Below are 72,089 nucleotides of genomic sequence, written 5' to 3'. Positions count from 1 at the left end.
GAAACAAAATTAAGCTAGAAGGCTTCCCTCCAACACAGAAAGGTTTGGGCCCTAGAAGCCTACAAATAGTCCTGGACACCACAAATCTATATCCAGGCTAGACTACCCACAGGAAAGGCAGGAAACAAGCTTAGAAAAAGTTTTATTTTATTTATTTATTTTTTTTATTTTATTTTTTTTTTTAGTGGAAAGAGAGAAAGGAGTAGCAGAAACTAAGCTGATTGGCCTTCTCTAATGTTCTCCCTGTACTGGGTAGAATGAGGTAATGACACTAGACTGGGAGGAGGGTCCCAGATCAAATTTACACTAGGGGCGGGCAACTGCAAAGCCACCAACTATAAAAACACTATACCAACAGGGAGAGAGGGTGGGAAACAAACTGCAGAAATGTTTCTCACAGCTGAAAAGCAGCAGTGAGCCTTTAAATGAAAGTTTTAAACAGCTAAAGGAGCCTCTAGAAAAAAGAGTTTAACTGCAACAAGTTATCAGAAACAAACAACCCAACAGATGCTTAATAAAAGTGGACATTTTCAAGCTAATACCTCACACACAGTGAAACTAGCTAGAAAAATACACAGTACACAAAGTGCTATAAATAACAAAGAAATAAAGAACAAAATAAACAAAAAACAGGATACTTAATGTTATATTTTATAGCTCCGAGTTTGCTCAGTGTCCTTCCTTCGATTAGCTCAGTGTAAAATGGCAGAACACTCACAACTGAACTTCTTAGGTAACAGAAAGTATATCCAGATAACTAAGATTTTTGAGGTCACTGATCATTTTAGTTATGAATCACTGAGGTCTGTCAAGATGAGTGATATGTTTAGGCAAATACACCCCTAAAGGTGCACTATATTCAGCGATGGGTCCATTAAGATATTAGTAAAGTGGAATAAAGACCTCTTTGGATCTAGTGAAGATGGTCTTGAAACTTAAATGAGCCAGATCAAAGGTTTTCTGAACTACTGAGGAGACAGTATTGTCAAATGATAAGCAATTATCAACAAAAGATATCTAAATTCCTTGTGACAGTGTAGTACTGGAGGGGTGTATCACCTATGTGGCAGGTGATAATGTTTTGTTTATCAAAATGAACTTTGCTACATTTTTCATTTTTAATTTGAGACCATTATACTTGTATCAATTGTTAACATAGAATAACTCATGCTGGAGCATTTATGAGTCAGTGGAAGACAGAATAACAACTGCCAAATTACAGTTGTCTGCAAACGTAGATATGGTTGCATCCAGTTTTTCAGGTTAGGCCTGATGCTCTGAGAAAATGATGCCAAATAAGAGAAGGTACAACAATGAACCCTGTGGTACACCGCTTGTAACTTTCTTTTTGCTTTCAGAATTGTCACCTGTGACTCTAACTATATGAGTTTGGTCAGACAACTGGTTAGTTATCCACCTAACAACAAAAAGATTTATATTCAGATTTACAAGTCTGTCAATAGTAACTGCATGGGGAATAGTGTAAAAGGCCTTGGCTAGATCAGGATTGCTGCATGTACTGCATAACCACTATCAATTACTTTAGTTACTTTTTCAAAGAAATTAATAAAGTTAAAGATGCAGGACCTTCTTTGGAGAAGCTGAATTGTTGAAGGTTCAGAGTAAAGAAATTTTGATTCTCTAGATTAATGAAGTCTGAGATAATATGCACCATAATTCAATGTATGAGGCTAGTGAGACTATTGGTCTTTAGTTCCCAGGGTCCCTGATTGGGCCACCCTTGAATAATGGCATTACAATGGCTGTTTTCTAGGCTTTGAGACTGTAACCAGTGGATATGCTTAGATTAAAGAGGTTAAATGGGGGTCCAGAAAGGCCATATGTGGCACTGATAATTAGGCATCATGGTGTATTATCATAGCCCTTGGATGAGGTGTTCTTAGCTTTTGAGAGGACTTAGAGAATCTTTTCCTTGGTCATTAAAGGAGGTAGATAAGATTGAGGAATCTGTGGAATAGCTAATAATTGTGGGTGGTGTAAAATTTGCAATACATTTGTCAGATATGATATCATTTATTTCCTTTGGGTCAGAGAGTGTAGCATTATTGTGGACTAGCTCCAAACATTATTAGGTGTTAGTTCTTAACTTCCTGACATAGTGAAAAAGGATTTAGTAGTTATTTTTGTATTAGTGGCCATTTAAAGTTCAAGTTCCTAGTTTTGATATTCCAAATAGGACCAAGTGTGGTCTTAAGAGAGCAAGCATTAAGCAATTTCTTTCTCTTGTTATAGAATTTATTGGTATGGGCATTCCACATTAGGGGTTTGTTTTTAAATTTCTCACTGTATTTGGAGTACATAGTGACTGCCTTATCAACACAGCATTTTGAGTAGAAGTAGAAGTCAGAGGCATAGACAGCACCTTTATCAATGGAATGGAATCCAATTGAGAAGGATTGCATCAGAATTTGTTTAGATCAAGTAACTGAAGTAGGTTTCCTTTTGCTTTCGAGAATTCCCTAAACACAAAGATACTTGCAAGAGAAATACCATCAGTTTTAAAGGAAAAAAATCACTAATTTATGTTGTGATTTAACAAGACAGAATGATACATATGAATATGTGGAAGATGTGATCATATTTGTGAGGAATAAATCAACGATATAGGAGCCTCTAGTGAAATAGTTAACTATTTGTAAAAGAAAGTTAACATTTATAATTTCAAGGAAGTATTGGCATACCAGCCATTGGCAGGGTAGGTCAGACAGTTTACTGATAGATAGTTGAATTCTCCCAATAGAAAAGTGTTGGGTTTAATGGGGATTTTAGCTAATGTATTAAGATAGCTTTCGTACTCAGAAGGGGACATATAGAATGTTCTATAATTAGCTATGGAGTGGTAATTAGTCTTCTTTGAGTTGATTTGGACATCTAGGAGGTAAAATTTTGTGTCCTGAAGAATCTGTCAGGAGGTAATGATATCCTTGACAAATATTAATACTCCTCCATAATGGCCAGTAAGTCTGAAGACATGATAAGCACTATACCCAGGAACAGAGAGACTGCTTTCATTGTTCTGAAACCATGTTTCTGTAAGTATACATATATGAATGTGCTCAGGTTGCAGGGAAGCCTCAAGTTTGGGCATTTTGTTTATTTAGACTCCCGGCATTGAGTAGAGCCATATTAATGTGTCCCAAATTAGAATACACTGGGTTAGTATGTCCATCAGATGGACTTTGCCTAAAAAAGGCACTATGAGGACAACAAAGGCATTAGATGGAATACAACAGCCTTGGTATGAGAGATACAGTTCATACCTGCCAAAGCAGGAAAGCTTGACAGCCATCTCAACCAAAGCAGACACATGCTGGAGCCTCCTAAAATGACACCAGCTATGTAGTAAATTAAAAAAGCCACTTATCTTGTCTTTGAATCTTGGTATCATTCTGGGTGATGGCAGCATACCACTCAATGCTAATGCCTTTCCTGCCAGAGTCACATGCATAGCAAGCTTAATCATATGCTTCTGGATAGCAAGCCTAAGGTCATTCACTCTCACGTGGACCACTGTCCGGTCATAATTGTATTTGTTAGGTCGAAGAGATTGAAGAGCCATTGTTGCATCCCAGATCCTGTCTCTAGAAAGACAGCTAAATGTCCCCCTATTCTTATCCAGCCCAGTCAGGGTGGTGTCTGTTTGCCTGACAATAGAATCACTTATTATTAAATATTACTCAGGTTAGATGCTGTCTCAGTGGGACATAAGGGCCTGGAGTCTGCACACTTGTGACTCTTAGAGGTATATGGACTGACTGTGGATGTGAAGGGTGAATGTGGGCATATTGATGTGTGAACTAATGTCTGAAGTTTCTTAATCTTTAACGTGGGAGGCTTAGCCAGTGCACTTTTAACAACATAAGCATGCATTGGTTTACTTGAAGTGCTCTGTGCTGTGTGTGCGTACATATATATCTGTACTGCACTTTGCTTACTGAATGGGCTCTGAGGTGTGAAGGTACCATAGAAGTTAAGTAAATACTAACACCTCTCACATATTGAATCATTGTGTTTTAGAAGTTTTATGAATTAATGAAGGATATTAGTATTTCTAATAGTGTCTCAAGGGATGCGCTGAAGAGCTAGAGCAACTTTAGGAAAATATCTTTTATTAATTGGAAGTGCAAAGGGCTGTACATACAGGGTAGTACTTGAGAAGTCTCTGAGAGAGTAGGAGCTGCTCCTCACTTACAGCTGCTCCTTACTTACAGCTGGCATAATACTTATCCATGAAGCTGTAAGTAATGAGCAGCCCCTTACTTACAGCGTAGTACTTATCCATGAAGCTGTAAGTAAGGAGCAGCCCCTTACTTACAGCGTAGTACTTATCCATGAAGCTGTAAGTAAGGAGCAGCCCCTTACTTACAACGTAGTACTTATCCATGAAGCTGTAAGTAAGGAGCAGCCCCTTACTTACAGTGTAGTACTTATCCATGAAGCTGTAAGTAAGGAGCTGCTCCTTACTTACAGCGTAGTACTTATCCATGAAGCTGTAAGTAAGGAGCAGCCCCTTACTTACAGCGTAGTACTTATCCATGAAGCTGTAAGTAAGGAGCTGCTCCTTACTTACAGCGTAGTACTTATCCATGAAGCTGTAAGTAAGGAGCTGCTCACTTACAGCGTAGTACTTATCCATGAAGCTGTAAGGAGCAGCCCTTACTTACAGCGTGAGTACTTATCCATGAAGCTGTAAGTGAGCAGCCCCTTACTTACAGCGTAGTACTTATCCATGAAGCTGTAAGTAAGGAGCAGCCCCTTACTTACAGCGTAGTACTTATCCATGAAGCTGTAAGTAAGGAGCAGCCCCTTACTTACAGCGTAGTACTTATCCATGAAGCTGTAAGGAGCAGCCCCTTACTTACAGCGTAGTACTTATCCATGAAGCTGTAAGTAAGGAGCAGCCCCTTACTTACAGCGTAGTACTTATCCATGAAGCTGTAAGTAAGGAGCAGCCCCTTACTTACAGCGTAGTACTTATCCATGAAGCTGTAAGTAAGGAGCAGCCCCTTACTTACAGCTAGCATAATACTTATCCATGAAGCTGTAAGTAAGGAGCAGCCCCTTACTTACAGCGTAGTACTTATCCATGAAGCTGTAAGTAAGGAGCCCCTTACTTACAGCGTAGTACTATCCATGAAGCTGTAAGTAGGAGCAGCCCCTTACTTACAGCGTAGTACTATCCATGAAGCTGTAAGTAGGAGCAGCCCCTTACTTACAGCGTACTATCCATGAAGCTGTAAGTGAGCAGCCCCTTACTTACAGCGTAGTACTTATCCATGAAGCTGTAAGTAAGGAGCAGCCCCTTACTTACAGCGTAGTACTTATCCATGAAGCTGTAAGTAAGGAGCAGCCCCTTACTTACAGCGTAGTACTTATCCATGAAGCTGTAAGTAAGGAGCAGCCCCTTACTTACAGCGTAGTACTTATCCATGAAGCTGTAAGTAAGGAGCAGCCCCTTACTTACAGCATAGTACTTATCCACGAAGCTGTAAGTAAGGAGCTGCTCCTTACTTACAGCGTCATGGATAAGTACTATGCCAGCTACCTTTGTGGGCCATTTTAAGCCTAGCTAGTTTCCCTTTTTGTGCTCAAAATAACATAATCCATTTGGTTATAGACTAGCCTTAGCCATCCCGTAGTCTATAATTACATACTACCACTATTGAGAATAACTGGGATCCTACCACAGTTAATTTGAGGGGACCCACACACGCATGGGATAAAACATTTAAGTGCTGCCTCTGTCCATTACTAGTACATGGGCAGTCCTGGGGTAAATTTTCTGTTTTACATCCATAGACCAAAGTTGCACTTGAATATGGACAGTGTGGCTGGGGAGTCTGTTCCAAAGAAGTGATATCCTATGTTAGATTTACCCCCCTCCCTCCAAAACATTCTTTTGATGCTGCAAATGAGATTTAGAAACCTAAGTCATGTGTTTCTGATGCCATTGTCTTGCTGATGTGCAGTAAATCCATTAGTAATGTGTCGGAGGATGATTTTATGCTCGACACAGGTCACCTCTTACCAGTCTGTAGGATACTGAGCATAGTGACAGAGCTTTGAGTCAGTCCATGTAGGACATGTTGTTTAGGTGTGGTATCCTTTTAGTAAGATATTTCTATGGGCATTCAAGTTGTTGCATATGTTCATAAGTTCATAGGTTCATAGGTGTTTACTAGGCTAACAAACACAAAGGCCTTTTTAAGCCTAGCCATGTATCCCACATCTCTGATAAGTTCTGGTACCCTTGATGGGTGTAAGCAGGGGCTTTGGAGATTAAATATTTACAAGCAGGGGCATGGGAGATATCTGTACAAATACATACTAAAGGGGGCATTATATACAATGATTGGTTTAATGAGGTTTAATATCAAGGTCAGCTTATTCTATAAGAAGGTTGATCTGTCTTTTATTGGTAGCCAATTAAAGTTTATTAATGTACTGCAGTGCTATTGAAGCTTAGATGTATACATTTTAGTATTTTATTTTCAGTTATTTTTGCAGAATATTGGACATTTGTGATGATAGTAAGGAAATGCTTGGAAGTGCATATTCAAGCCTTGGCAGTAGAACAGTAATGGCCATTGCATATCCAGCTTCAGTAGTTAGAAGGTGAGAGATTTTTGCAAGTTAGTTTTAGCTGGTTTAGAACTTTGCAAATGCTTTTAGGTATAGGGGAAGAAAGTAAGATTTTGACCTAGAGATACACTGGAATATTTCTCCTGGTAGTCTATGCCCATTTGGATCTGTTATAGAAAAGGGGGTGGATTTCACCAGGCTTCGGGGTATACCAAACAAAATAACAGTAGATTTTTGAGTATTAATTGAGTGCTATTTTTCTGCAGTCAGTTCCAGAGGAATGACAGCTCATTTTGCATTCCGTTATTGATTTCTTACACCAAAATACTGCAGCTGGTAATATTATCATCAGCATATAATAAGCAGTTCAGATAAGGTAAATCCTAGGAAAGGTCAGTTAGAGAGAGAATAAAGGTCCAAGGACTGATCCTTATGGAGCACCTATTTTAAGGTTGCTGATTTGTGTCTATAGTCCATTATCAAAAAACATTTAAGACCTCTTTTTAGAAGTCTTCAAACCAAGTGTTAACTTCAGTGGAGAAATCACAGAATTGGAATTATTGCAGTAGTGTCTTAAAAGCCCTTCTGAGATCAATAAAGATGATTCCTGTTAGTAGGTAATTTTTCCATTTTGTTGAATTCTTACAGGCTTAAACACATTAGGTGTCATGGGTGCATGTTTTTTGGAAGGGGTGGATAGCTACACAATTGAATTGGTATAATTGTCAGGTAATAGATATACAGCACACTGCTTTGTAAGGTATATTGCTTCCTAGTTTTTATGTGAATGAATGTATTTGCTGGTAGTTTGGATTGTAACCTATCAACCTCTGGCAGGTGGCACACAGGTTGAGGTCACAGGCTATAGTTCCTGTTTTATAGAGTTTTATTCACTTAGCCTTCCCTTGTCCTTCTGTAGGACTTTGAGAAAGTCACTTAACCAGACAGTGCTCATGATTACTCCTGAAAAGGGGCTGTGTGCCTACCTGGTTAACAAGTAGGTGTTATTATTATTAAGGAAATGTTCACTTTTTTAATAATAAAATAGGAGGGACTAAAGTCCAAAATGCATAAGGAGGGTTTTGAGGAGAGGGTGGAGTAGTTTTATTAAGCTATTTCTTGTTTTGGAGGAGTTTATTATGTTTTGACTAATTTTGTTTAATGTGTTGATGTTAATCATATTGCAGACATGTTGTTTAGGAAATATTTTAGTTGAGGTTGCATCCTTGACAGCAATTAGTGAAGCTGCCTAAAACGTGTTGCTTGTGCTAACCTGCAGAATATTACTTTTTCCTTGTCTAGATTTTCAAACAGCATCCTTATTTTTTATTTGTTGATAGAATTCTTGTGAAAGCTATGGTACCATTCTGCCTCTAAGTTTTCTTATTAGTAGTGGGAAAAGTTTATTTTATACTGTGCTAATAAATTAAGTACCGTACTCAGTGCAGGTGTGGGATCAGTAATACTATATACAGGTAACCCAGCAATAAATCTGAGTTTTGCATTCAGAATGTCTCAGAAGAGTCATTTATATTTTTCATTTTCACTTGTACTGGGGAAGTCTAAAGGGAATTTCATGATTTTGAGAGATCAGGTTGAGACTGATAGGCTGTGGTCACTAAGTGAGTTAGGGAGAATATTGAGAGAGTGAATATATTTGGATATCTTTTAGGACATTCAGTAAGTGAACAAACACAATCTTAGATTAGATAGAAGATGTAGAAACAATACAGATTGTTGGCTTGAGTTTGTTTTTAAATTGTCTATGGTAGATGTTTTCGTGTTTATTTTTTTGTTTTCCTTTACTTGATTAATACGATATCTATTGTTAATGTATGATGTGGATATTTGAAATGGAACTAAACATTGGAAGCAATTTTGTATATAATGTAAATAGTGTGTGAATTGTATTATGGTTTTGAAAAGCAATAAAAATGATTATCGAAAAAAAAAAGAATATATTTGGATATGTTTATTAGTACATCCTATTGAAGAATTGGCAGCATTGTTATTTTCTTGTCTGGTTTCTTCCTAAACTAGCTGTGTTTTGTGAAAGGCATGAAGCATTCTAATGAGTTTTGATTTTTGATTAACTAGTCCAGTCTTGGTTAATATTTCTAGTTTTACAAGTTTGCATTGTTTTACCTGTCTTGACATCCTTTTTATTAAGTCTTTCAGTGCTAATACCAAGCTTGGGAATGAAATATAGATACATGAGAGCTAAAGTTTGGAGTTATTACCTAACATGATTTCAATGCAAAGCAAATTCGGGCCCTATCATTTAAATCTAAACTGGGGAGAAATGTTGGCAGTTTTATCTACTAGTATTAGCATACCTCCTCATTTTCTAAGTCCTACCCTAGCATTCAGTAATAATTGTGTAGGCAAAACTACATGATTACAGCACCTTAGCATGATGAGCAGCAGCAGTAATTGAATAGGCCATGCTGCTCAGTATGCTTACACGTTTACAAGCATCATTTTGTGGCCAGTGGCAGTGTTGGTGGCCACGAAATGGTGCAGGGAAGCATGAGCCCACAATGTAAATAAAACTGTTTGCCTATAAGCAAACATATTGTGTGAGCATGCATGGACAGCTTATATAAAGTTAGGGCAAGTTGATAACAAGAAGTAAGATGCAGGGTATGTTAAATGTGGAGAATGTACATTGAATAATACAATGTTAATAGTGCAGACATAAGTACAAGAGGAAGTAAACAAAGAAAATGTACTCAGCTAATGTAATAAAATGTAACATTTAAAAAAGAAATACATCCATATTAGTGTTAATAATAAATAATCCTGTTGCCAATTCTTTACCCATGTGCATAAGTAAAAATGGACGCGCTAACTACGGATGCGAGAGAGACACAATGCAACACCTTAACAAAGAGAGACAATTGTGATATTAATGTTGATAACATGCCAAGCTAAAGCTGAGATAGCAAGGACAGTAGATACATTAGAGGCGATTTTCATAGACTGCAGTTATTGAATTTGATATGTATATACAGGGAATGCATGCGTTATAACAGACAGTAGTGCTGTATTCTCCACTCAATCATGAATAAACAGGAAGAAACTAGCCTTACAGCTATTGTGTCATGCACATCAGAAAGGGCCATGTTTTACTATTTGTTGTCATTTGACAACCGTAGACGGGGGTATATTACCTTGAAATGTATAAGACAAGCATGTGTTTTATAGTCATATACATCCTTAACAGTAACATAATATCACTCAAAATATTTTTATTTATTTATTTATTTATTTTACATTTGTTGACCGGGCTAGTCTAGCTGGACATATATCCGTTTAGAGTAGAGGCCCGGGGAGAAAAGCTCCAGTATGGATAAAATTACAGTGATTTATAACAATTATCTTAGTAGATTTATACAAGGTACAAGAGAGGATATCTATAACATTTTATAAAAAAATATTAAGTCAGTTTACAATAAAAACAAGAACTACATACTAAAGTTATTAAGAAATATAGGCATCCCTTAGGGTTCAACTCTCAACTCCAGCAAGCTTCAGGTAGGGCCAGTAAGGGGACAGGAAGGAAAAAATAATAAGGTGTATTGAGACATACTTTCAATCGGGATTGGTACAGGGACATAGCCATTGAGAAGTAAGGTGTGCTTTGATTTGTCTTTTGAACAGAGAGGTGGACTGAAGAGTGATAAATGACAATACAGATCTGATAACACTGCAGTAGTTTGAGGTCTCTGTTCTTAAATGGAGCACATCTACTACATGATTATACTGGGCATGCTCACAAGAAATTACAGTGTACACTGGCCATAACAGCATGTAAACAACAGACATTCACTAGAAAGTGTCCTAACACAGGTCCAGTCACACTTTATGATGATCTTGCATCATGCCATACAGTAAAAAATATTATGTAAGTCCACATGTACTATAAAGCTGTAGAGTGTGAAGAAAACAATTACAGTAATACATAAATGTTTGGAGGAAGACATGCAGTACAGTGCATTATTATATGGAAATTACGTAATGCCTGTGAACAGTCAATGACATATACAACATTTGTATCTTGTCAGACTCAGATATATGCCAGGGCAGATATCAGAAAGATGTGCATTGACACCACAGAATTAGGCATACTGTGTGTGTGTGTGTGTGTGTGTGTGTGTGTGTGTGTGTGTGTGTGTGTGTGTGTGTGTGTGTATATGTGTGTGTGTGTGTGTGTGTGTCTTAACAAACACACTTGATGGGCTTACAGCATTTTCCTGTTGTAATGAGTATGAATCTCCTACCTTGAAGGGTGATGCTTTAAAACTGTGCTATAAATACTTTCTTTGCCTAAGTCACTTCTGTCTGACAGTTATCTGACAGATTGATCTTACCTGATTCAAACCCTGGCCTATCATTTAAAGGACTGTTGCTATATGTCTGTTTTTCACACATCATTGTCTGCCTGCCTGTAGGTATACCCAAACACAAGTGATGCATAATGCAACTGTCACTGTGATGGGGGAATGACAATCATGAATAATATGCAGGTAATCACAGATTTAAACACATGCCTTATTAAGGCAACAGCATACAGAGCACTGTCTCATGTCCTCATGCCAAGGAAAAACCTTAGTAGTTCTCATGGGAAAGCCAAATGTCATCCCATGACATCATCATTATCCAATAAAGAACTGCTGTGTGACAAATGAGCAAACATTCTTATAAAAAGAATCCCCAGCCATACATGTACACATCAGATAGCTGGGCAACAACACTATTACCTACTTGCACATTCACAGACATACTGGCACAAGTGAGTCTAAGGAGTAATGGCTGGATATGAGCAGACTACCCAAACTCACATATGATGTTGTTTTACAATTGTGATAGTGCACATTCTTTAATACGTTAATATTCTTAAAAAGTGTGAAGGTGGCTGAAGTACACAGTAACAATATGCAGCTACACATACTACATGCATTAAAGTCGTTTCTGGATTCAACTCTACTAATTCTGTATTTAGACAGTCTAGAGAGCAGAGTACTAAGAGCCTCCATCACAAGATAACTCATACTACCACTCTGGTGTAGTTCATTTTTGATTGCATGATGTAACTATTGTGTTTCCAAAACCGGGTATTGCCTGGGGTTAATGCAGATTTATAAGGTCATCCTCTGCTAGTGAAAATATCTATCCTAAGTGGAAGTTTACATAAGGGTTGTTATCATGGACACAATTGTGCATGACAGCACACATAGTCACATTAGTTAACCAGTTTTGGAATTGAACCCCCTGCTTATTTAAATACACAGTCTTTAGAAAAGAGGATTAGACACAAGAGCCTCAGGAAAAGGCTGATGTGTAAGAGTAGAGAGTATACTTTTGATAGGATGATCTTTTCATTGTGTTGTATAGAGGACATTTGTGTTAAAAGTGGTATAATTTACAGAGGGAGCTGTGTCCAAAGTCAAATTCTTCTAAGTGAAGTGGACACAGCACATCTGTAGTTGAGGTGTTATGTACTTGTCACTAGAACAACACCCACACAAATTCACCAGTGTGAATACTGAACCTCCTACCTATTTAATTATAAAATCTAGAGAAAAGAGTATGAATTGCAAGTACCACAGGAGAAATATGAGTTTAATTATCTGGAAATGCTAATTTGTCAGTAGTAAAAGTTCATTGGTTGGAGCATCACAGGTTTTGGAACAGGCCAGTGTAACAGCACTGTGCTTGTTTCATTTAATGACAGGCTTCTCTTATAAGATTTATATTCTGTCATTCATGTACACTGCATTACTGTGAGGTACATGTATCTGCTTCACAGGATGGAGTATCAGTGACAATCACAACTGTAAAACAGTGGATTGTCAAGTAAGCACTCATGACAGTTTATCCCAGGATAATTGCATGCACATAGTAACTATTTATTATGTCACTGATAGTTGTGTTGTCTCATGCTTGCACAGGTTACACTGACAATAAAAACAGACACTTCCTAAATATGACAGTATGCTTCTGAGTAACCGTGATGAGTTTTGTAGGAAAAGGTTACGCACCATTTTAACAAAGTTGTAAGTGTAACTGTTGGAGTGCAGAGATACATTAACAGACTGACTTAAATGAGTCATCACTTTGAAATCCTGATATCTTGGTTTCAAAATTCCATAAAGATATACAACCTGCTCTAAGCATTATTTGTTGTAAGTATTTTTTAAACTATCTCCCTGAAGTGTACCGCTGGCAAGCTAATTATGCGGCTGAAGGCAGACTATTAGCACATGCACAATCATATCTAGAGATGTTGAACTTCGAATGAGAATTAGTGGTAATTTATGGTGTGCTGTGCCAACCCCCATGTAAATAAGAAGTATACACATATAGCCACGCGTGAATCTGATGGAACACAGAAAAGATATGTGTCATGGTCATGTTTCAGGTGTCATGATTTACACATTTGCCATGCCAGTTGCAGTTCTTCAATCTTTGTATGTATGAGACAGGTGTATTATGAAACACATGAGGGACCAGGCATGTTATTGCTGATGTAAACATGGCTTATGGAAACTGTTTTGAATCAAGGAGGTTTATTTGATGACACAGAAGGGATTGGAAGAAGAGTATAGTTGGTGACAGGAATTCACATACAGACATAGTAAGAGATTAGTTTATGGTTCATTTCTACACATCTTTGTGCTGTGTTACTATAGCAATAACCCATGCCTGGGTATGGGTAATGCGGGATTTACCCACGGTTGGCGTGGTTTGGTCCCGTGGGCAAAGCCCGAGGGACCAAACAAAGACAACCGTGGGTAAAGCCCACATTACCCACACCCAAAAGTGGGTTATTGCTATTATACTATGACATTATTTAAGACAAGAAATAATTACTTTTCTTAAATAATGGCATTGTATAATGCCTCTTTGCTGCCCTTCAGCAGCTGGCTGGTATCCGTGGCAGTTCTGATGTACTGCGCATGCCTTTCCAGTACATCAGAGCTGTGGCCAAAAGCAACAGAAAAAGCAAGATCTCTGTTGCTTTTTACTGTTTCGCTATGTTAAATGGGTTTAACATAGTGAGACAGCTTTAAAATAAGCAATGGAGATGTCCGTTGCTTATTTTAAAGCTGTCTCGCTATGTTAAACCCATTTAACATAGCGAAACAGTAAAAAGCAACGGAGATCTTGCCTTCTCCATTGCTTTTTTTTTAAACCTGTCTTGCTATGTTAAATGGGTTTAACATAGCGAGACAGCTTTAAAATAAGCAACGGAGATCTCTGTTGCTTATTTTAAAGCTGTCTCGCTATGTTAAACCCATTTAACATAGCGAGACAGGTTTAAAAAAAAAAGAAACGGAGAAAGCAAGATCTCCGTTGCTTTTTACACACTGTGTCGCTATGTTAAAGGAGTTTAACATAGCGAGACAGCTTTAAAAAAAGCAACGGAGATCTCCATTGCTTTTTTTAAACCTGTGTCGCTATGTTAAACTCTTTTAACATAGTGAGACAGTGTTTTAAAAGAGTAAAAATCCCACGAAGACACGAAGCTCAACCAAAAAGTTTATTGAACAACAAATGACCTAGGTCAGTGTTGGAGAACTGTGCATTTGTTGTTCAATAAACTTTTTGGTTGAGCTTCGTGTCTTCGTGGGATTTTTACTTTTGTATTTTTGGTTCTTTGGAGTGTTTTAAAAGAGACTTATACTAATGGAAAAAGTCCGGGAGACCGGACCTTTTTCCATTAGTATAAGTCGATTTACAACGTGCACGCTGGCCAATCAGCATGCACATTTTGGAATATTAATGGGGGGATCATGGTATAATCTTCAATTTATCATCATAATTATTCAGGCAAGATCTGTTCCAGACAGTGTTCCCAATAGTGAGCAAGTACATGAATACAGCAGTAGGATAATGTTTTGTTAAGAAAATGTGTATCTACTACTTACACCCACAGGATTCATACAAAACATTCAAAAACACTTTGGCATACATCTGGAGTCATAACTTGACAGTTTTCCAAGAAAAATCTACAGACCAGAGTATTATCTAACCACACCACATAGGAAGTCCTACTTCAGAAAGGTCAAATATGACAATGGATTGAAGCAAAGGAGAATGTATGTATTACTCTTCATTGCCCTCATGACAATTGTAAAATCCTATAATATGTACATCACATATAGTAGCCTAATAAGTATGAATAAGTAAAAAGAGATGATACAGAAGTGGAAACACATACAGACATGGAGACAAGAAAAATACAAAGAATGTTATATTTTACGGTGCATTTTTTAACATCTTTGGGGTATGCTACTGTTATGTTTTTCCTTATCAGTAATCTGTCATGGTATACACAATCATTTGTATAGAGTGCAAGAAGGGATTGGAAAGCAGAAAATGATTAAGACATAAGTAGGATAATGGGTTAATAAGTTATATAATGTATAATACTTAAATAATAGTAATGTAAATAAAACATTAATTATGACTTTTACTTATTTCTAAATTAAAACCCTTGACTCTATGCTGAAAGTGTTTTACAAACATATGAACTATGTCAACACACCACACAGGAAATATTATTTCACAACCTTAATCTTATGGGTTTGAAAGGGGCAGTCATAAAACAGTGAGACAAGGGAGACTATATGCATCAGGTGTCATCACAGTAATGAAACTTTTAGCATTATCCTAATAATATTTGGAAAGGAAACAGACTACGTGGTGTACATTAAACTTTTCAGGCTGTTTGAGAGAAGATTAGTCCAACTGTACATAGCTAAGCACAGTTGCACTAAGGGCACCGCAGTAATGTGGCTAAAGGCAAAAACTCACAAGATTTTACCAAGAGCTGTGTAATTCCAGTTCCATTAATGTACAGGTGCTGCTCAGCACCAGGTGTTGTGCAACTGCTGGGGAGACAGACTAATGATAAAGAAAGGGGTGGAGACATAGAGAGGGGGAGAGAGAGGCAGGGAGCAAGTAGATTATGACAGAAACAGGATAACAGTGACTCAGTACAATATGTAGGTAACAGCTACACATAAAATAGTCTTATAGAAACAACAAAAACAGTTTGCTAATGCCTGGATTAGAACCCTTGAAAAGTATGCAAAAAATGTTTATAGAACTGAGTGTTATCTCATCCCACCCCAAAGGAACTCCTACTTCATATATTTTAAATCAAATAATTGATGGGACAATGAAAATGTCCTATAGCAGATGTGGTGAACAGAGAGAGAGAGAGAGAGAGAGAGAGAGAGAGAGAGAGAGAGAGAGAGATGGAGAGAGAAATAGCAACAGCATTTTTGTGGCACATGTAGAACCATCTGTACAGTGTGTTACCTTTGTTTATTTCCTCATTATTAATCTGTCATGTCCTGTACAATAAAATCCTTGCATAGGGAGTAAGAAAGGGTAGGAGAGTGCAACCAAAATTTAAACACACGCAGGATAGGGATAACTTACTAAGTTCCTCTGTTTTTGCAGATGCTTTCTTGCTGCATTATACAAATGCTGTGTTAATGAAATGTTATAAATCAAGATACTTAACAGTTTGGCTAAACATATGATAGGAATATAAAATGTCATGAAATAATAATTTGACATACAGCTGTATTTGAACCCATGACACTATTTATTTTATTTTATTTTACATTTGTTGACCGGGCGAGTCCAACTGGATATATGTCCATTTTCAGTAGAGGCCCGGCGAAATAATCTCCACTAAAGAGATAACAGCAACATCAGTACAGTACAATTCTAAGACCAGAAATGCAGTTTTACATAACAGTATTGTATTCATATAGCTAACATATTTTAAAAAGAAAGAAACAAGAATTTATAAGGTAGGGATAGGATTATACAGTAGAAAGCTTGCTATGCAAGGTCATACTCTGTAGAGGTTCCCAAGAAAGACTAAGTCAAGACAGACTTAAGTAGCTTACAGGTCATATTCTCTAAGGTTCATGAAGTAGGTAGACAGAGTGCAGCAGTAGTGATATAAGTAAGCAGTGGACATAGCAGGAGGAATTATTAGTCTGGGTTAGTACATGGGTAAAGCCAGTGAGAATTAAGGTAAACTTTAAGTTGCTTTTTGAAAAGTAGTATTGAGGAAAGAGATGAGAGTTCACTAGGAAGCAAGTTCTAGATGTTCCCCACGGTGTTGGGGAACAATGAGTCTCCAGCCTTATTGTTGGATTTATGAATGGATACCAGTAATTTATTTGTTGAGCGTAGGGTTGTAAGATTTTTGTAGGGGGTGATAAGGCTAGTGAGTATTGGAGTATTACTAGAATGATAAAGGGTCTTGTGGGCAATAATATGTTGGTGAAATTGAAGCTGATTATGCAGTTCCAGCCATCCTAGCTGTTTTAGATTGTGACAATGGTGGGTTCTAAATAGAGAGCCAGTGGCAAATCTGGCAATGTTATTATAGGAAGTTGTCAGTTTGTTGAGGTTGGTTTTGGATAGATTGATATAAATGGGTGAGGCATAGAGAAGGGTGGAGATAAGATGGGTGTGGGCAATAGTAGTTCTAGCTGATAGAGTAAGGAAGAGTTTAATCCTATAAAGGGAGCCTAGTTTTCTGTTAACTGATTTTATTGTAGTGTTCATGTGTGTGTCAAAGTTAAGGTTGTGGTCAAGGGACTTTTGTTTTGGAGTGAAGAGGAATAATTTTGTTTTTTGTGGTTAAGGAGGAGGCAGTACTATAGGAACCAGTTTTCTACTATATTAAACACTTTTTGGGAGAGGGAGTGGTCAGATGAAGAAGTAGCAGACCGTATTAATGTGGAATCATCTGCATATTGTATGCAGGTAGCTTGAGGAATTTTTTCATTTAAGATCGTTGATAAAAATTGAGAATAGGAGAGGGCCCAAAATAGAGCCTTGAGGGACACCAAGGGTAATAGAGAGATGTGTGGATAGATTATTATCCCAAAGCACAGCCTGTTGCTTACTTTCTACGTAGGACTTGAACCATTGTAGTGCTTGTGTATATAGAGAGAGGGATTTAAGTAAGTTTATAAGTAGCTGATGGTTAACCATGTCGAAGGCTTTTGAGAGGTCAATAAACAGTGCCAAGGTTAGAGTATTGTTATTACAATTTTTGTTAATGCAGTCAGAAAATGATAAAGGGGCAGTGGTGGTGCTATGGAATGGCCTAAAACCATGCTGACAGTTAGCTAGTAAATTATTTTGGAGTAGGTGATCTAGTAGTTGTCGGTGGATGCATTTTTCCATGATTTTTGCTAAATAAGAGAGTAAGGATATTGGGCGATAGTTTGAGAATTAAGTGAGTTACCACCCTTATGTAGTGGGATAATATGGGAGATTTTCCAGATAGATGAGATGGTTCCTTCAGTAATGGTTCTGTTTATTGGGATGGAAATGGGATAGGCTACAATTTTAGCTGTTATTTGCAGATATCCAGCTGGAAGAAGGTCAGCTGAGGGGGTGCATGATTTGAGTTTTTGAAGAAGGGTGCAGATGAGGGATGTTGGAACTGGTTGTAAATGAAATGAGGGAGGTAAGCTAGTTGTGGAGGAAGGCAGTTTTGTGCTAATAGGAGGTAGGGGATTAGCTAGAGATTGGATGGTCTCAGTAAAGAAGGTATTAAAGGCTTCCGCAATAAGCTTAGGATTGTCGTGGGCGGTGCCTGATGGGGTTGGTGTTTTGGAGTGCCCTGTATGGAGGAGTTTATTAATACCTGTCCAGAACTTTTGTGGTTAAAGTTGGTGAGTTCATTGGAGTTGAAAGTAAAAGTTTTTTTGTCAAAGTATTGATTTTTTAGTAGCATTTCTCAGCTGTCTAAATTTCTGATGATCTGTTGAGTTTTTAGAAGATCTCCATTTGGCCCAGATTGTATTTCTTAGCAGGATTTTATGCCTTGTCTCTTTTGTGAGCCATGGAGCAGTTTTAGTCAATTTCTGATAGAGTGAATGGGGACATGGTAGTCCAGGATTTGTAGGAATTTGATGTTAAAGTATAACACTGCTTCCTCTAGTTGAAGGTGTTTTAGGGGTGACCAATGACATTCCTTAAGTTCAGTTTGGAAGCTTTTTGGGTTAAAATTTCCATTAGTCCACGTAGTTCAATATAAGGTTGGGTTGGGAATATTGATCTTTTGTCTAATTATATAAGTCAGTGAGTGGTCACTAATGTCATCAGGAAGGGTCCCTGCTTTATATGTAAGGGGATGACTATTTATCACAATCCAGTCTAAGGTGCTTTCTTTGTTATTGGGTTTATGGATCCTGGTGGGGGTGGTAATTGTTTGGGAAAAATCATAAAAGTTTATATGGGTGGTAGGGTTGGCTGAAGTACAGTTGTTCCAGTCTATATTGAAGTCTCCCAGCACTATGGTTTCTTGAGGGAAGGAATTAGAAAGCCAGCTAAGGATATTTTTAAGGGTGGTGATGTTATTGCCAGGGGGAAGGTAGAAGCATATTATATAGATGGATTTACAGGCATTGATCTGAAGTTTAGAAATAAGGATTTCAGCGTTACTATCTAAAGGAAGTTGTGCATCTACTGAAGTAACTTGTAGCCCTGATTTGTATAATATTACTACCCCTCCACCCTTTTTGGTTTTGTTGTCTATTCTCAAAATATTGTATCCAGGTGGGGTGATTTCACTGTCTTGGGTTGTAGGTTTTAGTCATGTTTCTGTTAGACATAGGATATCAAAAGAATGTACTTCTAAGAGAGCATGAAGGTCGGCAATTTTATTGTTTAAGCCCTGTATGTTGAGATGTGCTATAAAGAGGGAGTTAGGAGTTCTTGTGGGGATGAAAGAAATATAAAGATTTGGTCTTAGGGGACAGTGGTGTCTTTGTTGCTAGGGCCAAGGTTGGGGTGAATGTCACCATCTAGTAGTGGGTGTTGTTTAAGTCTATGTGTAAGCTGTAGGAATTTACAGAATATGTTTGGTGATTTCCTGGCTTGGAGATGAGTAATATGGGCTAGTCTATGGTACTTTGGTAGTAGGTAGATGGATATAGATGTTATGTTTATGCAGTTTAGGGAGGCTGCTTCAGTTGGTAGTAAGTTTGTTTAATGGGATGGTGAAATTCAGTGCAGGTGAGGTGTTCATAAGTGGTTAGGACATAGGATATAGATAGAAAAGGTAGGAGTGCATATAAGAGTAATAGCTTTATGTGTCTAGACATAGGTACTGTGGGCATTATACGAGGAAAATGATAAGTTTCTAAAAAGGTGGTAGAGATTAGTAAAGAGTAAGATAGGAGAGAAGTCCCACCTGGTGTGCTAGTACTTTAGTGAGTAGCAGAGACTAATTGGATGATTATTACTTTGTACTTTAATGTGTAACAGTAAGTGATTGTATGTATAGGGATGAGGGTGTGGTTACTAGAGGTATAAGGGTAGGAGTACTGGGGGAAGGTGGAGATTGGGGGTGGGGTAGGGGAGCGGAGTGAGCCGTGGGAGAACGGAGCAGGATTTTACACCGGACCACGATTACTCAAAGTCAATCAGTGAGCCTAGTTAAAAAACAAAGGGTATATACAAGGTAATTTGTTTTGGCTATGTTACCAGCTTCCTTGCAATATCTAGTATTCAGGTACTTTGGGCTTTGGTTTGTTGGGAAAAGAAAGCTGTAATCTATAAGGGGTAGTCTAGAGGAAGATTTGGTTAGTGCTGTGGTTTCCAAGTGGAGTGCCATAGTGTTAAGTTAGTCACACAAAAAGGTTGATAGCAGTACAAAGTTATTTAACCTTGTGTCCTTTCAGTTAGTTTAGTAGACAATTTAAGATAATGCTGCTGCAAAATTCTTGTTTTTGTCCACATAAGTCCCTAGAGTAGCAGATCTTTCCTTAAGGGGTAGGCTAGGAAGGATGAAAGACCTTAGAGTTTCCTAGAAAAAATAATGAGAGAAGGTATATAAAGATTATAATAGTGTAAAGAGCTATTGATACCTTCTGTGCAGTGATAGCTACAGTAACAAAGTTAGGCACCAACATATACAAAAAATGCAGCAGTACATATTTGTACTTGTAAGGCAGCAACATATGCAAAAAATGCAGCAGTAGATATTTGTAATTGCAAATCTTACAAAACAACCAGTAGGAACTGTTTAGAAAAAACGGTCATTGTAAATGCACTTTAAAGTATAGGTATCTGGACTGATAGTAACTTTGGGGCTAATTTCGATGTTTACAACGCACAACCTCAGCATTAACACCTTTACTAACCCCTCCTGTTCCCATACAAAACTATCATAGATAGGCCATGCTTCACTATGCCCACGTGGAAATGTGAGTGGAAGTTTTGCCTTCTGTTTTGTAAAGTCAGACTATTTAAGTAAGCAGACTGAAACAAGTTTCACTTCAATTTTCTATACAGATGTGAGCATGTCCCCTGTTTCTGACTGAGCCATTCAACAGATATTATTGAACAGACTTCAGTGTTTCGCTACTGTTAGGTTCCTCTAAAGTAGTATATAGACACTACAGGCTGAGGCAAAGATCGAGCATTTCCATAAGTAATAAGCTCAGTCTTCCTCGCTATCTCAAACCAGTTGGGTCGCTGGGATATTAAAATTAACAGAGTTAGGCCATGCTTCTCAAAACACATGTTTGAGTGGTTTATAGCAATAATAACTTTAATACCTTGAAATCACAATAATGGAGAAGTTACAAGATAACAAATAACGTTAGGCCATGTTTCTCAAAACACACGTTTGAGTGGGTGCATGAGAAAAAGAAAAAAGTAATGACTGTCCCTTGGATTCACAATGATGGAGAGGTTATAGATCCTGAAATATTCCTGTAAGTAGGGCTGTTCACCTATCTACAATGCTACCCAGTCCACACCTTTTAAACAGTTAGCAAAATGCTATTACACATGAGAAATAAGCAACAAAGTATTCCTGTATATATTGTTCGTTCTCATATACATATATATATAGAGCGAGAGAGAGCGAGAGAGAGAGAGCTACCCATAAGCAACATGCAACAGAAACAGCAGTTGTAAGATTATTTACACAGTAAATAGTGTAAGTCTGAACCATTTACAGCACTACAATGGTGTACTACTTTGGGTAATACAAGTTATTATAACATCAGTTCTGTAGTTTAAATTAAACAACAGTTTCCTTACCGCTGCCGACGGGTTCGCGAGCACTAGCAATTGAAAAGCTACAGAGTAAATGGTGCGAGGTTTTCAGGGATTATGATACCTCGCTTCCATGGGCCAGGTAGCTACGGGTAACAAAGGACTGATTAGCATACGTAATTAGGAGTTTGAGTACATAGTATACACCAGACCATGATTCTGCAGAGTCAATCAGTGAGCCTAGTTAAAAAACAAAGGGTATATGCAAGGTAATTTGTTTTGGCTATGTTACCAGCTTCCTTGCGATATCTAGTATTCAGGTACATTGGGTTTTCGCTTGTTGGGAAAAGAAAGCTGTAATCTAATAGGGGTAGTCTAGAGGAAGATTTGGCTAGTGCTGTGGTTCCCAAGCGGAGCGCTATAGTGTTAAGTTAGTCACACAGAAAGGTTCATAGGTTCATAGGGAGGTGCTAGGCTATTGGCCCAAGGGCCTATGTAAGCCTAGTCAACAAGGTTCCATGGCTTACACCACCCAAAAAAGTTATTTTCCTGTGTAACTGTCAAGCAGAGACACAGAAGTGATCCCTGGGTATATTTCCTATTTCCCATCCACTCATCAAGATTTTTCTTGAAGAGTGCTAATAAAGAACTTTGCTTGACATAGATGGGTAGCCTGTTTCAGAGTATGGAAAGTCTCTGGGACAGGAATCTATCCCTCCAGCATATCCTGTTTATTGTGGTGACAAGGGTTAGGCCTCTAGAGCGTGTAGCTCGGAGGGATTGGGATCTCTTTAGGTGTAGCATATCCAACAGCTTTGGGTTTGACATAGCTTTATATGTTAGGCAGAGATCACCTCAGAGTAGGCGATATGCTACGGAGTAAAGCTGGAGTTTTTTGAGATGGTCAGTGTACAGCATTTGTTTGAGGCCAGTAATCCTCTTTGTGAGGTACTTCTGCAGCCTTTCCAGCTGCTGCAGATATCTTGTGAGGTACATTCCAAAAGGAGCATTGTACTCTATAATGGGTCTAATGAGTGTCGAGTAGAGGGGAACAATAACCTCTATTTTCTTGGATGAGAACCCTTTTATGATGAGGTGTGCCACTTAGAAGGACTTCCTGACTACTGTGGCAATGTGACTATCAAAGGAAAGACTACTGTCCACCTGGCTCCCAAGGTCTCTTATCACACATTCAGTGTTAAGTAGATTGCTGCCTATGTGGTAGTTCATAGGTACAGAGTTTTTACCAAAGGGGATGACACTGCACTTTTTGGCATTGAGCTTGAGGCCATGGCTCTGACACCAGGCATCTGTCTCAGCGAGACTCTTCTGTAGGATGTTCACATCATTTGGGGACTTGACTATGGCTCCTAGTTTGCAGTCATATGCGAACTTTATTAGCCAGAGGCCTTCTGTGTTAGCCTGTACTTCAGAGAAGTAGATACCAAACATGAGAGGTCCCAGGGCTGAACCCTGTGGTACTCCACTTGTCACTGGTTTGAGGACAGATTTGGAGTTTGCAACTTTTATAGTGTGGATAGCAGTATAAAGTTATTTAACCTTCTGTCCTTTCAGTTAGTTTAGTAGACAATTTAAGATAATGCTGCCGCAGAGTTCTTGTTTGTGTCCACAGAAGTCCGTAGAGTAGCAGATCATTCCTTAAGGGGTGGGCTGGCAAGGGTGAAAGACCTTAGAGTTTCCTTGTGTCCTTTCAGTTAGTTTAGTAGACATATTAAGATAATGCTGCCACAGAGTTCTTGTTTGTGTCCACAGAAGTCCCTAGAGTAGCAGATCTTTCCTTAAGGGGTAGGCTGGGAAGGGTGAAAGACGTTAGAGTTTCCTAGAAAAAATAATGAGAGGTTTATAAAGATTATAATAGTGTAAAGAGCTTTTTATACCTTCTGTGCAGTGATAGCTACAGTAACAAAGTTAGGCACCAACATATACAAAAAATGCAGCAGTACATATTTGTACTTGTAAGGCACCAACATATGCAAAAAATGCAGCAGTAGATATTCGTACTTGCAAATCTTACAAAACAACCAATAGGAACTGTTTAGAAAGACCAGTCATTGTAAATGCACTTTAAAGTATAGGTATCTGGACTGATAGTAAATTTGGGGCTAATTTCGATGTTTACAATGCACAACCTCAGCATTAACACCTTTACTAACCCCTCCTGTTCCCATACAAAACTGTCGTAGATAGGCCATGCTTCACTATGCCCACGTGGAAATGTGAGTGGAAGTTTTGCCTTCTATTTTGTAAAGTCAGACTATTTAAGTAAGCAGACTGAAACAGGTTTCACTTCACTTTTCTATACAGATGTGAGCATGTCCCCTGTTTCTGACTGAGCCATCCAACAGATATTATTGAACAGACTTCAGTGTTTCGCTACTGTTAGGTTCCCCTAAAGTAGTATATAGACACTACAGGCTGAGGCAAAGATCGAGCGTTTCCATAAGTAATAAGCTCAGTCTTCCTCGCTATCAGAAACCAGTTGGGTCGCTGGGATATTACAATTAACAGAGTTAGGTTATGCTTCTCAAAACACATGTTTGAGTGGTTTATAGCAATAATAACTTTAAAACCTTGAAATCACAATAATGGAGAAGTTATAAGATAACAAATAAACAACGTTAGGCCATGTTTCTCAAAACACACGTTTGAGTGGGTGCATGAGAAAAAGTAAAAAGTAATGACTGTCCCTGGGATTCACAATGATGGAGAGGTTATAGATCCTGAAATATTCCTGTAAGTAGGGCTGTTCACCTATCTACAATGCTACCCAGTCCACACCTTTTAAACAGTTAGCAAAACGCTATTACATATGAGAAATAAGCAAGAAATATTCCTGTATATATTGTTCGTTCTCATATATATATATATATATATATATATATATATATATTTATATATATATATATATATATATATATATATATATATATATATATATATATATATTGAGAGAGAGAGAGAGAGCTACCCATAAACAACATGCAACAGAAACAGCAGTTGTAAGATTATTTACACAGTAAATAGTGTAAGTCTGAACCATTTACAGCACTACAATGGTGTACTACTTTGGGTAATACAAGTTATTATAACATCAGTTCTGTAGTTTAAATTAAACAACAGTTTCCTTACCGCTGCCGACGGGTTCGCGTGCACTAGCAATTGAAAAGCTATGGAGTAAATGGCATGAGGGATTCAGGGATTATGATACCTCGCTTCCATGGGCCAGGTAGCTACGGGTAACAAAGGACAGATTGGCATAAGTAATTAGGAGTTTGAATAAGTAGTATACACCAGACCATGATTCTGCAGAGTCAATCAGTGAGCCTAGTTAAAAAACAAAGGGTATATGCAAGGTAATTTGTTTTGGCTATGTTACCAGCTTCCTTGCGATATCTAGTATTCAGGTACTTTCGGTTTTCGCTTGTTGGGAAAAGAAAGCTGTAATCTAATAGGGGTAGTCTAGAGGAAGATTTGGCTAGTGCTGCATTTCCCAAGCGGAGTGCTATAGTGTTAAGTTAGTCACCCAGAAAGGTTCATAGGTTCATAGGTAGGTACTAGGCTATTGGCCCAAGGGCTTATGTAAGCCTAGCCAACAAGGTTCCATGGCTTACACCACCCAAAAAAGTTATTTTCCTGTGCCACTGTCGAGCAGAGACACAGAAGTGATCCCTGGGTATATTTCCTATTTCCCATCCACTCATCAAGATTTTTCTTGAAGAGTGCTAATAAAGAACTTTGCTTGACATAGATGGGTAGCCTGTTTCAGAGTATGGAAAGTCTCTGGGAAAGGAATCTATCCCTCCAGCTTGTCCTGTTTATTGTGGTGACAAGGTTTAGGCCCCTAGAGCGTGTAGCTCAGAGGGATTGGGATCTCTTTAGGTGTAGCATATCCAACAGCTTTGGGTTTGACATAGCTTTATATGTTAGGCAGAGATCACCTCGGAGTAGGTGATATGCTACGGAGTGAAGCTGGAGTTTTTTGAAACGGTCAGTGTACAGCATTTGTTTGAGGCCAGTAATCCTCTTTGTGAGGTACTTCTGTAGCCTTTCCAGCTGCTGCAGATATCTTGTGAGGTACATTCCAAAAGGGGCATTGTGCTCTATAATGGGTCTAATGAGTGTCGAGTAGAGGGGAACAATAACCTCTTTTTTCTTGGATGAGAACCCTTTTATGATGAGGTGTGCCACTTAGAAGGACTTCCTGACCACTGCGGCAATGTGATTATCAAAGGAAAGACTACTGTCCACCTGGCTCCCAAGGTCTCTTATCACACATTCAGTGTTAAGTAGATTGCTGCCTATGTGGTAGTTCATAGGTACAGAGTTTTTACCAAAGGGGATGACACTGCACTTTTTGGCATTGAGCTTGTGGCCATGGCTCTGACACCAGGCATCTGTCTCAGCGAGACCCTTCTGTAGGATGTCCACATCATTTGGGGACTTGACTATGGCTCCTAGTTTGCAGTCATATGCGAACTTCATTAGCCAGAGGCCTTCTGTGTTAGCCTGTACTTCAGAGAAGTAGATACCAAACATGAGAGGTCCCAGGGCTTAACCCTGTGGTACTCCACTTGTCACTGGTTTGAGGACAGATTTGGAGTCTGCAACTTTTACAGTGTGGATAGCAGTATAAAGTTATTTAACCTTATGTCCTTTCACTTAGTTTAGTAGACAATTTAAGATAATGCTGCCGCAGAGTTCTTGTTTGTGTCCACAGAAGTCCGTAGAGTAGCAGATCATTCCTTAAGGGGTGGGCTGGCAAGGGTGAAAGACCTTAGAGTTTCCTTGTGTCCTTTCAGTTAGTTTAGTAGACAATTTAAGATAATGCTGCCGTAGTGTTCTTGTTTGTGTCGACAGAAGTCCTTAGAGTAGCACAGCTTTCCTTAAGGGGTGGGCTGGGAAGGGTGAAAGACCTTAGAGTTTCTTTATGTCCTTTCAGTTAGTTTAGTAGTCAATTTAAGATAATGCTGCTGCAGATTTCTTGATTGTGTCCACAGAAGTCTCCTAGGGTAGTAGATCTTTCCTTAAGTAGTGGGCTGGGAAGGGTGAAAGACCTTAGAGTTTCCTTGTGTCCTTTCAGTTAGTTTAGAAGACAATTTAAAATAATGCTGCCGCAGAATGCTTGTTTGTGTCCACAGAAGTCCCTAGAGTAGCAAATCTTTCCTTAAGTGGTGGGCTGGGAAGGGTAAAAGACCTTAGAGTTTCCTTGTGTCGTTTCAGTTAGTTTAGTAGACAATTTAAGATAATGCCACAGAGTTCTTGTTTGTGTCCACAGAAGTCCCTAGAGTAGCAGATCTTTCTTAAGGGGTGGGCTGGGAGGGGTGAAAGACCTTAGAGTTTCCGCGGCTGATGGGTTCGCTAGCACTAGCAATTGAAAAGCTAGTCTACAGACTGGGGAATTAGTTCAACATACCACATAAGAACTTCTAGTTCATCATATTCATCAGCCTAATAACTGTTAGAGTAACTGTTTCAACGTGGTACCTTTATTCTGCCTTTACTCTATATTCACATAGCACAGTGGATTTAAACACATTTGAATCTTGGCTAAATAACTCCCTACTGCTACTAAATGCCAAAAAAACAAAACTTCTACTATTCTCTTTAAAACCTTCAGACATATACTTCAAAATCTATTCCAAAGATAAAACTGAAATAGAAATAGTAAAATCTGCCAAACTACTGCACATTAAAATCGATGACAAACTCACCTTCAAAACGCTCATTCTCAATCCAATAAAGAAAACACATTTTAAACTTGGCAAGCTTTATCATCATAAACTGTATACAGACAAAAACATCAAAACAAAACTGGCAAGTACATTAGTTATTCGTGCCTTACTTTAAGGTAGTGTTATCTTTATTAACCTCCACTCTTCCGTCAGCAACAAACTTCAGTCCTGTTACTATAAAAATAGCTAAATTCGCCTCAGGAAAGCCTAGCCACTTATATCACTGCTAAGTAATCACTGAACTCACCTGGCTGGATTTCCCTAACTATCTCTGCTACACCCAACTAATACTAGCCCATAAACTAATTTATAGACCAAATAACTGCCCAGCACTCTCATCAATAATACACACTTATATTCCTTTGTACACCCTTAGATCCTCCAATAAAGTACTACTAAGTGTAGCCAAGCCCAATAAAAGAGCTGGACAATGCTTGTTTTCATATAGCATTGCTAAGAAATGGAACTCCTTACCCTCCCACATTACCCAGATAGACTGCACAAAAACATACAAAGTAGCATTAAAAACTTACCTCCTTGACAACCTCACATGCCAGTGTAAATCAACCAAACCACCATAAAAGCAACACTATGTAATACTTACCCAGTTCCACAGGCTCTAAATAACTCTTACCCAGACAGCATCAGTCTTATACTATTACTGCTGTAACTGATTTTCAGCAAAGACTGACATTTTTTTTCTTACAATGCCAAAAGTAAAAACTCAAAATTATTGTACTACACTACCAACTTTTTATCAAAGTTATAGAAGTTCTAATTACATGCTGTTAAGTTTAATATTGTCTATAAAGACTTTCGGATTTTCCCAGTTAGGGGTTGCCACAGCGGAACTCCGGTCCGCTCATAATTGGCAGTGGATTTTTACAGTGCCAAGTTGCCAGCCCGATACCCAACCTTCAACAAAGGCACGCCCATTCACACTCACACATACCTGCATGTCTTTAACGTCACTCGACCACGGGGAGGACATGCAGACTCCATGCAGAAGGTGCTCCAGCTGAGAATCGAATGGGAGAACCTCTTGCTGTGAGGCGACAATGCTAACCGCTGCACCACCGGGGCTATAAGTTTAATATTGTCTATATATTGTTTAATTTTTTAATCTTGTAACATTGTTTAATTTGATACTTGAAAATTGTTTGTCATCTGCCTATATCTTACTGTTTAATTGTGGAGCTTTTCTCCCAGTGCCTCCACTGAACATGGGTTACTGATCCAGTGGACTTTTCTGGTTAACAAATGTCAATAAATAGATAATAAATAATACATTTGCACAAAACTAATTGGACTACTGTGGACAAAATTAAAATATTCAGCTTTTTCTGTTCACCATCACTTAGCACTGGTGCATGATGTCCACCTCAGCACAAATGTTGGGGATAAAAAGGCCAGTCTTGTTAATGGACCATTTTGGCCAAGTGCAGTGTGTAATTCAAGTTTTTGACCAAATTAAATGTGTGAAAAATGGTGAAAATGATGGTGGCAAGCAGAGGGCAGGACAGGATAGAGAGGAAAGAATAGAGGAATTTTCAGGAAAGTGGTGGGAGAGCACCATAGTTATCCACTTCTTCAGAACATAAATTTAGTATTGAACACACACTTTCATGATTTTTGGGAGTCACCACACCAGGGATGGGTGACAACAACAGGAGAGGCAACTTGGAGACCTTGGCATGGGATGTAGGTTTTTTTTTTGTGGGACAGGTGCCAATTTTTGATTTTTTTTTTTTGGAGAGAGAGGATGTTGGGGAAGGTGATTATGAATTAGGGGGTCAGATAGGTAGGTTAGGTGATGTACTAGGGACAGACATACAGGACATACAAGACAGAGAGAGAGAATGAGGATGAACACAAAGGGTCAGATAACACCATTATTGAGGATAGGTAGGAGACCTCAGAGGTGCATCCACATTCAGATTGTGAACAGTGAGAATCTAGTCCTTACCCTCAGAATTGTCATCACTGTCTCCTATATCAGTTGCCTGGGTTAGTGCTGGATGTGGCATTGTTTTGGTAATATGATGCAGGAGCTTTTCAACTCAGCTGATTTCAGCACTGGGGCCTCTCTTCATAAATACCTCCACCAGCCTTGCCAGCTCCTGATGGGTGACAAAATTGCCACCTCCACTACTACTGTTCCTGGAGGGTACCACTGGATGAGCAGGGATGTCAGAACTACCTGACACAGTTGGAGCAGGTAAAGCAGGAACTGTGGAGACAATGCTGACAGGTTCGGACCCAGATGTGCTGAGTGTCTGTGCTGCCTGTGTTGGTGTCACTGCAGCCACCTGTGGAGGTATGTGCTGATGGTCATTTTGTTTCAGCAGCAATGTATTAATATATATATATATATATATATATATATATATATATATATATATATATACATACATATTTGTGTGTGTGTGTGCATGTGTGTGTGAAAGAGAGAAATAGGGTGGGGAGAAATGAAAAGAGAGAGAGAATTAGATCAATGGCATGCCACATTACTTTATTATTTCAATACATAAACCAATATGAGAAATGCATTGGTATACATCCAGATATGATGGGAAGGCATTAATGTGTTATAAAACAAACACAATGGCATTATATGAATAATGAAATTGCGTATTTCTCTGTGCCATATCAGATATATGCTTTGAAAGGTAATAAATGCATTTGTCAACATTTAATTGTTAATGTCATGAAGTATTGCAGTTAATGTTGTCTAAATAATCTGGGTATTGACCCCACATACAATTAAACTTATGTAATCATTGCCTAATACAAAAACCAAAAACTATTGGAGCAGGAATGTTAGCTTGATGTAAAAGTTAAGGTACACCTGCTCAAAACGATATACTGTGAGGGACTGAAAATATTTCTCTGCCTTGCATTCATACCTGATGCATACTTACCCAGGGCCTCTCTGAGGTGAGTTAGTCTCTCATGGTGCACCTGAGAGTTTTCTGCTATCTTTTTTGCAGCTGTACAGTAGACAACAGAAAGACAGGAACATGAAAGCATAACGAATAACTGTGTTGGCAGACTAAATTATGTTATATCATCAACAGGTGATGGGTCAGTATACCTACACAACTGAAGGGTGTTTGTAGTCCTAAATTTATCCACCCATTGGCTCAGGAGGTCCCTCTTACACCTCTTCATATTACTGTAGTGGTCATTATATTTCTCTCCAGTGTGTGGGATGCCAGTTGCATTGGAGACAGCTTTGGCCAAGTTATTACAAGCCTCAGCCTTATACCAAGATCCAGTATAAGTGCCTGCAGCAGCCTCTAGCTATAGTTCTTCACAAAGTATGCCACAAAAATCCCAGAATCCTTAGCACCCCACCTTTGTGTTCTAAATGGAACACCATCCCTACAATTGTCAGCCATGTCTGTAGTAATCAAGCTAGAAATATGGGTCTGAATGGGCATCCATTTCAGATCTCACATGTTACAGCTTGGGCACAAAGACATATGGCTTTACCAGCTGCATTTGTGCAATTAAAAGCACATCAATGGCTTGCTAGACACATTGGCACTGAGTACATTAAAAGCACAGAAGTTGTGAAATATGGCAGTGATATTTGGCAATGTGTAATGCTTACATTATTGACACGTGCTCCAATATTAAACACCAAAATGCTTTAAGATGTTTGTTATAATCTTGGTTGTTTCGAGGAAAAATTGTATGACTTGTGACATTTTGGGTTGTTGGGACTTACACACTAACAAGATTCAGTAGTACTACCTGAGAATTGAGCTCTTGAGAAAAAAAAAGATAAAACATTTAATTTTGATCATTAACTGCCATTGTCACAGGAGAACTTACTTTTTTAACATGGTAATTATAGGTATACAAATGTAAGAATTAATGGAGATATACTTCAGAGATGCCTATATGTGTGTGACTTTACTTAGTCATAGGAATGCGTTTCTATGCAAAAGGCAGTATTTGTGTTTATAAATACATTTCAGATGAATGCAGTTACATACATGGTAATACATGGTGGGTGAGGTTACATACATATATACATACTTCACAAGACATGCTGTCATAAACACATACTTATGATATGTGATGACTCATAAGAATTATAACAAAAATACTGTGCACATCATACCTATCCATGTGCAGTCTACATTAAGTATCCTCACCGGCACGTTTAACATAATTTAAAGAAATTACATTGGACTTCTATAGCAAGTGTTAATGACACATTTACTGCAATAAGCATAGCTATGATATTCATCTGCATTCACTGTGACATTTGTAATCAAAATATTGTGAAAAATGGCATTCTGGCCCCCTCTGTAAAAGCATCTGTGAACTGGATTTGAACACTTTATTACTTATCTTCTTTCTTTAAGATCACTTTGTGCCACAGAGAAAGCTACCTGACACATGGATTTTATTCCCTGTGTACTAAACAGAGTACTTACAGCACAGAACCAGTGTTAGGCTTGTTTGTGCTACAGAAGGCAGTCCAAATTAATTTTTTCACTTTTTTCTTTAGGTAGTGGAAGGTGTTTGCATGATACTAACTGGAGTACAATTGCAAAAGGCATTAAAAAAAACAAAGGAAAACATTACACAAAAATTACATCAATCGAATGGTATACCTAGCAATGACCATTTGTGTTTAGGCATATTACTGCCAACAATGAACACAGTTTTAAATTTTGTGTGATTCAACAGATTAAGAATGATGTTCAAGGTAGGACACTAGATGTCCACTTGGACATATGTGAATTGAAATGGCAATTAAGATTGGATGCCCAAAATTATCCTGGTATAAATGACTATGTAAGCATTGCTCCCTTATTAAAGTTGAAACATATTTTAGGAAGAAATTAATGAATTTTATAAAGGTTTTTAAAGTGATGATTAACATGTATTTTCATGGTTTGTGTGTGAATATTTATATATGTGTATATATTTATACATGTATATACGTATATATATTTATACATTCATGGTTTTTTATGTATTCAATATATAATGTGGTAATTTATTTCACAAGAGTTTTTATTTTTATTTTTTATTCCTATATTTAATACATATATAATGGTTGTTACTTTTAACAGAAATTATTCATTTTGAATTTATAGTAATATTTCTTTAAATGGTCTATCCATTAATTGATTAATTGAAGTATCAAGTGAATGAAAATGATATTTAAACTCCAGCTGTTACTTGCATTCTTGTTCTGATGAAGTCCTATGGAAGAAACCTAGGTTAACTTGTGTTCTGTTTGTGTTTGTGACATTCAACTTGAATAAGCTGCTGTTAGACTACAATTTTCTTCCATTTCTTCTGGTTGGTTTTCGTGGTCTGGTTCTTGGTTTTAGTATTTGGTCGATGTCTGTGGAGAATATGGAGTCTACAGCAGGTATCATGGATTTATTGCAACAAATAAATGAACAATTACTTGAGCATACTGCTCAAATTAAATTATTGACAGAAAAGCAACAACAGCCTGGTTTAAACACACAATTAAATGGTAGTCTGGGTGTGCCTCTTACACAACCCACCCAGAATATGAAGCATTCTACACTACAAGCTGGAGGTTCAGTAACTACTAAGGTCAGTAAAAATACAAGATCTGAACAACATGAAGATAATATTTTTGGAAACAACAATGATCGTTGGAAGAATAATATATTAAATTTTCAGACTGGTAACATTTTAAATGAACATGCCACAGAATTGAATAATCAATATTCATCTGAACAACTAAAGCAGTTTGAAGTTAAGTTGTTCAAATTAAAGAAAGTTCAGTTGGAGAACAGTTATTTAGTAAGAAACATAGAACTGGGTTTGGTGCCGAAAGGCTTGCGCTTGTGGAGGCATCCGAATGGAACAGATAGCAACCCTGAAATGTTAAAAGATTTACACAAGTTGTTTGATAAAACTGGGTTAGCCCTCATGGAAATCATGGCGAAATACAAAAGGCAAAAGACTGAGACATATACAAGTAAACTTGAACGTGTTAATGAAAACATCACGAATGATCTTTTATTTGAGTAGTATTTGACAAAATATTCTTGACAGTGTTGATCACACTTGTCAGGAAATGTTTCAGAAAAAGCTTCTAAAAATCAAAAGGGACACCAACGCCTATGCTGCAGATGTAGTATAGCCGCAATCTAGAGGCAACCATCGTCGTCATGGGAACCAAGAGGAGTCTGCCAGTCAAGTGGCGGATAATAACAATGTTACGACAACTGAACGAGCCAATAAAAACCACTATAAGTCAGCCCCGTGTCCTTTATATGAAGGACCTAGGCGTTCTGAAAGAATACAGAACAGGGAGCAAAGTTATGATGACCGAGAATACAGTCAGCAGGGAGCACGTCCAAAAGTGTGGTACAATTCAAAAAACGGGTCCAGCAGATACCGCAGCAAATGGAGATGAGTACATTCATTATTGATAAAAATGACGGACATGTAAGTACAAATTATTTTTGTTCTTCTCCCTTAAGAACTGGTGATATATCAGGATGAAATTAATACATGATTTATGAACAGTGTAACACACATTTGGTTAGTAGAACTAACATGAAGGGGAATGAGCATGAAGTTTGTACGAACAAAACTTGTCCTAAACTTGACGAATTTAATGTTCGACACAATTCAAAAAACTCTTTCCAGAGCAGCATTGAGCAAAATTGTAAAGAAATGACATCAAATGAACTTGAGGGGTTATTCAATTATTTAGACAATAATGTGGATAAATGTAATGTTTCTCAAAGTAGTTTATTGGACTTGAGTATATATCTTTTAAACAAAACTTTGAATGCTAATAATGTTAGGTCAATGAATAATACGGCAGTAGAACATCATGGTGAATGTGATCAAATATTGAATTATGAAACCTTTTGCAGTGTAAACGATGACAAACACAATGTTATTTTGTTTCAGGGTGATAATGGAGGGAATAATAATCAAACAGCATTTAATGAAATAGATGGGCTTCCTAAGGATTCAGATAAAAATGTTGAGAAATGCACAGGTTTTCTGTCATACACAATGGATTTAAGTACATACATTGTGAATGAAAGTGTTACATTAATTGATGGTAAGAAAGTGGAGTTTTATGATAATTGTGATGAAACAATAACTCCTGGAATGAGCGGCAACATAAATAGTAATGAATTTAATTGTCAATTACAAGCCGTGCACAGTCAAGATTGTGAAAAAAACATTAGAAAATATAACGACAAGCAATGATTTGAGTACGGTATTTGATTTAAATTGTAGTGAAATGTATGAAGTTTTACAAGACAATATTTTAAATCAACCTATTATAATAGAGAATAATGCACGGGACTTCAAATTATACAATTATTCTAGTCATACATTTAATATTAAACAAGCTAACTTACTATCCAAGGGGTTTACTTTTGTGCCTTGTAGGAAAGGTAATTTAATAGACACACTAATTGATTTAAAGTTACTTGTTCAGAAGATGAACTTGAGGATGTTTTTTTACAAATTCAGAGGTGCAATATGAACAAAGGAAATTATTAAAGCCTAGTAAATGTAACCCCCTAGTGAACAATATGATAGCAATATTCGAGAAAACGTATGAACTAGATATAAGAGAATATTTTAAAGAACGTAAAAAAAGTGATTACACGAACATGTCTTATGATGAACACCAATTGTTAAATGAGTTGGTTAATTCTGAACATATATGTGTAATGAAACCTGATAAAGGTAACGGGGTGGTGATTGTAGACAAAAATGATTATATTGATATGATGATGGCTATGTTGATGGAAGAGAGTTATACTGAAAGTAGTATTAATAAAATTAACGTTGCACATCAAAAATTGGACCTCATGTTAGATGACATGTTATTTCCAGGTCAGTTAATTGAAACAGAATATGAATTTATGCGAAATTCCAACCCCATGGTTAGTAGTATTTTTGGGATACCCAAATTGCATAAGGGGCTAAACAATGTCAAGTTTAGGTCCATTGTCGATGGTAAAAGAAGTAAAACATGTTTTATCAGTCAATATTTGGATTTTTACATGAAACAGGGTTTAACTACTTTTTCTTACATTACAAAGGATTCATGGAATTTTTTGGATCGGGTAAAATCTTTAAACATCAATAGCTATACTATTCTTCTTACCATCGACGTTTGCAATTTATTTACTGTTATCCCCCATGACACGGAATTAACATGGTTGGAGTATCAATCAATTGAAACAGGAAGATATAATCAGGATCAAATTAATGTTTACGTCACACTAATGGAAGCAGTATTGAAAAACAATTTCTTGTTCTTTGAGGGACATTTTTTCAAACAAATAATGTGAGTGGCTATGGGGGCCACTTGTGCCCCCATTTATGCTAACTACATTATGTCCTATTGGGAGCAGAGATATGTTTTTACTAGTGCTTATAGTCATTGTATAAAGTTGTATACCCGGTATTTGGATGACATATTTATTGTTTGGGAAGGTGGAAGAGATGAATTGGAAGCCTTTATAAGGTATATTAACAACACGGTGGACGTTCTTAAATTTACATATTAATTCAGTTCTGACACAATAACATATCTAGATGTTAGATTGACTGTGGATAGACTTAATAAATGTTTGAGATCTAATATTCATAGAAAAAACACTTTTTCCAACTCCTATCTCCAATATGATAGTTGGCATCCTCAACATCAAAAAAGAGCAATTGTGAAAGGGCAAATGGTGAGGGCGGCCCATATGGTTAGTGACCATCAGGAATGTTTGAATGAAATTAATTACATGGTCAGCATGTTTAAAAGTAGAGGCTACCCAGAGAACTTGTGCATGAATGTCATGCATGAAATCAAACATAAAAGGGAGATTGGAGTTTATAAATCTATACTAATGAAGGATAAAGATAAGAATTTCATGGATGAGAATATTGATATTCAAACTTGTGACACTGGTAGCAGTAAGGTGTTATCAAATTCACTATTATACATCACCACCTTTAATGATGATGTGGATTGGCTTGTATGGATGGTCAAGAAAAATTAGGGCATCCTAAAATTGGATCGAGATGTACGATTGAAAGTGGGGGGTGTCCCACAATTTGTGTTTAGAAAAGATCAATCTTTGAAAAAAATCTTGGAAAAAGGACCTCCTGCTAAGTCAATTGTAAGTGGTAAAAAGTTAGGGAATTTTAAATGTGGGAGGTGTTCTGTCAATATATATTACATACAGACACTTACATTAAGATTAATAATTATTCTATACCCATCACAGGACACTTTGATTGCTACACTCAAAATGTAGCATATGTGGCTAAGTGTCAGAAGTGCCCAGTATTTTATGTGGGAAAAACATCTAGGTATTTTACAGAAAGAATTAGAGAGCATATACTTGACATTAGGCATTTTAAGTCTACTAATGCCTTAGCTAGGCATATTACTGCCAACAATGAACACAGTTTTAAATTTTGTGTGATTCAACAGATTAAGAATGATGTTCAAGGTAGGACACTAGATGTCCACTTGGACATATGTGAATTAAAATGGCAATTAAGATTGGATGCCCAAAATTATCCTGGTATAAATGACTATGTAAGCATTGCTCCCTTATTAAAGTTGAAACATATTTTAGGAAGAAATTAATGAATTTTATAAAGATTTTTAAAGTGATGATTAACATGTATTTTTATGGTTTGTGTGTGAATATTTATATATATGTATATATTTATATATTTATATACGTATACATATTTATGGTTTACTATCAAAAAATCGAAAATAAAAAAAAGTGTACGAAACTTCGACTTTTAACATCGGAAATGAACATTTCCATATGTACCTAATGTCGAAAACAGCTGTTAATTGTCGATTAACAGCACTCCCACCCTTCCCTTAACTCCCTAACTAACTAGCCTAAACTCACATCTATGCAGGGGGGCAAGCCCCCCTGCACCTCAGCCCCCCACACCCCCCCAACTTAATATTCCAACTCCGAGATCGCACTACATTGAGGAAAGGGATGTATTTCCCTAATCGCACTGTACTGCGATCCCCTTACATGAGCGAACGTTATAATTGCGAATGCTCAGTCCATTCGCAATGATAACGTTCGCTCACATAACCTGCCGAACTATGAAGTATTCGAACATAAGTTGTTCGAATACTTCATAGCCGTGCAATTGCACGGCGGCATTTTGATAGTAAACCTATATTTATACATTCATGGTTTTTTATGTATTCAATATATAATGTTGTGGTAATTTATATCACAAGAGTTTTTATTTTTATTTTTTATTTTTTATTCCTATATTTAATACATATATAATGGTTGTTACTTTTAACAGAAATTATTCATTTTTTATTTTTTATTCCTATATTTAATACATATATAATGGTTGTTACTTTTAACAGAAATTATTCATTTTGAATTTATAGTAATATTTCTTTAAATGGTCTATCTATTAATTGATTAATTGAAGTATCAAGTGAATGAGAATAATATTTAAACTCCAGCTGTTACTTGTATTCTTGTTCTGATGAAGTCCTATGGACGAAACCTAGGTTAACTTGTGTTCTGTTTGTGTTTGTGACATTCAACTTGAATAAACTGCTGTTAGACTACAATTTTCTTCCATTTCTTCTGGTTGGTTTTCATGGTCTGGTTCTTGGTTTTACCATTCCCTCTTGTTTTTTGACAACAGCTTCTTTCTCTGATAGTATAACCTATTTAAGCTGGATGTCCACTATGGTGGCTTATTTTATCATGAGGATCTTGACTTGATCTGTTCTGGTACGGCTGAGTCTATACATTTATATAGGTGTTCATACAGGACATTTGTGTACTCTTGAGTATAGGGGTCATTGGTGTCAGTGTTGGCAGGGGGTCTGAAACTACTGATGCTATCGCTCAGTACGCTATAGTTTATTTTGGAAAAAATGTTTAAGTTTAACCTTTCTTCTTCTGAGGGTGTGTTAGGTACGATCTTTACTTTGAATGAGACTAATTTATGATTGGACTTTACCAGGTAGGGCCCCACACATGGGGTGGTGCAGCGACTCCCCCCCCCATGTTAGTGAGCATAAAGTCAAGGATGTTAGAGCCCCTTGTGGAGGTGCTGACTGTTTGCTCCAGAGCATTTGTGTTAACAAAGTCCAGGAACCTTTGGGTGTGTGCGTTTGTGCTAATATATTTTACCAAATCGAAGGAAGGATAGTTAAAGTCACCGACGACCAGGGTATTTGGTTGTACCAAGACTGACTGAAGTAGGTCCAGGTAGGCTGTGTGGTTTTGTGGATCATGGTGGGGGACCTACAGCTAATAATGACGTGGAGGGATCTTTCCTACAGTTAGTTGGACTTGGATTAACTCTAGGGAGTCATACTGTTTAACCAGTCTAGAAGTGTATATGTCTTTAAAGAAGATGGATATTCCTCCTCCCTTGTTTTTTTTTTCATGTTCATTGTGTGGTCTGAATGTGTGGAAGGCATTGTAGCCCTGCATGGCTGGGGTACTTTCTGAGGCCTTGAGCCATGTCTCTATGACTGCACAGACATCACCATGTTCTAGGGTGAGAAGTGCTTCAAGTGAGTACAGTTTCTGATTTAGACTCCTAGCATTAAGCAGCATAACCCTGAGTTTGGTTTTGGAGGATATTTTTATGTCAGGAATTTTGTTCTTATAACATTGCCTAAAAAAAGGCACTATGGGGGAGGAAAGTACTTTTGCTAGCAACCTAAACCCTAGAGGCAACAGGTGAAGACCATTTCTGGCAAAGCAGCATGATCTGTTGACCATATCATACCAGGCTGTCAGATACTGTATCCCCTGGATTGACACCAGAAGCTAAGCCAATTGTTAAATTCAATAATTTTTTGTTTGTATTGTGGCATCATCCTGGGTGAGGAAAGAATGCTGCTTAAGGCTAAAGATATACCTGCCTGCAACACCTAATCTGAAAGCTCTGTGTCTCTCTTCATATAGTCCAGTGAGGTACGTCTCAAGTCATTCATTCCAACATGGACTATGACAGAGTCATAACAGTACTTGTTGTTGAGAGACTTGAACATGTGCATGATTTGACCTATCCCAGCTCCAGACAGGCAGCTCACCATGACCTTCTGCAGCCTAGTGAGGGGGACATCTGTGTGTCTCACTATGGAGTCACCTATGACCAAGACATTTGGCTTAGATATGTTTTGCCTTAGGGGTTTATTGGATGAGACACTGATGTGTGTTTTATTATCTGTAGTGGGTGCTGTTGAGACCGTATTGTGTGCAGAGGGTTTGAGCTTGGGAGGTCTTTGCTCTTTGGTATATTTCTAGTGAGTACCTCCGCGCATGTGGGTTTATGTGTTGTGTGCTTCATATGTGTGAGAGGTGGTGTCTGGGTGCTGGCAATCTACTTGGTATTTGATTTGCAGTTGCATGAGGGAGAGAGAGCATTGATTCCAGATTCACAGTATGGATGCATCTCTCATATATTGTATTTGCATGTTTTAGGTGTAGTTGGTAGTCTGTATACATGAGGCAATTGCTACTTTGCCTCAGGGTGCCCATATCAATCAGGCTGGCTAGAGAAATGTATGAAACTGACCTTCCATTATGCCAGGTATATTCTGCACTTAAGTGGTGGAGGGTGGGCAATATGGACTAAGTTCTGTTGTAGAACTAGTAAAAATCAGATATTCTATGTGAGGTTTAGAGGTAGAAACCTGCGCTGGCACCTTAAAAAGTGCAGCTGGGTTGCTCTCTGGGTAGCAGTGCACAACTGTGTTGCACGCTGAAAAACAGGAAAGTTTAGGAGAAAATTTGACTTTTTCAGCATTTGTTTGTATACATGGCAGTGGTAAACCCTGTTGCTTGGAGCGCAGCTACTCGTAAATGCTGGGTTTAAATATCATCTAAGTAAAACTGTTTTCAAACAATCCAAGCAATAGGAAAGCCCAAGACTTAGCCTTGTTTCAACAATCCCCAAGTCAGATGGGTCCTTGACTGCACTCTTCTGCCACAAGGGTGCAAGAGGGCCCTCTTAATGTAAGATGGCTGGCATTAATGCTCAGAAAATGCCCAACAGTCTTGATTCAGCAAGTCTGAATCTAGCCTATGCTTTAAATTATTCAGTTTTGAAAGACTGCTTCTGCAATTTTTGACCCTCTCTGTATTTCTGTTACTGTTCATACCAGTGCAGTCAGAGTAGACATTTAAGTATTGCTTACTGTTACCCTTGTACAAATGATGCTACCATTGACCTTGTCACTGGCTGATATACAGTGATCAACTGCAATGCTTGATGCACAGTATTGGGCAAATACATAGCTGTATATTGAAAACATCAATCATAAGCTATTACTAACATTAGTGTACAACTGGGACATTATCACCTTAGGGACATATGAGAATTTGTGTATTAACAGTAATGAGTTATATACCTCTATTGCTTTCTCTATAGAGATTCCAGACCTAACTTGTTAATACTGCAGATACAAGATGTGTCCTTGGGGGGTTGTCTATGTCTAATGCTAACAGAACACAACCATTACATGGTTAAGCAAAGGCTGTGCAGTTTGACAGCCATCAGTTTAAATATTTATATGTGCTAAGGCTCTTATTCTTTCATTTAGGTAGTCAGTGTGTGTTCTATCATTTACCTTTGAACCAGAGCCATGGAATATTGTTCACACCTACTTCTGCTGACAGTATCTGTGGCTGGTGGGTCTCCCTCAAATTCCTCATCTATCTCTGCTGGAGCTCCAGGCCCTGCCTGTGGCCTTGAGAACTGTGTTCCTGTTCCTGTCTGTCCTTATTTGATACTGTTGAAGTTATTTCCTGACAATGATATTGTGCAACATGGAGCAGACTGTGAGTATTTTGGCAGAGGTTGCTGCGTCGTACTGCAGGGCACATCCTGAGATGTCTAGACACTGGAACCTTGATTTGAGCAAACCAAATACACATTGTATGATAGTCCTAGTCTGAGCATGGGCATCATTGTATCCTTGCTCTGTGGGATTGTGTGGGTTTTTCACTGGTGTCATGAGCCAAGGTTCCTGTGCATAACCTGCATCCCCTGCTTCATGTCCTTGTGGAAAGTCACCCCTTGCAAATCTTGTGTACAGGTTACAGGTGTGCCATATATGTGAAAATCACTAAGAAAAGCTGAGCCAGTGGTGAAGTGAAGGAATACAAAGCAGCAATTCCAAGCAAGAAAAAAGTAGTACTCCACACCGTCAAAAAGCTTTAATAAAATGACAAAGCTTTCAAATATAAACTATCCTTCGTCAGTGTCTTACATAAAATAGTTATAAAACAGTATTTTTAAATACAAATCAATCACATCACATGACACAGCAACCTATCAGCAACAACACTGAAAACATCAATTAAGTCCTGAAAATCACAGTAGCAGCAACATATACATAAATTATGCAAAATAATTTCTTCTTCACTTTTTGTTGTTTCATTTTCAAAACTGGTTTAAGTGTAACCTGCTTATTAAGACCTGGCTATTTATCTGCTTCTAATCGAATAATCCATTCATATTTCTTCATATCTACACAATTTATCAAATCACCACGTCTAGCATTTGGATATACAACTTGTATAACTCTAAAGCTAAACAGATGAGTATCATCAGTTTCACTTATATGTTTGGCTAAAGAATTAGTATTTTCCTATGAATTTCAGACGTATGCTCTATTACCCTGTCTCTTAACCTTCTAACTGACTTTCCAACATAAAACCCCAATCATTTATTACATGTAGCAAGATAAATAATAGCTGATGTATTACATGTAGCAGTATAATGGAAAACAAATTTCCTGCCATTCACCGGATGCACAAATTCTGCTGACCTATTTATACTAGAATAGCAGGAACTATTATGACAAGGGAAGGTACCCTTTTTTTTAAAGTAGGGACAGTATTATTATTCAAAGAGAAATCCTAATAGCACAACAGTTTTTTCAAATTCTTACAATTATGATAGGTCAACATAGGTCTCTCCGAAAGCCAATTTTTATGGCCCGGTATGGCCTTTAAGATATCAAAATTACTCCTAATAACTTTTTCTATTACCTTACTAGCCCTACTGTAGGTCATAAGCTACCTTAAAGGTTGTGACTGATCCATGCTCATATCAGTAGAGGCATTAGTTATCAAATTAGAAAAATAGGGTTTGGCTTTAGAATATCTTAGACATAGAACCACCATCCTAGCTGTTTCTGTTTCATTCATATTATACCTTCTTTCAAGAAAGCTACTAGTCATTTCCTGCATCTGGGTCTCACAAACCTCTGATTGGGTATTTAACCTACTGGCTTGTAGGTATTGACTTTTAAGGACACTTCTAAAGGTCCTCTTTGCATGCATACTTTTTTTCTGCAGATATTTATTTACTTGCACATCTTTTATATGTATACATGCCTCCAAGCCAGACTCCGTCATTCATAATTGAACATCCAGAAAGTTCAAACAACTATCAGAGAATGTTATTTCAAATTTAAGAAATACAACAGTACTATTCAAATATTCATAGAAACGCGGTAATTCCACAGCAGTACCATGCCAAACAAAAAAAAAATGTTGTCCACAAATATTATTATAATAATAATAAAAATATTATTCTCCAACACGAAATTCAATAACTCACAGATGGTTTCCTGGAAAAACCTCCCATGAGGCCAATAGTTTCAGGGAGGGGTTGGATGATGGAACTGATATCAGTATATTTACAGGACATTTTGAAGGGTTACTTGAAATTTATACCAAGTTACATCAAGGATACAGGTGATTTTCTCACTCAACTACATAGCTGGTATAATGGCCATGCCCATGACTTGTTCCTTTTGGTAATGTTTGATGTAAAATCCCTTTTTACTGTAATTCCTAATGTTTATGGAATTGATTGTGTAAGGGAAATATTACAGGAATATGGAAATGCTTCTAATAGATATATTGAAACCATCAGTGAGTTATTGGATTTGGTGTTGGAGAATAATATTTTTGCATTTAATAAACAAGCGTACCATCAGATATCTGGAACAGCCATGAGCACAGCTGTAGCCAATACGTATGCAAATTTGACCCTTGGAGCATGGGAAAAGAAGAATGTGGAGGGAACTTGTGACACCCATGCCCTGGCCCAGAAATCAAGGAGCCTCAACCCTCACCACTAACACCAAAGAGGGGGTCTCATGTAGAAGGGAAGGATAACAAATACAACAGTAAAGTGCAATTTCCTTTATGAGCACACAGAGATCACAGTCAGTCCAGGGCTGGTCGCTCCATTGCTCCCTAGGTCCCCAATAAGACTCCCTACTGTCACAGCTAGTGGGTCCAGATCTCAGCATGGCTGGGCAAGCTAAAATCTCAAGAACTCTCTCTGTCCAACCAGTGCTTCATGTCCCAGCCCAAGTAGCTGACACACACACACACACACACACACACACACACCCACACACACACACACACACACACACACACACACACACACACACACACACACACACACACTTTAAGATAAGAGTTTACACAACCACACAGACACTTCTGGGGAAGACTGGCACAGGTTATCCAGCTGTGCCCCTTTTACCCAGACAATATGGTAGTAATTACTGCCACCACCCAGCTAATATTTATCAGCTACTCAAAGGCCCTTAAAAGGGTGTCCAATTATTACTGTGCAATATTATTATCCAATTGGTAGATGTGGCTAAACAGTCAAAGCTTATTTGGAGTGACCTGGACAGTAAACTCTATAAATATGCAATGTACTCTAGAGCTTAAATTATCTCTACACAAACCAGCCACAGTTAAAAGGTTTTAAAATTTTAATAGTAAATAATTTAATCCACAACACAAATCTTTCTACTACACAGTCAGTGCTAGTCAAGAGTTCAGGGATCACAAAGAAATATTTAAAATAATTCAGTAGTACAGTTCTGACATAACAGAAAAACACTTAGTCTAAACTTCCTAGCTTCTAGCTATCCCTAAAAGAAAACACAAGTCTAAGATAACTTCCATAAAGAAAAGAGGCAGAGTGCTGTGAGTTGGATGATCCAGACAAAAATGCTTAATGCCTTCACTATGGCTAGACATTCCTTTTCTACAGCTGCATAGCATTCATCCCTGGGTTGGAGCCTACGACTGAGATAAGTCACTGGGTGCTCTTCCCCCTCTGAAGAAATCTGGCTAAGTACAGCCCCCACCCCATGGTTTGAAGAATCCACCTGCACAACAAATTATTTGCTGTAATCTGGACTGGCTAACACAGGGGGTCCTCCCAAAGCTTATTTAAGCTTCTGGAATGCCTGCTCACATGTTGGGGTCCACACTACCTTATCTGGCCTGTTCTTCCTTGTCAGGTCTGTGAGGGGAGCATGGTACTATAACTGGGGATAAACTTTCTGTAGTACCCTGCTGTCCCTAGTAATGCCCTCACCTGCTTTTTTTAACATGTGTAAGCCATGCCTGAATGGCTGCCACTTTGGCAGGTTCTGGCCTTATCTTACCACTCCCACTCTATGTCCTAGACCTCTGCCATACCCACCTGACATTTGCTCGGCTTAATGGTCAACCCTGCCCTCTGTAGTCTGCCCAGCACTTCCCTGACATGCTGAAGGTGCTCTGGCCAGGAATGGCTGTAGATGGCAATATCATCCAGGTAAGCAAGTGCAAACCCTCCTGCTCCTGCTAGGATACAATGTACCAGCCTCTGGAAAGTTGCTGGGGTATTCTTCATCCCAAAGGGCATCTTTGTGAACTCATACAAGCCAAAAGGAGTCACAAAGGTGGACTTCTCTCTCTCGCTCTGGTAGTCAAGGGCACCTGCCAGTAACCCTTGGTAATATCAATGGTTGTAAGATACTTAGCCCCATCCAGCTGCTCTAGAGCCTGATCTGTCCTAGGCATGGGGCAAGCATCCAACTCTGTGTGACTATTTAATTTCCTGTAGTCCACACAGAACCTGGTGCTGCCATCCTTCGTTGGCACCAGCACCACTGGGGAGGCCTAGGGACTGTTGGACTCTTGAATCACCCATAGTTACAACATCTCCTGTACCTCCTCCCTCAGGGTCTGTCTGACTCTTTCAAGTACACTATATGGGGAATGCCTAATAGACTTTTGGGGTCCTGTATCCACCTAGTGCTGCACTAGGTGGGTGTACCCTGGTCTCCCAGTGAACATGTCCCCAAATTCCTGCAACACTGCTTGGATTTCTCAAACCTGAGTAGCAGGTAGCTGCTGAGACATTGCTACCCCTTCCACCAAGGTGTTAGCCTGAGCCTCACTGAGGAGATTAGTCCCCAGATCTCCCTCAGACTCCTCCTGCAATCCACTGTGAATGCTCAGCACAAGAGCCTCCCTATTATGGTAAGGTTTCATCATGTTAATATGGTACAATTTGTGCCTCTGCCATCTGCCAAGCAGTTCCACCAAGTAGTTAGCATCACTTATCTTTCTTACCACCTTGTTGGGTCCCTCCCAAGCTGCTTGCAGCTTGTTGTGCCTGACAGGAATGGGAACCATTACCTGCTGCCCCACAGAATTTTCTCTAGCTCAAGCATTCCTGTTATGCTTCTGCCAGGTTCTCCTGGGTCAAGCCCATGACTTCCCTGAGCCTTGTCCTGAGGTTTAGGATGTATGCCACAACAGACTCATTGTGAGATTCACACTCACCTTCCCACTCATCTCAAATTAAATCTAGAGGTCCCCTTACCCTATGCCCATACAGCAACTCAAACGGTGAAAAACCTGTGGATTCCTGGGGGACTTCTCTGTAAGCAAGCAACAGATGGGGCAAATATTTGTCCCACTCCCTCTTAAACTGATCTGCAAATGCCTGTAGCATGGACTTGATTGTAGAGTTTAACCCCTCAACAAGACCATTAGTCTGAGGATGGTAAGGGGTGATCTTCATGTGCTTCACCCCACAGGATTTTCACAGACAAGACAGCAGGTCTGACATGAAATTGGCACCTCTGTCAGTATTTTTTTGGGAAACCTATCCTGCTGAAAATCCCTAACAAAGCATTTTCCACATTCTCTGCCTCAATGGAGGACAAAGCCACTGCCTCAGAGTATTGTGTAGCATAATCCACTACCACTAAGATATACCTTTTCCCTGTGGAACTTGCAGTACTCAGAGGACCCCACAATATCCATAGCTATGCTCTGAAATGGCTCCTCAATCACAGGCAAATGCATCAAAAGAGCTCTAACCTTGTCACCTACCTTGCCTACCTTTTGGCACTGCTCACAGATCCTGCAGTACCCTGTTACATCTCTGGGAATTCCAGGCCAATAGAAGTTCTGCATAATACACACCTTTGCATGTTTTATGCCCATATGACCTGCAAAGGGAATATCATGGGCTATGGCCAGAAGTGCCAAATGGTAGGCTCTAGGCACTACCAACTGCTGTACTCTCTCATCTTCTAGCCCTCCCTCAGGTGTCCACTCTCTGTATAGTAACCCTTTGTCCCAGTATACAGATTCCTCCTTTCCTTGAGAATCAGGTGCCTCCCTAGCTACCTGCCTTAGGCCTTGCAATGTAGGGTCTGAGAGCCGAGTCTGTCTCAACTCTCTCTTTGCAACCCTTCCCAGCTCCCTTTTCACAGGAAGTCTGGCATCCTCTGACAGTGGTGCTTCATTGTCAGCCTGGGTACTACTACTCACCTTTACCTTTACAGTCACTCTGTCCAAGGGACCATCAGTACCCTCAAGCAGCTGTGCCTCACCTTCAGTTTCACTGCTACAGAGTAGCTCCCTCCCTGAAGTAACCACCTCACCAGTCCTGGCTGCAAGTATGCAGTCTGTCTGGGTCTTCCCCAGGCTACCAGACCCACATGCTTGTCACCAAGCCTGACTGTGTGTGCAACGGCACAAGCACAGGGTACTGCACTATCAAAATCATTCCCTATCAGGACATCTGCAGGTATATCCTCAAACACACCTACTTGCTGGCTTCCTTTTCCACCCTCTCAGTCAAGGTGAACCCTAGCCAAAGGTATTTGGAATGGGATCCCTCCTAAAGCCCAGTCTGGAGTAGACTGCCCAGGCAAGTAGTGCTCCTCTGTAACCATTGCAGGCTTTGCAATGGTTATATCAGAGGCACATTCTCTCTTGGCAATGGCCTCTTGGCCATTCATTACAATAGGATTTAGCCTCTGGTGGTAGTTTGATGCCCTTGTTGTCATAAGACAACCTACTATTGGCATTATGTCTTTCCCACTTACTGGCTCCCTCACCTTTGGTTCCCCACCTTGCCTTTGTGGACACCTGTATGCCACATGGCGCCACTGGTTGCATTCAAAAATTTAGCCCTAGCTCCTGGACATATACCTGGACTAGTGGCTTCCCCTGTTACTGGCAGATTCTGTTGGGGTAGTCTTTGCTGCCCACCATGGGTTTCTTTAGACCCATGAGCAGTATTGGTGGTCCCCTTCCTGTGCAGGGCTGGCCTGCTTGTTAGGTATAGGTCTCCCTTCTTCCCCAACTCATCTGAAGTAGCACTTTGTCTATAAGCTAACCAGATTCTCATGTCCTCAGGCAAAGTACTAAGGGCTTGTTCCCTCACCAAAAGGTCTGCCAACCCTTAACAAGTGGTGACCAGACATCCACTCACCCACCTATGAAAATAAGTGCTCAGTTCAGCAGCATATTCACACACTTTCATCTGCCTTGCATCTATGCTCATGAAACTTTTTCCTATGCATTTCAGGTGTTAGCTTAAACAGTTCTAAAAGACATTTCTTTACAGCAGTGTACAAAAACATGCAATGTCAGACATTTTGGACTGAACAGTTACAGCTTTACCATGGAGTAAGGGGGTCAGGAAACATACCCAGAGCCCTTGGACAACTTCATACTGTTTACATACCCTCTCAAACATATGAATGAACCTATCAAAATTATCCCCCTCTTTAAACAGCGGAATAAATTTACTGACCTTTTGTGCTTCTGGGGTCCAGTTACTCCCTTCCCCATTACCTCCATGACTCTGGCAAAGAGTCAGCATCTCCTTCTCATGCTGCCTCTGCCTCTCTTGTTCCTCAGCTTGCAGACGTAACAGTTTCTCATTCTCCTCAGCAAATGTCGCAGTCTCTCATTTGCTTCTAATTCCACACGCCTGTCCTCCAACTCAAGTCTCTTTAGCTCCAGCTGGATTTTTAAGTCCACTGCAGAAAGGTTGAGCTGTCCATTCTCCAAGGGAATTATAGCTCCACTGCCAGTCTGATTGTCCTCCTGGTTGCTGTTTTCTGATGCAGCTGTAACCAAGGCTGCAATAAGGTCGGCCTTAGTCAGGTTTCCATGCACCGTCCCCTAGCCTGGCACATCTCCACCAGCTGGCTCCTTGTCAGCTTTCCATACTCCTCTGCTGACATGCTGCCTTCTCACCCTGACTAACTACCCTAACAAAAGAAATAAAACAATTGTGATCTGAACTCTGAGTATTCACTGTGTGGCTGTTTTAGAGTACAAAACACCTTCAAAGCTCACTGTACACAAGCTACAGTATTCACTCTACCCACACCACTACAAGCCAATTAGTATTTGCCAACTAATTAATATGTGATGTGGATATCCCATCGCTGCCAAACAATTAATATGTGAGGATATCCCAACCACTGCCACCAATTAATATGTGACGCCTGTGCCCTGGCCCAGAAATCAAGGAGCCTCAGTCCTCACCACTAACACCAAAGAGGGCATCTCATATAGGAGGAAAGGATAACAAATATACACAGTAAAGTGCAATTTCCCTTAAGAGCACACAGAGATCACAGTCAGTCCAGGGCTGGTCACTCCTTTGCTCCTCTGGTCCCCAATAAGACTCCTCACTGGCACAGCTGTAGGGTCCAGATCTCAGCCTAGCTGGGCAAACTAAAATATCCAGCACCCTCTCTGTCCAACCAGTGCTTCATGTCCCTGCCCAAGTAGCTGACACACACACACACACACACACACACACACACACACACACACACACACACACACACACACACTTTGAGATAAGAGTTTACACAACCACACAGACACTTCTGGGAAAAGCTGGCACAGGTTCTCCAGCTGTGCCCCTTTTACCCAGACTACACATTAGTAATTACTGCCAGCATCCAGCTAATATTTATCAGCTACTCAAAAGCCCTTAAAAGGGTGTCCAATTACTACTGTGCAATATTATTATCCAATTGGTATACGTGACTAAACAGTCAAAACTTATTTGGAGTGACCTGGATAGTAAACTCTATAAATATGCAATGTACCTGGACAGCAAACTCTATAAATATGCAATGTACTCTAGAGCTTAAATTATCTCTACACAAACCAGCCACAGTTAAAAGGTTTTAAAATATTTAATAAATAATTAAAACCACATGACAATACTTTCTACTACAAAGTCAGTACTAGTCAAGAGTTCAGAGATCACACAGAAATACTTTAAATAATTTAGTAGTACAGTTCTGACATAACAGAAAAACACTTGTCTAAACTTTCTAGTTTCTAGCTATTCCTAAAAGAAAACACAAGTCTAAGATAACTTACATAAAAAAGGCAGAGTGCTGTGAGTTGGATGATCCAGACAAAAATGCTTAATGCCTTCTGATTCTCTCTGTTTACATTGCTATTGCAGTTCTGATAAACATTACATCATCTCTTTTACACTTTGCTGGAGTTTCCAGGCTACACATTAACTGCATTTACATTCTTAACATCTCCCTTTTGTTAGCTTGCAGCTGGTCAGGAACAGAGCAATAAAAATGCATTTGCATGTTTAAATCTAGCAATTTAACTCTTGGTTAAAACAATAGAAAGAATTTCTTCATCTAGACTTTTCTGCACCACTGCTACTTCAAAGGGTCACTACATGCTTTACTTTGATCAGTAGAGTGCACAGTTGTCACATTTATTTCCAGTTCCACATATAACAGTATTTCTTTACCTTTAAGACAACAAGCCTGTAGTTTACCTTCATATTTACAAATGACAGAATTATTTGCACAATTCTATCTGGCTAGGCTGGCAGCTTCACCCTTCTCTACCAGTCTTCACAGTAGTGATAATCCATTTGCATCCAACATTTCGTTTTACAAATGATTTGTAGACAACATTTTTTTTTTTGGTTTGGCATGGTACTGCTGTAGAATTACAGCATTTCTATGACTATTTGAATAGTACTGTTGTATTTCTTAAATTTGAAATAACATTCTCTGATAGTTGTTTGAACTTTCTGGATGTTCAATTACGAATGACAGAGTCTGGGTTGGAGACATGCATACATAAAAAAGTTGTGCAAGTAAATAAATATCTGCATAAAAAAGTATGCATGCAAATAGGACCTTTAAAAGTGTCCTTAAAAGTCAATACCTATGAGCCAGTAGGTTGAATACCCAATCAGAGGTTTGTGAAACCCAGATGCAGGAAATGACTAGTTGCTTTCTTGAAAGAGGGTATAATATGAATGAAATAGGAACAGCTAGGAGGGAGGCTCTATGGCTAAGGGATTCTAAAGACAAACCCTATTTTTCTAATTCAATAACTAATGCCTCTACTGATATGAGTATGGCTCAGTCACAACCTTTAAGATATCTTATGACCTGCAGTAGGGCTAGCAAGGTGATAGAGAATGTTATTAGGAGTAATTGGGATATCTTAAAGGCCATACCGGGCCATGAAAATTGGCTTTCAGTGAGACCTATGTTTACCTATCGTAATTGTAGCAATTTGAAAAAAAAACTTTTGTGCTATAAGGATTTCTCTTTGAATAATAATACTGTCCCTATTTTTTAAAAAAAAGGGTACCTTCCCTTGCCATAATTGTTCCTGCTGTTCTAGTATATATCAGTCAGCAGAATTTGTGCATCCTGTGAATGGCAGGAAATTTGTTTTCCACTATACTGCTACATGTAATACATCAGCTATTATTTATCTTACTGCATGTAATAAATACTTATGGTTTTATGTTGGAAATTTGGTTAGAAGGGTAAGAGACAGAGTAATAGAGCATAAGTCTGAAATTCGTAGGAAAATACTAATTCTTTAGCCAAACATATAAGTGAAACTCATCAGTTTAGTTTTAGAGTTATACAAGTTGTATATCCAAATGCTAGACGTGGTGATTTGATAAATTGTGTAGATATGAAGGAATATGAATGGATTATTCGATTAGAAGCAGATACATATCCAGGTCTAAATAAGCAGGTTACAATTAAACCAGTTTTGAAAATGAAACAAAAAGTGAAGAAGAAATGATTTATATCATTTATGTATATGTTGCTGCTACTGTGATTTTAAGAACTTAATTGATGTTTTGAGTACTGCTGCTGATAGGTTGCTGTGTCATGTGATGTGATTGATTTGTATTTAAAAATGCTGTTTTATAACTATTTTATGCAAGACACTGATGAAGGATAGTTTATATCTGAAAGCTTTGTTGTTTTATTAAAGCTTTTTGACGGTGTGGAGTACTACTTTTTTCTTGCTTGGAGGTGCCATATACGTGAGTCATGAAACCTATCTGCGTTACCTACACAGACACTGTGGATGATGCCTTGAGCAATACAGACAACCTGACAGTTTATAGAATGATATCCTTTCCTGTTAATGTTCCTTCTTCTCTGTTCACTGGGTGGGGATTTTATTTCTATGTGTGTGCAATCTATGGCCCCCAAAATTTCAGGATTGTGTGCTATTGCATAAAATTTCTGTACGGTTCTTGCTGTCTCCTCTGAGGTGCATGGGAAACAGATATGTTCCCTTGCATGTAGTACCATTGCATTCAGAAACTAATGTAATATTCTGGAAGCTGAGGTCTCTGACACCCCTAATATATCATCTGTGAATAGTAGCTGTAGCTAGTATATGTAGAGCTACACATACCATTGTTTCCATTGGGATGGGTTGTCCATCATTTCCCTGGGGCATCAGCTGAGGGTGGAAGAGGTTGAATATTTCTTCTAGTATTTCCCTGTCCACCTGGTATTGCATTACAATTTCTGTGTCATGCAGTCCCTGTTAAGTCAAACAGGGTCTAAACACCCTTCTTATTCTTGGCTGAGGTCTGGCAGCAGCAGAACCTTGAATTTACGCCTGTTGCCATACAGGTTAATGGTGGCTATAGCAATTGCTAACATTTTTTTCATGGCTGTAATCCAAAGTGTTTTGGATTACTAGGTAAATGGCTACATTGAGTGTACATAACTGCTCTATAGGTGTCTGAATAGCTCAGCCATGTTTGATTGGTTAATTAGCACATAATTTGGCTACTTATGCTTACATTAGCATATTCTGCTATTTACTCTTGGTTTGTGTCTTTACACTAAGTGCAGAGATTTTCAATGAATAGCAAACAATGCTCTGTTATGTGCGTAGCACACTGCAATACATACATGATAGCTGGACATAGAGTAGCTATTCATAAATTTGGCCCCTAGCTTATTATTTAGAAATAAATGATAGTTTTATGAGATCATTGGGGGTACCCAAGAATCATCCTTAAGCCAAAATTCAGTAACAATCATATCTTTTAGCTGATACTGAGTTAACCAGGCTTTTAACTGTGATGATTGGCTATTTAAGCAGTGAACATTTAAACATCTTATTTATAGATGTTTATTTTGAGGATGCACATTTAACATGTGAGCAGGTAATATTAAGGCTAGGCAAAAAGTATGGGATCAAGCTGAATGCCACCTGCTAGCATTAATATTGTCACTTGATGCTAGGATGTTTTTCTGAAAATTAGACAGTCCCAGGGTGTGCATTTGTCCCAAATCAGCTGTTGCCATTTTTTGCTTTAAATTTAAGAATCAGTCATCACAGTTAAAAGCCCTTCATTTTAAGATGGGTCACAAATCGCACACACACTATCAAAGTGAGTGACTCTACATCAACTAGCAGACTTGTTACCAGTGGGGTGCCACAGGGGTCAGTGTTGGACACCCTACTGTTTGGTATATACCTACTTCTCAAAAGTTCAGGTTAAAGCTAAGGGGCTGTGGCTAACCAAGTTTGCAGAATTCTGCAAACTAGGTGCAAACATTGAATCCCCCAAAAATGTCAGTATACTCCAGGAGGGTCTCACAAAGACCAATGACTGGTGTATTAGTCACGGTCTCAAATGGAATGCAAATAAAATGCATCCTCATTCCCTTCGGCATAAACAGTGTCCCTTCACACTATCAAATCAACAATACCCTAAGTATGCACAAAGTGGTAAGGGACCTGAGATCACAAGTTGACTGCAACCTTAACTTCGACCACCATGTGTCTACTGTAGTAAGGAAGGGTTTCTGTGTAACATACTTGATTAGTAAAGGGATCACCTTGAGACCAAGAGTTTTGCCTATTTGAGTTTTTACACATCTTATTTGCTGGCAAATTCATCTGCATTTTGTTGGAGAGCAAAAGAAGTTATAACCCTCTATACTTGGCACTAATGTGGCCCATAATTGAGAATAATCCCCTGTTCAGCATGTACCGTACAAAGCACCTGCAGCAGTTAGAGAGACCTTAGTGGTTTCTAACAAAAAAGATCAAGGGGGTCCAGCCTGTGCCATACACAGACTGACTAAAGTCCCTGTCACTAAGATAGTGTGTGTGCGATTAGTGACCCAGTTGGCAACCCATCTTAAAATGAAGGGCTTTTAACTGTGATGATTGATTCTTAAATTTAAAACAAAAATGGCAACCGCTGATTTGGTACAAATGCACATCCAAGGAAGTAAATAGTGTGGGAAGAAATAGCCAGGGAATTGTTATGGCTAGGCTTGTATAGGCCCTAGGGCTGATAGCCTAGTACCAGCCTATGAACCTATGAACCTATACTCTGTGTCATATAGACTTCTTAGGGGAGATTTATACCTGGTTTACAGTGCAATCCAAGACACAAACCTAATGAACTTGCTGCATATCCATAAATCAAATGGGACTAGGGCTACCCATTCCAGGGACCTAAATATGGCACGTGACTTAAATAGGACATGCTGGAGGGACAGAGTTATCTCCCAGCAACTGTCACGTCTTTGGAACAGGCTACCAATTCATGTGAAACAGAACAGTTCTATGACACTGTTGAAGAGGAACCTGGACAAGTGGATGGGGTGCCAAAAATTCTTACCAGGGATAGCACCCACAACCCTCCTGAGTACTCAGTCTTTTAGTTTGTTGGTTGGGACATGCTCCACCTAAAGAAATCTCAGTCCCTCAGAGCCACATGATCCAAGGATATAAAACTTGTCATCACAATGAAGAAAACATGCTGGAGGGATAGGTTCTTTACCCAGAGACTCCCCTCACTCTGGAATAGACTGCCCATACATGTCAAGCAGAGCTCCTCCTTGGCCCTCTTCAAAAGGAACCTTGACGATTGGATGGAAGATAGGGAATTCACCTCGGAGATCACGTCAGTCATCCTACTAGACAGGGGTCCAGGGAAGTAAATACTGTGGGAAGAATTATCCAGGGAATTGTTATGGCTATACTTGTATAGGCCCCAGGGCCGAAAGCCTAGTACCAACCTATGAACCTATGGATATTTTGCAGACACCCTACTGGTTATGGATATCAGCTGAGTACAACAACCCTGTGTTTCTAATGGTTAGCCAAACATTCCACTTATGCTGTGCTGATGATGTCATAAGAAGGCTGAAATATGCATGTCCACAGCTAGTGGGGATTTGGCTTTATTGGCCTGAATTTGTCCATAAATAGACTTAAAAAGAAAAAAAAGTCATGGACATTCAGAATTGCCATATAGCTGAAACACCTGATGTCCTTAAAGGGTCATTTACATATATCCCATGTTGCCTCTAATACAAGAAGTGTAAGGAATCACACAGTGGAAAGTCTAGCCTTGCTAAATTTTTCTTTTGGTTTTTAATGATTTGAGGTTCATCCATCATGTACTTTGAAGTGTGCCACCCTATAAGTATTTGGATAGGTGTGCCCAAGTTACTCTGCTTGACTTGATTCTGCACGTCATACAGTATTCCAAAGCATATTTTGGGCAGTCACAAACTGAAGGTGATACACTGTTACAGATGCAACCATTTTGCTGATATATCACATGGTAACATTTGTACTAGCATGCAGAGCTAACAAGGACCAGTTAAGTGCTGGAGGATGGTTATGTACCTTTAAGAAGGAGGTGAACCTAATGAAATAGAGGGTGCATTTTATGGAGAGTATAAATGCATTACTTCTTGGGGTGGTGTTGGGATGGCAGGAGCATAATGAAGCAGGGCAACAATATGAGCAGCACAAGCCAATCAGTTTATGCAGTAGACTGAAAGACACAGATACAAAAGTGCCAGAGCACTGTATTGGTAACTAACTATGTTTACTTTTAACACCTTTTATCTGCCTATATATACATGAATAATAGTAGCTAACAGATACAAGTGAAAGAAGGTGTGTGATCCTTGTTGAAATTATGTACAGTCAAGCCAATAGAGAGTAGCACTCAGCAGACTACTCATTTGGAACACATTGACAGATTTCATCAGTCCATTGCTTAGGACTGGTAAGTAGCATCTTAACAAAGTACACACCAATGTTCTTGTTGTTTTTATAGAAAGAAAACTCAAACCTGGATAGCCAATCAGTGCAATGAAAATTTGCCATCTATATATCTTCTACTTTTGCTTGTATTGTTAACAGGTGATAGCAATAATGTGATAGCATTGTAACACTTTCAACAAGTCAGAGAAAGACAGATAAGTGCTTGGATTTCTTGATTTGATTTTAAATTCACTTTTAACAGTCTGTATCTGCTTTAGCTATGGTCTTTAAGTCTATAGTAATTATTTCAGTACATAGCTACACTACACTTTTGATGTTTTAAGTGATCTAACTGTTGTTATTAAGCTCTGATTTCATTCTGGTGTACTGATTGTATGTCAGGTTAGTTCAGGACTTGTCTTTGCATTGGGCCAGTTCCAGGCAAGTCAGCTCAGGGCTAACAGCCTGTAAATTCAAAAGTTGCTGTTTGCTGTGATATTTTAAATTACTCTTGCATTATAATAGCAATACAAATCAGTAAAAGGCACATTAAGTGATTTTCCCTTCCACCCACCCTGTTGTAATTGTGTTTTTAAATCTACTGTATCTGTTATTCCCCCTTTCTTTCCATTTTTTTACTATAAGCAGATAATCATCATTTTGCAAAGTCTTTCTCTTTAAACTACTGACCAGGCTAAAAGACCTTTGATAAAATTGCTTAATGTTGAGTCTACTGATACTGCTTGCACTGATTTTAATATCAAATTATAGTAGAGTCGATTATCTGAATGTCGATTATCAGAAACGTCAATTATCAAAACCAGCCTGCTAAAGTTTTCAGGTAGGAAAAATCATAAATTCTAAATATGTAAACATTATACGTATTTGTTTGAGCAAGTTTTTTGAGCTTGTAGCCAGCTTGTGTGTGTGAAAAATATTCTTTATTCTCCATTGGAATCACTAAATGGTTAAAAAGTATATTCCTGCATGCAGAAGAAAACAAGATTTTAGAAGTTTTTTATCCGGTTCAGTTATATGTTTGATTATCCGAACTATCCTAGGTCCCAATTAGTTTGGATAATCGACTCTCTACTGTAGTGAGGTTTTTTTGCTATAATTAGTTTACTGGTTCCTTCTGATGGCTTTGCACTGAAATTTAAATACTCAATATCAAGTCTACCCAAACAGTATTCTAAAACTGAACTCCAAGAAATAATAGTTAGCCCTGCTCCTAGAGTCATTCCTGTCAGTATCATGGACCAACACTTCCAACAACTTCTCTAGCCAGACTGGTTTAGATGGGTATCTTGAGACAGTGTAAGGATTGTCTCATGTTGCCTGATGATAATCTATTACTCAAACAGCATAACACAGTGTGTGATACAAAAATCTCACACACAGTAAACACAGACTCCAAAATCATCAGCTGTACACCACACATCACACCTCTCCAAGGCCATCACAATACACATAATCCATAATATGTGGAGGTTCTAAAGATTAACTTACCTAAACCCCAGAGACATCCAAAACACAACACAAGCACAAAGCACACTCAGCATATTAAGTCTACCTCCTCACATAGCACAAGGAGTCCCAAAGTCTTGTTAAAGGTGACTCCATTTTAATACATGCAGATGAGCCTCTTCCCAGGCTGAGCAAGGAAAGACTGATGGTTAGTTTCTTTCTGGTGCCAAGATCTGTCAGATCACACATTCACTTAAGTTCTTGATCAGCAAGTACCATTATGGGGTCTAGATTAGAACATCGAAGTATCAAAACTTTGAATATTCTAATATCGAACCCTATTCAGCGAAAGCTGAAAACATCGAACATGCAGAACAGCGAATTTTTTCCTAGGGAAAAAATTTGCTGTTCCAAAACACATACGCATAAAACAAGCACACCAAACAAACAGCAATCCACACACATACACCTAAAATTGTACACCTAACCCTACACTAAACTATACACACACCACTAACTATCCACTTACCTTAACCCAAACCCTAGCCCTAAGGTCCTACACTATCACACACTCACCTCACCCGTGCCCTAACCCTAACTCACCTATCCTGCCCTAACTCTCACATCCACACAATCGCACACTTACCTGTCCTGTGCCCTAACCTTAACTCACTTAACCCGCCCTAACCCTCACGTCCACACAATCGCACACATACCTAACCCACACCCTAACCCTAACTACCCTAACCCTAACTACCCTAACCCGCACTCAATCGCACACTTACCTGAACCCAACCTGTAACTTTCCACCACAGTGCTGAAAATACCGAAGCAACAGAAACGGACAACCAAATTCTTTCCCTAGGAAAAAAATTTGGTTTTTTGTTGCTTCGTTATTTTCAGCTTTCGCTGAATAGGGTTCGATATTAGAACATTTGAAGTTTTGAAACTTCGATGTTCTAATAAAGACTCCCATTTTGACTCTGTCATAGTTCATGTTGGTGTCACTGACTTGCGGTTTAACTCCTTGGACTATAGGAAGAGAGACATGATGGAGCTCTCAGACTATGTGTCCTTGGCAGGCCTAGCACTGAGCAGCATTCTAATTTCTCTAAGGATGGTGTCACAATATGAGCAAAAATAACTGACTTAAATAATCGGCTTAGTTTTTGGTGTCCTTCAAAAGGGGGTCCAATATTTGTCATCCTGGGAGGATATAATTGACAGACCATACTGCTTCACCAAGTATGGCCTCCATCTGTCTACTCAAGGGTGTCAGTTATTGGCAAAGATATTGTTCACCCCCCTAGTGCCTTTTTTTAGGCAATACAAACCTGATAAACATACCAACATAATGAAGCAAGCAAAGGAAAATATGAAGGTGTTACTGATCAGTACTAGGACTCTGAACAAGAAACTCCACTCCATACAAGCCCTTCTCACCCTGGAAGACATTAACATCTGTGTTGTGACTGAGACATGGTTTAAAATAGTAGAGAGCACTCCAGCTGTGCAGGAATATAATACCTTCCACACATTTAGACCAGCTACTCTGTAAAAGGGGAAAAAGGTGGAGGTGTACAAGTCTAAATTCAGAAGAAATTCACATCAATGGTGGTAAAGCAGCATGATTCACTAGAGCTTCTTCATGTCCAAATAACAATCAGAAAGGTCTCATGCCATATATTAGCTAGATATACAGCTCCATCTATGATAAAAGAAGGCCACAGCACCTATCTACAGGAACTAGAATCACTCAGTATTAGACCCAATACCATTTTCCTGGGAGATCAAACTATGGACTGGGAAACCTACTCCACCACTAAGGGACAAACACAGAGATTTCTGGACTTTGTCATTTCTAACTGGCTCAAAGATAGAATGCGGATAATCAAAATAGGGGAAGTAACCTCTGCAATGAGACCAGTCACTAGTGGAGTCCCCCAGGTTTCTGTGCTGGGACTTCTGCTGTTTGGCATCTACTTTTCTGAAGTAAAAGTAAATAGCAAAGGGCTCTGGCTGACTACAAGCTAGGAGCAGTTACTGAATCCCCAAATAACCTAGCCATCCTGCAGGAAGTTTTGAGTCAAATAAATAACTTTTGTCAAAATCATGGTCTAAAACTAAATGCCAAAAAATATATTATTGTATCCTTTAGGAAGTCATCTACCTCAGAGAACTACTCTATTGACAATATGTCCCTGAAAGCTGACCCAGTTGTTCAGGATTTAGGAACTTATGTGGACAGTGGCCTAACTTATGACCAACATTTGTCTATTGTTGAAGGAAAGTTATTCTACATTGTCTAGATCTAGGGATGTCATTGTCCCCTTTACTTGGACCTCATTAGCCCCGTCATTGAATATAATGCCCCCTTTGGCATGTATTTGTCCAGTCACATGCAACAACTGGAATACCCAGAGATGTACCTTACTAAAATGAATGGTTTTAAATGTAATGTCCTCCTACTACTTTATTTTAGAAAATGAATGGTTTTAAATTTAATGTCCACTGTCCTCCTACTACTTTATTTTAGAAAATGAATGGTTTTAAATTTAATGTCCTCTTTCCTCCTACTACTTTATTTTATAAATTGTACTGTAGACTCATTCTAATTTTAGTAACTGTATAATTAATTTCAAGTGGACTCATTCTTATTTTAGAAATTGTATAATTAATTTCAATGTTTCTCCTTATACTTATGTACTTTCTAAACAAAAAAGTATTTTGAATTTTTACTATGTAAAGCTCACTGTAATTTAATTTGTCTTGGAGCTTTTCTCCCCAGGACTCCATTGAAAACAGGTTCCTTGGCCCAATGAACTATCCTGGTAAAACAACTGCAAATAAAAAAATAAATAAATAAAAGAATACAAGGCCTAAACAATGTTTCAGTGAATATGTAAACGTCTTCACATATTGCGTGAACCGTGAATACACAGGAAACCCTAAACTGCAAAATTCAAAATCTCGAACCGGCATAGTTGGCCAACCCCACCACTTGCTACATACTACCCACCCAAACAAAATAAATAAACCACATACCCATACACTAACCGAAACCCTACTTCTTTCTAACCCTACACTAAACCTTACATACATTACTATCTATGCACTTACCTTAACCCGCAACCTAACCCTAAGGTCAGTAACTATTTCACACTTACCTTAATGAGCTATACCCCAACAAAATAAATAATCCACACACATACACTTAACAAAACCCTACTTCTAACCCTACACTAAACCATAGTCAATCAATCTTTTGGGTTTCTAATACCATGACAGGAATGGTCCCCATTCCTAAGTCAAAGTATGATTAAAATTCATGAAATTAGCATTGTTTCACTCTTTGATGTCAGACAAAAGTGCTCTTCACAGCACCTGTAATGTGACCAGTAATAACTCCTTCTGCAATTCGTATGGAGTTACATGTATTGGTAGCATATCTAAATATGATTGTAGACTCTTTTTATAAGACACGTTGCTTCTACTACTATTGGAACTATCTGGGTACCTTTCTTCCACATTGTTCTCATTTATGCTTGCAAATCCTGATATTTTATGATATTTTATGAAAAGGTTTCATTACGGTAAATTAAATCATGTTAGAAAAAAGTAGAGTGAGTAATGGAACATTGCAGTGGCCAGTCCTGGATTCAGTACTGCTCAGCTCATTTGTTTGACACATTGTTTAAGATAATAGAAAACAGGATCAGTCTCCCAACTAGTGACACAATGACAGTTACAGCAGTAGAAGAAGGGGGGAACAATATAAGAACATAGCTGAACAATATGAGCAAGCAGATGGAAAGATGGCATTTGTGGCTCTTCACAGACAAATGCACAGTATTGCATCTGGGCCACAACAACCCTTGTGCTAAGTATTAGCTGGGGGTCTGGAACTTATAGAAACAGAGCAATAAATGAATCAGTGGACTGATGACACATGGACTGCATGATCCAGGACAGAGTTAGTGGCAGCAGCAAATCGAATATTGGGCTACATCCTAAAAAGAAGTAGACTATAGAAGGAAAGAGGCAATGTTTCTACTCTATATGGCTCTTGTTAGACCACACCTTGAATACTCTGTGTACTTCTAGTGATTTGCAAGGAGAGAGGCATCTGGCTGTGGGATGAAAGTCAGAGAAAGACACAACAAGGCTGCTTCATGAAAAAGGGTTATGAAAAGAGACTAGTGTAACTAGAGTTTTTCTCACTACAGGCCAGAAAAGAGAGACTGGAGAGGAGTGTGAAATTGTTACACAAAATCATGTCAAGGAAATGTGAAAGGCTCATTCTAAGAAGGAAGAACAGTGGGAAAAATGCTCAGAGACAGCAGATTCCACAGACTATCCAGTCCTGTGTTTCTGAAAGTATTTTTTATAGAGAGGTTTGTGGACCCATGGATTAGACTGGTGGCATGGACAATACAGAGAGAATCCACAGAGATATTCAAGAGTGTGTAGGACAAATGAAGATACAGAGAGGGAGGAGGAGAAAGCGACAAAGGGAATACAGAATGTTAAATACAATAAAAGGGCAGGGTAGATAGGCTTACTTGTTAAGCTGATTTAATTTAATATAATATTTACATTAGAGAAAAAGTGATTTGGACAATGATGATAACAGAGATGTTTAAGTGACGCTGTGCAAAACTAAAGAAAAAGAAAACTCTTTAGAAGAAAAATGGATAAAAAAGAGGAGGAAAGCAATTCAGAAATGTGTGGTGCATATTTTAGGTGTTTGAGATATACATGATCACTTCTGAGCTTGTGAAAGAAGGCAGGATGACTGTTACTTGGGTGTAAAAGGTGACAAAGAAATGGACAGCCTACATGGGTCATGTAATCCCTTATCCAATGACAGAGCCTTGTGTTTCTGTGCAACATTGATGAATCAAACTGCTCAGTAGATTTAATCTTGGTATAATACAACAATCATACAGTACTGGCTGTTATATAAGAAAAAAATGTCTGATTTATCATTTCTCCTCCTTATGCTGCCACTTGTCCCTGAAATGAAATCAATGCTTTATACTAAGAAGGTTAATCCTACTGAAAGCAGAATACAATCTTGTGAAGAAAATTTGGGATAAATGTGAAGAAGGCAAGAGGAAAAAAGGGCATCTAGCAAAGAGGTGGATGGATTGTGTAAGAGAAGACCTGTGACAGTCAGGCATGAGTGCCAAAGAAGGCAGGTGAGTGGCATTGAATAGAGAGAGATGGTGACAGTTGAAGCAACACTCCAACTTCATTTAAAAAAATGGGGAAAAAAAGGAGGTTGATGATGATAGTTAATCCTACGTCTTTTATTTAATATTCAGTATACAACCTGCAACTGCAAGCAACTACTGACTGTTGATTTATAAATAGGATTTGTACATATTTGCAGCAGTAGCTCATAGTATCAGGCTTTTATGCACATCATTTTTTGTATTGCCTTCATAGTAATATGCTGCAAATTAGACTAATAACTTGCGGAATGGCACTTACACTGAAAATTGCAAAGAATTTGACTTGTAGCTTGAGATGCTTGCATTTCTGCAAAGGACACTGATTTACCTATTTGTCATTAGAGCTCAAATCTCTTTGGTCCCAAGCTATGCGAAGCATCAAATCAATCAGTTTTAAATCCACTTTCATTGACTAGGCTTAACAGGTGTTCCATTCCTGGCTGATGAGAACTGAGGACTGAACTGAGAATGCTGAGAAAAAAAACATTTTACAGATTTAGAGCTGTACTACACATCCAATGACAACTTACCTCTGGTACACTGCGTTTTGTAGACTACTGGAAATTTCCAAAACTGGCTTGTATCTGACAGATGATCTATGAATGAGTTACTGTTCAAGGATCAAAAAAGACAGGTGAAATGCTGCAATAATTTTATTCCCATCATCAGAATAGGAGCCCACAGCCTATAGTTCAGCATTTATTTTTATGCGTATACTGTACTCCTCATAAGGCAAGAAATATTAAGTGACATAGGTAAAGTTCAAACTGACAATCAGCATGAAGAACTAAGAGTAAAGGGGATTAATTCAGGGTGGAAAATAGGAAGACAGAACACTATTCAAGTATCCTGAAGAAAAAAAGTATGACAGGATGACATATGCTGCAGTGCCAATATAAGACTAATTACATATTATTCAAGACTGTCGCAGGTACTATGTGATAAAAAATAAATCAAGTTTCTTCAGTGGAATTATTATGTGGGTTACAACTGACAGCATTTAATTAAAGACCACCAATGTCACAAAATCCAGCAAAGTATGTATTATTTAGGTAATTTTATTAACCAGGAAAGGCTTGCTACACACAAGTGCTGCTATGAAAGTGTGAGTGGAGGCTTTGCCCAATTATGAGTAATTTTTAACATGCAAAGTGAAGTGTGAATGGCAGCTAAGGGACTCAAACCCAGGTCTATGAGAAGTAACTCATTTGAAGCTCTTTAATTTAATACACAAAGAACAAGCTGTTATTGATGCCTTGAACCGTCGAGCATCCATTGCTGATCCCTGGGTGTAGTTGTCAGAATATGATTTACAATGTGTATTTGCCTGTTTAGATTGAACAGAGCTGAAATCCTCACACAAATTACAAGAACAGATGAAGATCTCAGAATTTCAGTAATACTATAACACCAATCTGAGAATGCTGTACTACTTCAAAACTAAAAGGAACAACGGACTTTGTCTTATCTGAGTTAAAGTGGCTCTAGTCAAAAGTATTGTGAATTTCCTTAAAACCTTGGCAGAGCTTCTTGCTGCTGGCTGTTTGAGGCAGCTCTGTTGTTAGCCATGTTGATCAGGAGTGCGTGCCGTAAGCGGTAGCATAGAACAGCAAGGCTAACAAGGGAAACGTGACTACACAGCCGTAACAGAACTGCAGTCTGTCACAGCATCAAAAGCCCAGCTTCTGCAGATTGCATGACCGCTTGTTTCTTATACAGATGTCAGCAAACTATATCTGGCAACAATTAGCAGACTAATTTGGATACAGAACTACAGAATGCAGATACTGAGACTGCTAATTATTTTTTACCTGAGACAGCTGCTGTCAGATCTAACTGATCCTGTATTCATGAGGCAGGTGTACTAACACATGGATAAGAGCATCTAGTGTGTGTGTGTGTGTGTGTGTGTGTGTGTGTGTGTGTGTGTGTGTGTGTGCAGGTGCGTGTACGTGTGTGTATGTGTGTATGTGTGCCTGTGTGTGTGTGTGTCTGCACGTGTGTGTTTGTGTGTGTGTGTGTGTGTGTGTGTGTGTGTGTGTGTGTGTGTGTGTGTGTGTGTGTGTGTGTGTGTGCGCGTCTGTGTGTGTGTATGTGTGGGTGAGCATGTTTGAAAGAAATGTACTCATTCTATACATAAGAAAGATGAAATGAGAAATCAGGTGTGCATGCCTCTGTAGCCCATATTGCATCTCACAGCTGCCACTAATACTGTTCTTATGTCAAAATGAACCTCTCCACATAGTCCCCTTTTCTGTTTAAGCTGCCTACTATTCCTAAATGTCCCATCATATTCACACAACCTTTTCCAATACAAATTATGTCTTCTTGATGAACTGCACCTCCCATCATAGACTGTGCTCTGGCGATTCAGTATATTTTTCATATCAGACTACATTCAGCTTACTTCTTATCAGTCTTTTTGTATCTTTGAAGGGCTCAGTCATATCTTCTCTTCCCATTTTCCCTATAAAATAGATAACCTTCTGACTCAGGCAGGTCTTAATATGGCTTTACCTTTAAATGATCAGAGCACCTCTGTCAGTTTATGTTGCAGCTGTCTTCAGAAACTGGAGAGTTATACTCAGGTAGAGACAGCAGACTGTAAGCAAATGCCAAGAAACGTATACCATTATCAGATTACCACTGTTTCTGAAGGAAGTTCCCTAAAAAGTTTGACAGACAGGTCATCATGAGTCTGGCAAGACATTGTTATGCTAATATCATCCCTTAATTGCACAGTGTTGCATAAACTAGCTGGTAAAAGGAAACTATCAGTCTGTCTAAACTGCATGAAAGTTGTTGCTAGTCCATGACATCTGCCCCAGTCAAATCTCAGCAGAAATCCCAGACTGCCTTAAAGGCCCCAACAGTCTTAATTTCTACTACATGTACTGGCAATAGAGTCCATCTGCCAAACACTCTCCCTCATGTCATGACTAAACTGAGTTCCATTTATTTGGTTGACATGCCACCTTCTTTTTCCTGTATTGTTTCCCTGGTTAATCCTATCAGACTTTTCCTTTTTCCTGTAAGACTTCCAAAACTGCACAGAGTTTGATTTTCAGATATGATTTAACCACTACCTAATATGGGGCATTACCATTCTAATATGTCTGTGTTTTACCTCACAGCTATATAGCTCAGCCTTTAATTTATTTTCATTTGCTGCTGCCTTTCATGATGAGCATTATGGTTTAAGTTTTCCTTCATTCCTTTCCAGGATTTTTCTACTGATTTTTTAACTGACTCACGTGATCCTTAAATTGTATTGCATTAATTTATATAACATTTGCTTGTTGAGTGAAGGAGAAAAAAGTTTACCCAGTCTACTTCTGGATTGCATTTAGGTTCATAAGTTCATAGGTAAGTACTAGGCTAACTGCTATTGCAGGACATTTTAAGCCTAGCCAATTTCCCTTTTGGTGTTTGAATTAACCTGTGCTGATTAATCTTAGCCATCCCATGGTTGGTAATTAGACAATACTTTTAGTGAGAATAACTGGGATCATATCATAGGTAATTTGAGGGGACCCATGCATGGGATAAAGCATTTAGGGCTACCTCTGTCCATTAGTAGTACAGGGGGCACACCTGGGGTAAATTTTCTATTACCTATCCATAGATTCATCATGTTGCATCTGAATATGTATTTCAGTGAGCATTGTTCCTGAGCAGTGCTATCCTCTGCGAGATATACCAGCCTCTACAAACTGCTCTGGTGATATTGCAAAGAAAGTTTAGATTCTGATGCCATTTGACTTGCTGATGTGCAGTAGGTCCATTAGTACTGGGTCAGAGCATGCCTTATTTGCTAGGCGCCGGTTACCTCTTAGCAGACTGTAGGATATCTAGTATAGTAAGTAGGTTTGAGGTGGTCTGTGTAGGACAAATTCATTAGAAATAAACATCATAGTTGGATACTGCAAAATCAAAAAACACACGTTTTTGATTTTTTTATTCTGAAAAAGTATTGTTATAAATAGAGACAAAAGCACTAAATTTATTTTGTTATATCCCAGTGTGGTGACTTTTTTCTGTTGAGTTTTTTGTTTATACTACTCCTGGGTCACCAGTTTTGGTTTTGCTTTAGTTACATTGGACGTATTGCTTGGGTGTGGTATACTTTTAATAAGGAATCTCTGTGGATGTTCCAGTTGTTGCATGTATCTAGAGAGTTGCATACCAAAGGAGGTGCTATACTCAATGATTGGCCTAACAAGAGCTTCTTAAAAATGGGCAGTGACATATCTAGATCTAATCACATTCCCTTTATTTATAAGTTGCACAACATAGAAGGAATTTCTTATGTCAGTGGACACATGTTAGCCGAACATTAGGTCACTTGTTTACATAAGTTCCCAAATTCTAAACAAATGGGTGAGCTCTTAGGAGCATATTGTCAATGTGGTAGTTCCTATGGGTAGATGACTTCCCAAAGGATATAATAATGCATTTTGGCATTTAGTTTCGGTCCATGATTCTGGCACTAGTTCGTTGTTTGGGACAAACCTCCCTGCAGGATGGCTAAGCCATTTGGGGATTCAGTAACTGCTCTGAGCTTACAGTCATCTGCAAACTTAGTCAGCCACAGCTCAGCTGAGCCTGAAAAGTTTCTAGAAGGATCAGGACTTTACTCCAGTCAACAAATAAAATATAGTACAATGAAATAACATAAAATAAAAGCCTCTTCCCCACTCCTCCCTTTCCCTTTCCCCATTCTCCACCTATTTCTTACTACTTTGAAAGTCCTGGTGAACTCCTCTCCCTCTACCATTTATTCTGCTGGTTCATTCCATGTGTATCCAACCCACTCTATTAAGAAACACTTTCAGGGATCCCAGGAGTAGTTAACCCCTACAATCAAGTTAGTGTTTTAAACTTTAAATCTACTGACATATTCCCCATAGGTAATTTACTTAAAATTCAACAAACTTAGGTTAACTAACACATGTAGTATAAAACCAGCAAATAAAGAAACATATCACAGGTAAAGCTGAAGTTATAAGTCAGACCAAAGTTTCTGTGCCTCTTTGCTTTTCTCTTTTCTGTAGTTTATGCTGTAGCTTTGGTAGTCAGTCACCAGGTGCATCACTATCCACCTGTATGGGATGAAGGGAAGCTTCCATCTTTAAACTCTGTTTCTAGTCACCTTAGGTCCATCTCAAAAGCTTGTGGTCAGACATCTCTCACCACTTCTAACCTTTGTTGTCTGCAAAGAAACTGAGCCCTTCTCAATGCTTTGTTTGAGGTCAAAAATGAACATGTTAAACAGGGCTGGACTCAGAGCTGACCCTTGGAAGCCACTGTTGATCTTCTTTTAAGCTTTTCAGAGCTCTGACTACTGGTTTCAGTTGTCTAATCAATTATTTAATGACCCTCACAGTTTGCTGCCTTCACCCACCCCACTCAGCTGTGCAAGGAACATGTGGTGAGGACTGAGTCAAAGACTTTGCTTTCCTCTGGATAGTCTACAACCTCTATCCATCCTGATATGACCAGTTATACAAATGAATCAGTTTATTCTGATAGAATCTAGAGGCCACTGAACGTTTTGCTTTGTGTTCAAATGAAAGTAATTAATCTAAATCTGTGAAAAAAAATGATTCTGGGTCAATAATTCAATACCTTCCACTAGGGAGGGTGTAATCTTGTGTTCTTTGTCATTTCAAAATTTATACCACAACTGCTTGCCTTCAGGAACATAGGACCACCACTTTACTAAGGGACTAATTAAACAATTCTTTCAGGAATACTGTCAAAGACCCTGCAGTGTTTTTTAGGATACTCTATGGGTCTTACATCTGTCTGTCTGTCTGCCTGCCCGTCTTGTTGTGCTTCAGGCCTCACAATGGGCTGCCTACTTCCTCAGTTGTTTCTTAGCTAGCTGTTGATGCTTGTCCTTGCTTTGCTGGACTAGAATAGTACCTTCATTTCTTCTTCTTTCGTTGTACCAAAGCATATTCATTTAGAATGTTTGCAGCCACCTTATATTTTATACTTCAAAAACTAGTTCACAGTTTCCTTCCTTGCTGCCTCCTTCCTTTTTTCTATATAAATGCAGAAGGTCTTCTTTCTTTTCTTAATGTCTGTGGTCAGTCCTTTCCAATTTCCCTCTTTGTCTTTCTGATATACTATGTTGCTAATTTTCTAGCTGCCAACTAACCTTACCAGTAACCTTCTTCATTGTCTCTCCAGTCCATGTACTTTTTATTTTCTTTTATAGCTGTCCTTATGTCCCTAATGAATGAAACTAACTTTGTTTTTTTATTTTGTATTGGCAACTATTTTTAATTCTTCAACCATTCTCATGTTGCTATTTATATATTTTCCCTAACTTATCCATTTATGTGCTTTCCTGCCACCACATTTCCAGGTCTTGGTTTTGTCAGAGTAATCTCTCCATAATACCAGAGCCAGGGCTCCTTCACTATAACCATTGTACGGTCACCGATGGCAAGTGGAGCATTGTCTTGGTTTGAAGGCCTCATGTCCTTTATTATAAGGTAGGAAAATCTTCATTTTCTTGTTCCATTAAATATTTGTACTATGAATCATTCTGTGATAAGTGTCTTAGTCAGTCTATTTGTCTTCTGGTCTTGGAAGACAGAGTGTTTTGTATTTCCATCATAAATGATGTTTTTCCTGACCATCATTTGATTCTATCCATGATTAGCTCACCATTCCTTGTACTAGCATTAGGTGGCTTACAGAGCATATTAGAGTACAATCTCTGCCTCTTTGCTCCAACCATCTTTATTGCTAGGAGGATCACTTTTGGTTTGTAGTCATCCTGTCCGTCTTCTGGCCAACTTATAGATTCCTCTCTGTTGTCTTATTACCTCAACTCCTGTTATAGGTTCATAGGTAAGTGTGGCGACCTCTTGGCAACCAGTGCCACTAAATGTGAAATATATGCTGTTACACAGTCTGTTTCAATGAATAATCTACAAAACACAACATTAGCACTAAGAACCTAGAGGGATTCTGCTCTACTGTCCTGGGTATGGGTCTCCAACCTCCACACCTAAATTAGACTGCACACTTTCACTTACAGAACTATACCACTTTCTCCATGAACCAATGTCTCCCAGCACCCCTCTATCCATAGTAACTGCCTTTCACTCAAAGTGTTATTTTTCACATTCACACACATGTGCACAATTTCCAGGGAAGGCTGTTGAATCCTCCTATTCCACACAGCTTACTTCCTGGGCCTGGTAGTACTGCCACCATTCTTCAGAAAGTCAGAGACTTCCAGTTACTGGTATGTTCTGATTGTGTCACTTGGTGTCTCTTTTATAAGTAGTCGGCTAAAGCAGTCTCAAAGACATGGCCCTTACAGTGTGTTATTCTTCATTGTAAATGGTTACTCTCTTCTCAATTAAGCAACAGTGCATAAATACTCTTGTAATAAATAAACAGCAGCCACAATAGCTTAAAAATAATTAAAATGAATTATACATAAATAATAAAGAAAATAGAACAAATACCAAATAAAATATGGTTTACCATCATATTGTTGACCTGCACATCTATGACAGCAGATGTGCAAAGGATGTTTTCAATGGTTCATATTAACAAACCAAAAGATGCCAAAAACACAAAAGAGCGAATGCCAGTGTGCATTTGCATTTTTGCGAGTTTAGCATTCTTCACTGTAGTTCGTCCTTGGAGTTAGTATATATAATTAGTAGGGGTGTGGGGGGGTGCAGGGGCACTTGCCCTCTGCTAAACATGTTGTGAATGGCACCAGATGTTGAGGTAAGTTTGAAAAAATGTCAACAGTTCGAATTCAAACTGTTGACATTTTTTTTAATTCTTTGTTATTCTCATTCGCTAACTTCACTTTTGACAACGTTTTTCGAGTAAGTGATTACTCGCACAAAACACTGACGAAATTATGATGGTAAACCATAAAATATACATAAGTTGGCACACAAAGAAGATCAAAGTAAAGTGCATTAAACATAGATAGCATGCATACAGAAAAATCTAAGTCCAGCTATCTAAGTTTCTCAGCTAGCTGCTACAAGGAGTACTGTACCTTAAAATGATTAGCTAATTTCTACAGATAGGATGATGTTCTTCATGTTTCACTGTTGCAGTCATCACATTTGGGTTATCCCTGCCAGGGTAGCCCTCAGCTGGCCTGAATACCAGAGGCTTAGTATTTCTGTGTTGGTTGCTATCAGTTCAGGACTGACATCAGGTCATCAGTAGTATAAAGTAAGGCAGCCGACACCATTACATCAGTCTTTCTTGCCGAGGAGCCTGAAGCAGAAGCAGTTCGGATGAGTGCCGGTCAGCTGCTACCTGAGTTTCATCTTCTGAATTGAAGCTGAAGTCTTCTAAATCTAAGTACCCCATTGGGGATCCTTTTTTCTTGCTCTAACCGATGTCAGAAAAAGTTAACAATTGTCTCACCTGTGGAAAGCAAATACCACACCGAGACTTTCATTCTTACTGCCTCACTTGCTTAGGAGCAGACCACGACGTCCCTCTCTGTCACTTTTGTGCTTTGTTCAATGCCAGAACTATACGTCATTGGGCCCTTATTGTAGCTAGATATTTTTGCTCTCAGTCCTCGAATTCCAATATGGCTTCGATAAGCCATCCAACAGCAGATCTTCCAAAAAAAACATAAGAATAAAGACAGAGACAGACCACAGAGATCCAAACCTACTGACACTGCTTCTGTTAAGCTAGTCGTCAGTTTTCCAGTCCTCAGTGAGGCACTTTCGCAGCCCCTGATTCCTGCTTCTGTGGATTCGCAGGCTACTACCAAGACCCTTTCAGATTCTGGTATGTCACAAAACTCTTCTTCGACTAAAGATCCTGCGGTTGTTTCTACCTTGGATGGGTACAGAGCCGCTGAGCAGGCACTGTCTTCTGAGGAAGTACTTTGCATTACCAATTCTTTACACAAACTGACAACTTCTTTCGCATCTACCGTTCTTTTGAAAACTACCAAGTTTCTAAGGCCCAGGGTATGAACCATGCCCAAGAAACCGATGACCCAATCTCTGACACCTGCTTCCTTGCCTCAGTCTCAAATGCTTAAAATGGCAAAAGACCTTATAATGCTGATCAGGGAAAGCCAAGCTACCGCTTACAAAAGAAAATGAGATCTGTCCCCAGTAGTTTTATCTGAACAGGAGTCTGATGACTGATGCATCTGAATATGAAGACATGCAACCTCTCTCTGCTTATGAGGATTCTGATGCAGAGGAATCCATTCCTTCAGCCTCACCACCCAAGGACTTTTCCTTTGGGGAAACCCTTCATACTTTAAGGGAGCATTTCCAATGGGAATGTCAGGACTACCCTCAATCTAAAAAAAGAGACTCAGAGAATTCTTAGATCTTCCATAGCACAGATCCCTCGCCATTCCTACTGTCCTGGATGTTGTGGGTGCTGTTTTCTTGGAATCTGGTTTGACTCCTGACACCCTCCCTCCTGCT

This window comes from Protopterus annectens, chromosome 12.part0 (genome assembly GCF_019279795.1).
Source record: "Protopterus annectens isolate FY-2018-M chromosome 12.part0, PAN1.0, whole genome shotgun sequence".
NCBI classification, from domain to species: Eukaryota; Metazoa; Chordata; order Ceratodontiformes; family Protopteridae; genus Protopterus; species Protopterus annectens.
Note: the sequence above shows the minus strand (reverse complement) of the source record.